The 60,948-nt window shown below is 53.2% G+C and overlaps 1 protein-coding gene across 5 annotated transcripts; it reads left to right on the forward strand.

Annotated features, from left to right (window-relative positions):
• Positions 1-5,220: 5,220 nt before the first annotated feature.
• Positions 5,221-52,288, forward strand: ALPK3 (alpha kinase 3). Of its 5 annotated transcripts, XM_004594601.2 has the most exons (14): positions 5,223-5,526; positions 10,210-10,248; positions 14,188-14,309; positions 25,210-25,327; positions 25,864-27,085; positions 38,794-40,846; positions 41,360-41,507; positions 41,887-42,014; positions 42,119-42,154; positions 48,011-48,291; positions 48,783-48,871; positions 49,374-49,597; positions 50,499-50,547; positions 51,069-52,288. In XM_004594601.2, the coding sequence occupies exons 1-14, from the start codon at positions 5,384-5,386 to the stop codon at positions 51,406-51,408; spliced, it is 4,992 nt and encodes a 1,663-aa protein (XP_004594658.2). In that variant the 5' UTR covers positions 5,223-5,383; the 3' UTR covers positions 51,409-52,288. The 5 variants fall into 5 exon arrangements, with proteins under 5 accessions (XP_058521497.1, XP_004594658.2, XP_058521494.1 ...); XM_058665514.1 differs by lacking the exons at positions 50,499-50,547; positions 51,069-52,288 and adding an exon at positions 49,938-50,463 and having other exon boundaries at positions 5,221-5,526; XM_058665511.1 differs by lacking the exon at positions 10,210-10,248.
• Positions 52,289-60,948: the final 8,660 nt, after the last annotated feature.

A 60,948-nucleotide genomic window follows, 5' to 3' on the forward strand; every position in this document is an offset into this window, starting at 1 on the left:
AGTCCACCCTACTTTCCCCTGTATTCTGAAGGAGCAGGTGACCTTGACAAGGGAAGAGGCAATGAGAGAGGAATTGGTATCCTGCTTGGAACACCTGCCATAGGAAGAAGGAAGGGATGGACTGGGGAGAACCTGAAAGGATTGTTGAGTTACTTGCGACTGGACTCAGGTGCGAAACCAGACACTGTTGACCCTCCCTAGAACAAGAAGCAGCTTACCGTCAGTCTAAAGGTTGGGGACCAGTAAGGGAAACCAAGAAGAAGGTCAAGGAGCAAGTGAAACTAGATCCTTGAGCAAAGTGAACTTGGTGTCAGTGTCCATTCCACTCTGTGTCCGTGTGCTTAGGGAGCTGAGGGCGTGGAGGAGGGCAGATGAGAAAAGCCAGGAGAATGTAGAGGTGGAAGTGGCTCTAGCTTCATGCTGATGTGCATCCTGGGTGAAGTGCAGTGGTAATGGCTCAAGAGGCTGGGTTCCTGCCATCAGTGAGGAAGACCTGGGTTGCGTCCCTAGCCTAGAGCTGCTGCGGCTCTGAATCAGCAGATTGGAGTTCATTCTCTATGTGTCTCAGCACCATAAAAACAACCAAAGGTGGTATCCTGTAGTTAGGGGGAAAACATGTAAAAGAATGTAGAGGCTCGGGGTAGGGCTGGGAGCTGAGGTTTGGGAGTTACCCTGAGGGCGAGAGCAGGCTTGGAAGGTGGAAGGCTAGGTAGGGGGCATTGTAGAGGTGAAGGAATTGCTGGCGACAAGGTGCAAGTGGTGGACATCTGATCGGATTGCCAAAAAAAAAAAAAAGTGAGGGTGAAGGTCGATGGGGCGGACAAGGGCCATAGCCCTGCTGCCAGGACGGGCTGAGTCATCGGGATGGCCAGGGCGATGTCTGGAGCCCAGGGCGCTTGACATTGATTTGGCCGTTGTTTTAAATAAGCCCAGGTGGAAGATGGCAGGAAATGTGGACAATGTCCTGATGGCTGATAAAAACTAGGGTCGATGGCAGATCACTTGCACCATGGGGAAGTGAATTTTTGTTGACTTTAGAAGAGTGAGAGCTAAGCCCGAAGGGGAAGAAGTGAGACCAAGCCAAAGCACAGGCATGTTCCAACTCCTGCAGACCTCAGTGACAGGGCGAGGTGCCTGGCTAGAGCGTCCTGAGAGATTGCCATGCTGGGATACACAGCAGCATCCCGTGTTGCAAGAAGAGCCCAATACACAGTAGCTCAGCATCTTTCTACCATCAGGACCCTGTTTATTCTGGAAGTTCCAAACAAGTGGGAGAAAGGGATCTGGGCACTAGGAATGAATTTCCACAGTGCTTCCTCAGTCCTCATCCCTAACAGGAAACACTGCTGCCTTGTGCAAGGTTGTTTCCTGGCTGGGCACCACCACATGTGCCTTTTCAGCACCACACTCCATCGCCCATCAGAAGATTTATGGTGACTGTTCTTCTGGCTCAAGAAGCTCCTTAGGGCAAAGATTGTAATTCACTTCTGTGCCCTCAGCACCTGGCACGACGCCTGGCATGGCATAGTCAGTAAGTTACTTAATAACTACTTGCAGGACAAACACCAGTGACCTTCTGTCACGCCACCTCCAGTGGAGCCTGAGTGAGAAATCGCCGGGCCGAGGCGGAAGCTTCAAGGAAGGATGCCTCCTGGATTCGGCTGCATCTCTAGTGGTCTTGGCATTCCTGGCTGTGCTCTCTTTACTCTTATCTTTATGGCTGGAATAATATTGTTTATGTGTGGCAAAGGCTCAATGTTCCTTTATAGTTCTATGAAGCCTTCTGACAGGAGACTGGACAAGGATAGCAAACAGTATGAGATAAAAACTATTAAGTCACTAGCTTTAATAAACCTACCTGGAACTATTTTTGAGAATTCCTAAAAAAGAAGATTATAGTAGAAATCTATAGCTTGGGCTCGGCAGCATGGCCTAGTGGCTAAGGTCCTCGCCTTGATCCCATATGGCCGCTGGTTCTAATCCCGGCAGCTCCACTTCCTCTCTCTCTCTCCTCCTCTCAGTATATCTGACTTTGTAATAAAAATAAAACAAATCTAAAAAAAAAAATCTATAGCTTAAAAAGCCATACAGGAAGAAAAGCTAAGAAAAATAGACAAGTTAATATTGAAACCAATGTAAGGCACAAAACACAATGAGAGCTAACTGCTTAATGATTAAAACTGTAGCTAGTGCCAAACTGTGTCCACAAGAAACAGCAACTGTATTCTGTAACCAGGCTATTAGAGAATAATCTTTTTTCGTCAGACCCGCTTACCTCCCTGGAATAATTGTTTGCAGAAATGTAATCACATGAATAAGCAAGAAAATGTCCCCTTGCAATGATCTATTGTATATAAGCTGATGCCTTGCTTTTGCAAAATGCACTCAGATACAACTGCCTTGAGTTGTCGTGTCTGTTTGTCACTCGCCGAATCCTTGCCCACCGTTCCCGGGGTCCTGTTCCCGTCGGACTGATTGCTCCCGGCTGAGCCGGTCCGTTGCAACCTTCGGCTCATCCAGAGTGCCGTGCCGGCATTCCCCTTCACAAAGGAGCCGGGGACAGCAGCCACTTGCCCAAGGCCATACAGCTGCTCAATGGAAGAGTAGGACTCATCTCCAGACCCCTAGCCTGGTCCTCACCAGACAGCATCACTTTCCATGGCCCCTCTCTCTCTTGCTAGACCTTGAGCTTGGAGAGGAATAATGCTATTGGTGTCTGTACATGCAGATGCCTTCACACCACCTCCACCTCCCTACCACCTCTATGCAGCTCTGTTCCGCACCTCAGGAACTTGGTTGAAGAAAGAAATAGGACTGAGGAAAACTTGAGGACCACTGGCTCCTGTTGGACATGTGCGGGTCTGGGAGTCCATGAAACAACCGGCTGTGTGGAACCTAGACTCAGGCAGGTGTTATAGGTGGTTCCCGTGGCCCGACCTCTGCTGGGATCACATTTTCAAACAGGAAGTCAGTAAGCTGGAGGGTCTCATGGGTCCCTACTGGCACCATGTACATTGACATGAGGCTTTGGAGTCCTGGTTTCCATATTGTGAGGCAAGGCCTTCAGGCTTATCTTTTCTCTTGATGTAGCTGGCCCCCTTTTATCTGGAATATTTTGTTTCCCCCAGTCCGTACCTACGATATTCTGTGTGGTGAATGTATGATTTTTTTTCTGTTTGCTTTGTATCACCACCCCTTTTTATGTATGTATGTATGTATTTATTTGAAAGGCAGAGCAATAAAATTCCTTCAGATTTCCCACGTGGGTGGCAGGAGTCCAAGTCTTCAGGCCATCTTCGACTGCATTCCCTGGTACGTTAGCAGGAAGTTGGATCACAGGCAGAGCAGTTGGGGTTTGAACTGGTGTTCCAATATGGGATGTAGCGTCTCAGAGAGTGGCTTAACCCACTATGCCACAGTGCCAGCCCCTATTATCTATTCATTTATGCTTCCAATACACAGTTTCATCACTGCATGATTCTGCCTGCATTGCATTTGGTTTCTGTGTGTGTTCCCCAGGTATAGCACAAATATGAATACAGACATCACAGGATACCTGTCTATAGCTCAAATGCCCATACCTACCACTAGGTGTTCACATAATTTAAACAAAAGAACAAAACTTCAGGTGATTTTTTTCAAATATTCTAAAATTATTTGTCCTGCAGATGATTTTAAATTTATACACCTCCAGAGAGCCAAGAACAAAGAAAAATGGAGGAACCTGATGACTACTGCCTATATAATCTCTCCTTAAAAAGCCCTACCTTGTAAGCCTGGCATTGTGGCATATTGGGTAAAACTGTTGCCATCTAAAAAACGCTGGCCTCCCCATATGGGTAAAAGTTCAAGTTCTGGCTGCTTTGTTTCCAACCCAACTCCTTGCTGATATGCCTAAGAGAAAACAACCCAAATGCTTGGGTCCCTGTACCCACATGGGAGACCCAGAAGCTCCCAGCTTCAGTCTGGACATTTAGGGAGTGAATCGGCAGATGGAAGATCTCTCCCTCTCTCTGTACTTACGACTTTCAAATAAATAAAATAAATCTTAAAAAAAAAAAGTGCCACAGTGCTTCTATCACAGGGACTCCACTTTAACAACCAAAAGCAACCCAGTCGTTTTTTTGAAAACGATTATTTATTTTTATTGGAAAGGTAGATTCACAGAAAGAGGGGGAGACAGAACTATCTGTCCACAGGTTCACTCCCCAAGTGGCCACAACAGCTGGAGCTGAGCTGATCTGAAGCCAGGAGCCAGGAGCTTCTTCTGGGTCCGCCATGCGGATGCAGGGTCCCAAGGCTTTGGGCCGTCCTCAACTGCTTTCCCAGGCCACAAGCAGGGAGCTGGATGGGAAGTAGAGCAGCCAGAACACAAATTGGTGCCCATATGGGATCCTGGGCTTGCAAGGGGAGGATTAACCAATCGAGTCATTGCACCGGGCCCCCAATCTATTCATTTTCCAAGGCCCCACCTTCAGACACTATTGTTGAATTAAGTGCATCCTTACCCTAGTAAAATAATTCTGAGGGTCAAACCTCCAATGCATGATCATTCGAAACCGCTCTAACTTGTAATACCAGATCTCAGGAACACGTGCCACAGGCATGGATGGACAAGTCAACACCCGCCAGGTCTCTGGGCCCATCCTCTCTGCTGACCAACCCCTTCCACACAGCAGGACATGGGGCTAGTGATCACCTGAGCTCATCACACAGGGACTGGTTTTCTCGCTCAATCCCAGTCACAGCACATGGGTGAAGTCCGTGAACCCACACAGCCTGGGCTTACCAGTCAACCACCGGCCGCGGGTAGAATCTGCACAAACACACTAGCTATTGGAGCCACAGATGGAGGTGTTTTGGAGCTGTCTAAGTGCTGGATGCAGTGCTGGGGTACCTGGAGCAAGGTGGCTCTCTGAGAGCGTCCTCGGCTCCATTAGGTCAGCCCAGCAGCTGCTCTGGCTGTGTGCCTCAAAAGCCTCTTCGAGAAGCTTCCACACCGCCGAACCCGAGGGAGCACAAAGCTGTGGCCCCGGAACTCCACGGGAGGGGCTCATCCTCTGCTCCTCCTAAGGCCGGACACCCAGGGAGGCCTTCTCCTGCCAGTTTGTCCTCTCCTCGGAGGTCTGAGGGAAACCTGGAGTCGGGCCTTCCGTACGGCGGGCGAAGCCCCGGCCGGCGCGGCTCCGAGACGCCGGGGGCGCCGGGCCGCGCGGGGGTGGAGGGACAGCAGCAGGTGACGACGGCCCCGGGGCCGCCGGGCTGAGGGCTATAAATAGGGGCGCGCGTCAGCCGCGGGCGGCAGCGGCGGCCGGCGGGCAGGGGCCTAGAGGACCGGGCCGAGAGGAGGCCTGAGGGGAGGCCAACGAGCTGGGCGGGCGCCATGGGGTCGCGGAGACTCCCCAGCCGCGGCTGGGGTTCGGGAGGACGGTCGGGGGCGGGAGGCGACGGCGAGGACGATGGGCCCGTGTGGACCCCCAGCCCCGCCAGCCGCAGCTACCTGCTCAGCGTGCGGCCCGAGACCAGGTGAGCGGCGCCGCGGGGGCCGGGCGGGCCGGGCGGGTCGGGTGGCCACCGCCGGAGGCCTCCGTGAGGCCTTAGGGGCCCGGAGCGCCCTCGAGTTTTCCAAACCTGAAGGCCCGAGGCCGGGGACTTTGCTAGGCCAGAAAGAGGCCTCTTGTACACCCTTTTTGCGGCCCTTGGGCTTCAGGTCTCTGGCCACAGGGGCTCACTGAGAGAATGAAGGCCCCTTTTTTCTGCCTGTGTTGTGGGACGGGGGGGAGGGGGCGGGTTATTTTTCAAGTCCCAAAAGCCTTCGTTATCTCCCTCATCCCGGGCCCTGGCTCCATGGCCTCGGATTCCACAGCCAGCGATAAGCACAGTCCGAGTGACTGACATTCTTTCCTGCTGGGCAGGAGGGAGCCACCCCAAGGGGTGGGAGGCGGTGGGGATGGGCTGGGCTGGGCTATGGGGTGCTGGTATCTTTGTGGGGGCTGGTGAGATGAGGTGTGGGTTGGCCTCCCTGGGAGTGTGGAGATTGAAGGTGTTGCAGCCCTGAGAGTGGCCGTTGCCCTGCCCAGCTTGAGGGCTTGGGGATGGAGGGACCACAGAGAAGAGGTGGCAATGTGGAGGCCTTTACTGGCCTTCCAAGAGCTGAGAAGAGTGGATGAGTTGTTTTAGAAGAGGGGTTGATGCAGGGAGCAAAACAGGCAGACAGTGGAGGAGCTGGGGTTCCTCAGACGGGACAGGCAAATGCACACCACAGTGCATTGCTGCGGAGACACACTTCCTGCCGTTAGCTCCCTCATTTCCTTTACAAAGGATAGCGTGAGGGTTTGGCTATTGGGCTAGGGACTCCTCTCTGGGCCCCTCAATTAGGCTGAGTGTCAGTCATGCAGAAAACAGCCATTCCTCCCTTGACTCTGCCCCAAGACCACCTCCTTCCTGTTCTCTGTTCATCTACCGGCAAGCATGGACATTCAGAAAAAGTCCTGGCCACTTCCTCGTGGATTGGCTGAGTCGTGTTGACCTTGGAGTTGGAAAAGTTCAACTGTAACCAGAACCGGTTTCTGCAAAAAACTTGTCAAATGGTGTCACATGTCTGGGGCAGGGAGCAGGACTGGTCTTAGTGGTTGAGTCAGACTGGACAGGTCTCCTGGCTGCCAGGAAAGAAAGTCCCTGTCCCCTGAGGACTGGCTCTGTGGCAACCTGAAGGTGAACACTGGTTTCCGTGCGTGGTGAAGCTGACTTCCTGTGGAAGTGTCACACACCTCACAGGGGCCTTGTCTGGGACTGGCCTCCTGGGTCTGGGCATTGTGGAAGGAACAGGTGGAGGGGCTGGAAGCAGGATTCCTCTCAGAGACAGTGGCGTGGAGGGAGGAAAAGGGTGGAGAATCAGGCAGAACCTGGGGAAGGAGGAGAGGACAGGAGGTCAGGACTTTTAGAAAAAAGATACATAGCAGACAGGTGCTGCTGCCTGGCTGCACAGTGACATGGTACCACGTTCTAACTGCGCACCTGATGAACACACAGCTGAAAGCTAGGGCTGGGATACAGAAGTCTGTCCAAGCCCCATTAGACCTAAATGAGAATGCGCTCAAGTTTTTTTTTTTTTTTTTTTTTTTTTTTTAAATCAAGGTTGTGGAGGCTGTGAGAGAGGGGTTTCCCAGCCTAGTACTCTGGCTCTGTTTTGTCCTTGCAGAATTTGTCACTGCTCCCGCTAGTTGGTCTTGGATTTTAAGGGACAAGGGAGCTCAATTTCTCTGGAAGAACCTTTGGCCAAAGAGGAGGCACATGGGAGCGGGGTTGTGCTGGGGACAAAAAGAGGGGTGGTTCCCCATTCTCTAGGAAGACCAGCATTCTCTTGACCCGCAGAATAATCTGCCTGCCTGTGGGGATGCAGAGAGGACCTTGGGGCACAAGAAAGGGGGAGCTTTACTGGCTGTGTCTGTCTCAGCCCTCAAGGTCTGGCCCTGGCTCCAGCCTTTTCTGGCCTTTCTGTGGATGTGCGTGGAGCCCTGGAGCCATTGTCACAGGCCATCAGGAGGATGGGCTGGTGGCCGCTGCCCTGGGCACCAGGAACCCTGGCCTAGGGGCTAGAACTGCTCTTCCCTGAATACATGACCACTCCTGTCTGTGGCCGTGGCCGTGAGGGTTTCCTGTCCAAGGGCAGCTGAAGACTGTTTCCAGTGCCCACTAGGCTCTGAGGCCCAGCACATAGATAGCCCCCCACCCCCCGAGACGTTAGGCCTGATCCTCTCAATCTTCCAGGCTCAGCGACAGCATCCCTGTCCAAACATGGAGTCTGGGATGCTAGAGGAGGTTCAGGCCGAGCAGCTGGATGGAAGCAGTGATGACTAGATGGCTTCCGCGGGGCACTCAGAGGTTCTAGAAACCCCAGCTTCCCTTGTTCCTCAGAGACCATTCTGCTTGGGCCAGGCTTTCCAAGGGCCTTTGATGACAAAGAATGGGAGGTCCTGGTTCCCTCAGGCAGCCCCTCGTTTACTTTTCTCCTTTACAAGGGACCTTTTCCTTCCAGGGTCCCAGGTTCACATTCCACGCAAAAATTTCTTTACTTCTCAGCTGTCAACATGAGGCCTCTGATCCTGCCCTGCTCCGAGGCCGTAGAGGGGGAACGTGTCCCACCTCACTGAGAGCCCTGACCCAGGAGAGAGAGAGAGCAAGAGCCGAGACTGAATGAGTGGGAGGGATCACCAGCCCAGCTCAGTTCTTGGTTCCTGGGCAGGTGGAACCAGTCGTTGGCACTTCTGAATTAGAAAGCTAGCCCCTTCCCCCTTGAGTCCTCAGACCCAGAGGAGAAATCTGCATTCTCAGGTGAGGGATGGGAGTCTGCTCTCAGGAAAGGATGCCTGGGAACCTTGGAGGCGCTGCCCTCGCAGCCCCCAGGGGCTTTTAAAGCTCTGAGCCAAGGCAACTCTCCTCCTGCACCTGGCTGCTTTCTCTTGGCAGTTGTGGGAGGAGGGGTGCGTGGCAGGACCTTTCTTGTTTGAAACTACATCCTCCCTCCTTCCCCATCGCTTCTGTCTTTATTCCAGCAGCGGATTGAATGCCCACTGTGTGCCTAGCATTGTGCCAAGAACCGCAAAACTACACAAAGAGCTGAGTTTTGAAACCTGAGGGTCCAGGATTTAGGTCAGAACAGAAGGAAGGAGAGAGGACTTCCCAGGCAGAGAAATCGGAAGAGAAGGCTGTGGCCACGCTCAGGCCAGCTGAGTCCTGGAAAGGAAAGAGAACCATGGTGGTTGTGAGCGTGTGAGCTGACCAGCCCAGGAGTTGAGGTACAATGTTAGAATGTACAGTGGGGAACTGCAGTGTTTTGTTCGGATGAGTGATGCTGATGGGAGTTAAGGGGTAGAGCTGATGTCAAATATGGAGCCACGGGTCCGAGTCAGTCCGCAGCAGGAGCAAAGGGAAAGGGAGAAAGGAGGGCCCAGAGCTGATTGGTTCTGGGGGACAAGAAGGGGGCAGCCTGGAACTGGCAGTTTGTTTTCTTTTTTACGCTTGGTTTACAGAGACGAGAGCTCTTCAATCTGCCAGTTCACTCCCCAGATGGCCATAAAGGCCAGGACTGGGGCAGGCTTCATCCGCGTCTCCCACGGGGTGCCAAGGTACCCAAGCACTTGGACTATACTACTTTTCTAGGTGCATTAGCGGAGAGCTGATTTGAAGTGGATCAACTGGGGACTCAAACTAGTGTCTGTCAGAGAGCTGACATCACAGGTGGCAGCTTAGCTCCCTGTGCTAGCAGGCCAGCTCCAACACAGCAGGGTTTGAGCTCTGCAGTTTCGAGAACTCCAGTGGAACCCACAAATCAAGAGTCCTAGAGGGAAGCCAGGTTTGGTGGGGGGAGATAATGGGCTTGGTTCTTTGGTTCTTTCCAGAGATGGACTTTGTAGAGCTTTAGACAGGAGTGTGGGTTTAGAAGGGGTGTGCTTCTCATGGCAGGAGCTGCTGAAGGGAGTGAGTGTGGCCAGGCCAGCCTGAGCTGCAAACGTTTGTGTTGGGAAGGACCAAGGGAGAGTCAAAGTCGACTCATCACTAAGTCAGCTGGGGTACGCTCAGGGCAGCACTGCGTGGGGCAGCACCCGGTTTCTCCCCAGCTGCCCCAGGCAGGAGGGGGGATCCAGCCGCTGGGCAGGATGGGCCTGCTGCTGGACTGCCTGAGGAGTGGACGCCCGGCTCCCGCTCAATTAACCGCTTTGTTTCTCTCCTCTTCACTTCTCTAGCTGGTTTGCCTTGTGGGCTCTTTAACTGTACTTTAACATATTAATGGTGGGTGTGTATAAGCCACCTGTCTCCTTCCCAGGCATTTCCAGGAACCAGACTCTTCTCTCCCAGAGGGCTGAGGCAGCGGCAGGAGCTGCCCCCTCGCCTGGTGCCAGAAGGCACCAAGCTCCCTGAGAGCTTTCTCAGAGCAGTCCCCCCCACCCCCCACCAGGGGTTTACTTCCTGTCTAACCACCTTGGTCCCGGCTGCCTTTAACGAGCTCTTGGTTTCAGATGCGTTGGTGTTGGGGCAGTGAGGCCGCTTGCTAACTGGAGCAGGCCAACTAAGACAGCTGGACCCTTTTAATAGAAAGGCCTGCAGGCTCCAGATGGTGGCCGATTAATACTTTGCGACTGTTGTTGACTTCGCCTCTCCCTCTCCTTGCTTTTGGGCCTAATGATTCCATTTGCTGTTTTTGCTTAGCTTATCCAGCAACCGGTTGCCTCACCCCAGCTCTGGAAGGTAAACACACAATGCATTCCACTCCTTGGACTGCTCTTTTCTTGGGTCTGGACCTTGAGGGGTCCCTGGGGGGCTGCTTGTGCACTAATGAGGCTGCATGGGGTGCGGGGTGGGCATGGGGACTCAGGTGAGCATGCCTCTTTCAGGGACCTGAATTGAAGCTTGCATGAGCCAGTCAGGAGGAGCATGGGGACTCAGGAATGGAAGCGGGGGCAGCGGTCTCCCGGAATGTCTGCAGTGTCATCTCTGCCCCGTGGAGAGACAGACACCTGAGAGTGGAACCAGGACCTGCCAGTCCCATGCCCTCCTCCCCATCTTATTTTCCATGGTTTGTGTAAGCTCATTTCTTGTTTTGACACTTTACTGTGTCTCTCCTTCTGGCCTGGGCTGCTGCCTTTTTCATTTTGTTCTGCAGTCCCTTCAGTTCTACTTTCACCAACTCTGTCTGGGATTTGGCTTCCTCAGGCTGCTCTGTGCCCTGAAGGTGGTAATATCCCCTGAGATCAGAGAGGCCCACAGCAGTGCTTCCTGCCCAAGCGTGTTCTCTGGCCTGCTGCCAGGCCGGGCCGGAGCCTGAGCAAGCTTAGGGTGGAGGGTTGCTGCCTCCGTGATGGGCCTCTTGCCTCCTGAGCTGGGGACAGCTCTCTGCTGGCTGACCCAGCTGCCAGTCAGGGTGGGAACGTTTCCTTGCTGCTTCTCACCACTTGGGTCTCATCCTAGATTCTGGTAGATTTGGGGAGATCGGCTGCAGTTCCTCCTTGCAGAGAAAGATTGCTGAGTGGCTAGCTGGTGTGAAGTGGCCAGCTGCTCCTGTCTGTAGCTCTGCTGGGTACCCCAAGGATGTGGCCTGGATGGCTGGAACACTGAGCAGTCTTTGCTATGGGTGGCTCCCAGGTGAGAGAGAGAGAAAGAGAGAGATGATCATTAATTCAAAGTGAAGGTGTGGTCAGTGCTGCGAGAGGAGCTGGCAGAACAGTCAGAGCAAAGAAAGCACAAAGTTAGGCTCCTCTGAATGTTGGAAAGACCAAGAACTTCACAGGCACCCGGGTAGTCTGTCATATCCTCAGTGAGTGGCAAGGGCTCGGTGGGATCATCTCCAGATGTGTCAACTTCCTAACTTGCTTTCTTAAAAAAAAAAAAAAATGGATTTGACACAATTACAGAGAGTGGGGAGGGAAGAGAAAGAATTTTCCTTCAGCTGGTCTACTCCCTAGAGGGCCACAACTGCCAGGAATGGTCCAGGCTGAAGCAAGAACTATCTGGGTCTCCCAGATGGGTGGCAGGTACATCATCTATCTTTCCCCGGCCTTCAGCAGGGAGCTGCATTGGAAGTAGAGCAGCTGGGACATGAGCTGGCACCTAAATGTGATGTTGGTGCTACGGTGGAGTATGAACTTGCTATGCCACTATTCTAGCCCCCTTGTTGGCTTTCTGTAAGACTGGGTACTGGGGCCCAGTGTAATAGCCTACTGGTTAAAGTCCTCACTTGCACATGCCAGGATCCCAGATGGGCGTCAGTTCATATCCCAGCTATTCTACTTTCCATTCTGCTCCCTGCTTATGACCTAGAAAAGCAGTAGCAGATGGCCCATGGGAGACCAGAAAAAAACTCCTGACTCCTGGCTTCGGAGTGGCTCAGTTCTGGCTATTGCTGCCAGCTGGGGAGTAAAACAGTGGATGAAAGATCTTTCTGTCTGTCTTTTTCTGTATAAATCTGACTTTCCAATAAAAATAAATAAATATATATTTTAAAAAGTTTCCTTAAAAAAATGGGTGCTGTATCCTCAAGTCTGTAGCAGAAAACTTGAGGTGCCAGGAACTTCATAGCAGCAAGAAGCTGTGAAACATTCCCTGGAGCAAGGCCACGTCCGCAGTGACTCTGCTTGAATTCAGAATGCATCCATGTTCTCTTCCCTGGGGAGAGCTATTGTGTCACCATACCTGTCAGCGGTCACTTAGGTTTTCCCATGTTGACACTTACAATGTCAAGGTCAAGTGTGGAAAGTTTGAGGAGATAAGTGCTTTTTTCAGAGCCAGTCTCTGCCTGCCTCGAGCACTCACGGCTGCGAGTTTGTCAAAATCGTAGCTTCCTTGTCTCACACGAGCAGCTGAGATGGTTTTCCTAGGCTGGCCTAAGCACCTTCCTAACCTCGGACCCATGTCAAAGCCTGGGTCCACATCGAAGCTCAGGTCATGGAGGAAGCAGTGTCCCGGTTGTGTAGGGAGAACATAACGGGCTATTTATGGTTAACTATGCAGTTGTACCCCTAGGATTACATTTGGCCTGGCAGCTTCTGGGGACTGTTGGTTGAGGTGTGGGTATTCCCAGACAGACATTGCTGTTGGTATAGGAACAGCAGGAACCGTGTAGGGCTGCTCCATATCCCAGTGTTGATATGGAGCTGGTGGCCGAGGTCCCAGGGGCCTTCTGTGGGACTCATGAGAGACAGGGCAAGCAGCACTCACGACAGGTGAGTTGTGAGTGAGGGAACATTGCAGGGAAGATAAAGGAGTAGTTTCTGGGGATGCAAAGCTGTGACCCCTTTTTCAGTTGTCTCCTATGAACTCCAACCTCCAGGCCTATCATGGTTGGCCTCTGGGACAAAGGTTTCATGTGATTCCAGGGATTCTCCTAGGGTGCAGCCTTTCTCCTCAAATTCAAGTCCAGAGTGATATTTACAAAGAAAAAAAAAAAAGGCCATGAACAGGGACCTGTCCCCCACAGTGGGTAAGGTCACGGACCCATTGTTTGTGCTACATACTCACCCTACCTGGTGGAGAGCCTGCAGACAGATACTGCCCTGAGTGGCCACCCACCCTGTGGGTGATTGCCTTTCTCCTCACTTCCTCCTACTCCTCTCCTCCCCACATCCCTGCTGCTCACGAGGGTGTGTGCCTGGGGGCAGGGGAGGAGGGTGGGCACAGCTTGTGCACCACATGACCTGGCTGCGTGGTTGTGCTTCACGCCTGGGAATGACGCCTTGTGTCTGCTGGCCCCAGGAAGGACTTGGCACAGGGGTCTGCTTCCTGCACCCAGGAGGCAGAGGACTGTAAACCTGGGTGTTGTTGGTGAGTTCCTGCTGGACCCAGTAAGCCACGATGCCCTTGAGTTCTAAACTGAAGGTTGTGGCTTCGCAGGGCTGGGTCTGTTTGTGATCTGGCAGTGCTGCTGATCGGCCTGAGTTGCCAGCGCTGTTTGCACTTCAGCACGTGGTCTCCAGGGATGGATCCAGGCAGCCACAGCTGGGTGTGCCCTGCTGCTTCCTAGCCCTGATCACGATTCATTTGGGTTTCTTTTTTTCTGCTGTCCCTCAGTGAGAGTCCATTTTGGGGGCTGGACATCTGGCATCACCAGCTTGTTCTTTGCCCACTGTGGGTCTGAGCTCACACACACAGGAGCTTTCCTTTGAGTGTAAGCTCTGGAAGAAGCCCCTGGGCTCCTGGGCCCTTTGAATTCTTCTGTTTTGGGGTTTCATGGGCCCCACAAAACTGATTAGCTTTTCCAAAATTCTTTGGCATGAATGCAAGCTCTGCCCTGGGGGGGTTCTATGTCTGAGCTTGACCTATGTGTGTGTCTCCCCCGTGCGCCAGCTTCCCTGGAGATGATAGGAGAAACCATCCCCCCTCCCACAGGCCTTGGTAGGGGTGGGGAAGGGGTACCTGGGCTGGTAGTTGGATGTGCTCAGGAGGCTGGCCCTGGGCCAGCAGACCCCTCTTGTAAAGGGACTGGATCCCAGTGTTACTGACTCCTCACTAGCACCTACCCCAGTCTGGCCAAAGGCCTGGGCTTGCTTGGAGAAAGACTTGTCCAGGTGCTGGAGCCATGGGTCCTGGATGACTTCCGGGCAGACACGGTAAGATGTCAGCTGCCTTGGTCAAGGCCAGGCTGCTGTGCTGTCTTGGGGAGGGCTGCTCTGAATAGCTCTTTGCCTCTCCTAGGAGCACCTTCTGCTCCATCATTGCTCAGCTAACAGAGGAGACCCAGCCACTATTCGAGACCACGCTCAAGTCTAAGGCTGTGTCCGAGGACAGCGACGTCAGGTTCACCTGCATTGTCACAGGTAACAGGACTGTCTGTGTGCTGCACAACTGGGCTTCTGCACACAGCAGGCTTCCAGGGGCCCTCAGGACATACATGGTGGGGGAGGTGGGTGTGTGCACAGCACTGTGCCAGTCGATGTTGGCTTCTTAGCTTCCTCTGTAATCTCCCTGTGTGGGCTGCTGTCTCCTGTTCTGAAAGCATATGCCCTGCTGTTTGAGGCGATCTTTCCAAATATCCCTAAGTTACAATGGAGTAGTTAGAGGTTTAAGTCACAGGCTGGAGACATGTGACGACTCCGCCTACTGTAGACCCTGGAGCAGACTGCCCACCTTGGCTTCCTGGCTCCCTCCCTCCGCAGTTCTGTGATGTTGGGCAGATCATGTAGCCTCTCAGCCACTCGTCCTTGAATGGGGGCTGTGATGGTATAAGCTTCCTGGGGTTGTTATGAGATAAGTGAGTTCATCCTTGAAGGTACATCTGTAAGAAGAGTACATAGCATACAGTGAGAACCACAGAACTCATGTTGGAAGGGAAGGCCTCTTGCCTTTCACTGAGCTCCTGGGGCGGGGTTGGGGTGGGGGGGAAATCAAGCGACTGACTGCCCTGCAGCGCCTCCTGCTGATGGGCATCTAGTCCCCCTGCTACACAGCCACCAGTGCAAGGGGCCCAGTCTCAGGCCCCACTGTTGTCCTGGTCTCCAGGGGTGCTCCTGCCCTAGCCTCAACTGACCCAGGGCCCTGTGAGCTCTGGGCCGAGGACACGGCTCCCAGGGACCCAGAGGTCTGTGAGTGTGTCTTAGAACAGCAGCGTGATGCCTTTCGCAATTTTCCATTGCCATTGTTGTTGAAACCTCACAGGGCCCTGTGAAGTAAGTGCTATTATTAGTCAATTTTACCAAGGAGAGAGCTAGAAGTGGACAGAGACTTGCCAGAGTCCACCACGCTAGGCTGGTGAGATGAGGCGTTTGTGTTCTGCAGGGTCTCCACCCACATCTCCTGTATGACAGTTTTCTAGAGAAAACTGGTGCTTTTCCCATGCCGTGCTTTTTAAAATTCTTTTTTTTTAAAGATTTATTTATTTTTAAATTTTTTTACAAAGTCAGATATACAGAGAGGAGGAGAGACAGAGAGGAAGATCCTCAATCTGATGATTCACTCCATAAGTGAGCCTCAACGGCTGGCGCTGCACCGATCCGAAGCTGGGAACCGGAAACCTCCTCCGGGTCTCCCACGTGGGTGCAGGGTCGCAAGACTTTGGGCCGTCCTTGACTGCTTTCCCAGGCCACAAGTAGGGAGCTGGATGGGAAGTGGAGCTGCCAGGATTAGAACCGGTGTCCATATGGGATCCCGGTGCGTTCAAAGTGAGGACTTTAGCTGCTAGGCCGCACCGCCGGGCCCGAGATTGTGTCTTATTGGTTCACTTCCCAAATGGCTGCAGCTGGCAGATGTGGGCCTGGCTGGAACCAGGAGCTGGGAACTACATCCTAGTCTCCCACATGGGGGGCAGCAGCCAAGGCTTGAACCAGCAGTCAGATGTGAGGTGCTAGCATCATGGCAACTAGCTCATAGCACCACAATACTGGCCCTGCGGCCATGCTTCTTATATGTTCTGTTCTCCATTTAGGAAGTTCTTAATCCTTTATTTTAAAGGAACTTAAATTTTATTTGATCACATTAACATGTGCATGTAGTTTAATAAAACTTCAAATTATACTAAAAGGCACACATCAGAACACAGCATCTCTTTCCTGCTTGTCTCCGAGAAGCAGCTGTTGCTTCTGACAGGTGTGCATTGCTGCAATGCTAAATAATTCACAGATATTTAGCCTTTGTGCATTTCCTGTTATTGTGGGGTTTTATCCGCTTGTTTGTTCCCTAAATGCCCACAGCGGCCAGGGCTGGGCCAGGCCAGAGCCAGCACCTAGGAACTCAATCCTGGGTCTCCCACAATGACACAACCTTGAATCACCCCTGCTCGCCTCTCAGGGTGCACCAGACACTCTGATACGAGATGCAAGAAGCATCCCAATAAGTATTCTTTTTTTTTAAAAAAAAGGTTTATTTACTTATTTTTATTGGAAAGTCAGATATACAGAGAGGAGAAGAGACAGAGAGGAAGATCTTCCATCTGTTGATTCAGTCCCCAAGTGGCTACTGTGGCTGGAGCTGAGCCAATCTGAAGCTAGGAGTCAGGGATTTCTTCATGGCTTCCCATGTGGGTACATGGTCCCAAGGCTCTGGGCTGTCCTCAACTGATTTACCAGGCCACTAACAGGGAACTGGATAGGAAGCGGGGCTGCAGGGATTAGAACTGATGTCCATATGGGATCCTGACATGTGCAAGGTGAGGACCTTAGCCACCAGACTACTGCGCCGGGCCCTGTTTTGGGAATTTTTTTAAAAAGGTTTATTTTATTTTTGTTGGAAAGTCAGATATACAGAGAGGAGAAGAGACAGAGAGGAAGATCTTCCATGCAGTGATTCATTCCTCAAGCGGCTGCAATGACTGGAGCTGAGCTGATCCGAAGCCAGGAGCCAGAAGCTTCCCCCGCCCCCCCCCCGTCTCCTACGTGGGTGCAGGGTCCCAAGGCCCTGGGCCATCCTCGGCTGCTTTCCCAGGCCACAAGCAGGGAGCTGGATGGGAAGCAGGGCTTCCAGGATACCCGCATGGGATCCCAGCTCACACAAGGCAAGGACTCTAGCTGCTAGGCTACCATGCCATGCCAGGCCCTTGGAATTCTTTTTTTTTTTTTTTTTTTTTTTTTTAAGATTTATTTATTTTATTACAAAGTCAGATATTAAGAGAGGAGAGACAGAGAGGAAGATCTTCCGTCCGATGATTCACTCCCCAAGTGAGCCGCAACGGCCGGTGCTGCGCCGATCCGAAGCCAGGAACCAGGAACCTCCTCCGGGTCTCCCACATGGGTGCAGGGCCCCAATGCATTGGGCCGTCCTCAACTGCTTTCCCAGGCCACAAGCAGGGAGCTGGATGGGAAGCGGAGCTGCCGGGACCAGCACCGGCTCCCATATGGGATCCCTGGGCACTCAAGACGAGGACCTTAGCCACTAGGCCACGCCACCGGGCCCCCCTTGGAATTCTTTTGCCAGTGTTTCTTATACCTTTAGCGAGCCGTTTGGATGTACTTGTTGTCTCACACAGTCAGTGCTGTTCATCTCTGTCCTTGGCACCCTGCCCCTACCGATGGACCTTTATTTTTTTTAACTGAAATGGTGGCTTTCCCGGACTGATACACAGCTGCACTCATGGGTGTTCCCCTGCCTTTGCCCTGAATTTGAGTCAAGTTTCTGGGTCATGTGTCTTCCTTTCTTGGTCTCCTCCAGGCTGTGTGCAATCCTGCCCCCAGGTGCTTTGTGAGGTCCTGAAGGTGACCCGATGGCTGACGGCTTCGGGTGGCAGCCTCTGAGTGGTCTTTCCTGGAGGCCCTCTGGTGCAGAATGACTCAGATTTTGATCTGCGCCTTGGCAGCTTCTTTCCCTCTAATTTTCCCTTTACCTCTGTTTTCTGCTTTTGTGTTGCCCATTTTCCCTTTGTTGATTTGCATTCTTATTTTGATAGTTTCTAGAAAGAGTATACAGGAAGTAAATATTGGATGACATGTGTTTGAAAATGTCTTCTTTTTTTTTTTTTTAAGATTTATTTATTTATTTATTGAAAGACACAATTAAAGAGAGAGAAAGAGATCCTCCATCTACTGGTTCACTTTCCAGATGGCCACAACAGCTAGATCTGGGCCAGCCTGAAACCAGGAGCTTCTTCTGGGGCTCCAGTGTGGGTGCAGGAGCCTGAACACTTGAGCCGTGTTCCGCTGCTTTCCCCAGGCCATTAGTAGGAAACTGGAAGGGAAGTGGGGCAACTGGGACTTGAACCATACCATGGTGGCAACCCTGAAAAAATTTTTTCCCTTTTTAATTTTGCTCTTAATGGAGTGTTTGGCTGGAGATGTAATTGTAAATTGAAAATAATTTCCATTCTAAGTTTAGAGACCTTGCTCTCCCGCCTTCTTGCTTACGGTGTTGCTGTCAGGAGTGGTAAGACACTTTGATCCCAGTTCTTTACATGTGATTGGCTTTTCTCCCTGGAAGCTCACATGAACGTTCTAAGATTTCACAGTGATGTGTTTTGATACGGGTCTCCTCCTCCCAGGGCACGCACGGGCGCGCTCAGTCGGAAACTGAGAGCGTTTCGTTCTGAGAAATTAGATATGGGTGCAACTGACACTGACTTCTTCCTCCGGTCTGCTTGCCTGTTGGAGCTCTGTTTCCTTGGCCTTGTTCTCCCCTTTTCTCATCCCTCCTTCCCCTTCCATCTGTTTGTCTTGTTGCTTTACTTTCGGGGAAGTTTCCTCATTGAGTTTTAATTCCCCGGCAGTGGCGTCTGTTCCACCCGGTTGTCTCTTGCTCTTGTGAGTGTAGTATCTGCTCCTGGCTCTCAGAGACAGTGAGCGCTGTGTTCTCAAAGTTTCCTTCTCCAGGCATGGTTCTGTGTTTCTTCCAACTGGTTGTCCCATTCAGTTTGATTTTGTCCTTAATGTGCCATGACAGGCTTTCCCCCTCTGTGTTAGAACCTAGCCGTCAGGTAATTGTGGTGAACTAAAAAGCGGATTGAAGTTCTGTGCGAGAGGTCAGATCTCAAGACTTGGCAGGGACTCTCAAGACTCCTGCAGGGAACGGCCAAGTACGTCTCTGTAGTTCCTCTCCTCTTGGGCTCTGGATTCCCAGGGAATAGTGTTCTGGAAGTTTTGCAGATTAGAGTGTTGGGTGGGCTCTTGGCATAAAGCATTTATAAAAGGTGGCTATTACATTTTCTTGAGTTCCTAGAATAGCCACGCCCTCATCTATGCTGTTTCCCTTCGGGGCCCATCTTACACCTCCAGATGACACCACGTGGCTTTGGCTGTGGAGGGGGCAGGGTCTCTTCCCTGGCGTCCCAGGTGGGTGAAGGAGACTGGAGAGCACCTGTTTCTCAAGCACCTTTGAACCTTTCCTCTTCCTCTTTCCTCATTACCCACGGTTCCAGGGGTGGGCACCTGCCAGTTCCTCTGTTCGGTGGGATTTCTGGGTATAAAAGGAGTAGTTCCAGGGTAGATTGCCTATGTTGGAGTGCCTGGACTTGGTCACCAGTACTGAGTTGTGGCTCCAGCTTGCTGTCCCTGTGCACTGCAGGAGCTCATAGTGATGCTCAATCACTGGATCCTTGCCAGCTGGAGATCCTAGCTGCTGTCTTGGGCCATTGAAGGCGTTTGGGAAGCACACTGGTGGATGGAATGCACTCTGTCTCTTCCTCTGGTCTCAGCCTCTGATGGAAATGTTGTTTGAAAGGCTGCCAGCAGCTTTACCTCGCTGAATTCGATTTCCACCCTTACCCATGCTTCCCACTGTTGCTCTTCTTGCTCTCCCTGCTTTCCCCTCTATCCTTGTGGTTTTACACACAGAGCCCTTCAAAACGTCTATGGAAAGATGAAATTAAAGTCTATTTTGTTGCAAAGAATGGTTGACATCCATGCACAGGGTTCATGGAAAATGTGTGCTCTGAAGAAAACATGTGTGGACTTCAGCGTGTCTCTCTCATGCAGTTGGAGTGGGTGTGGGAGGACGGGACAGGAGATGGCATGGCCATTCTCCTTAGTCACATCTACAGGATGGTTCCTTGTTGGCCTGGAAAATTCCTTCTTATCTCTCAAGACCCGGCTCAGAGCGTTCCCCTCCTGGAGGTCACGCCAGCGTTTCCAGGACAGCTCTGACCTCAGTCTCCTTGGTACAGTTTCTTCGTCTCAGCCTGTTCTTCGCCAGTAAGAGCGTGAGATCCACAGGGACAGGGCGCAGCACCCTATGGCGTCATGCCTCGCTGGGCCTGGTCAGACAGAATGCCCTGTCCCCACTTGCCGGATGACCACAGTAAATCTTGGCTGCGCTGCTCACGAAATGTGTGCCTTTTCTGCTTTGCACAGTGCCAGTTTGGTTGGTCTGTGGGAGGAGGGCTGGGGCCACTTGAGATGTATAGGTGTCAGGGATGGCTTCTTTCTCTCCTTCCCTTCTTGTTTTATTTTTAAAGAGCTTTATTATTATTGGAAAAGCAGTTATAGAGAGAGAAGGAGAGGCACAGAGTGAAATCTTTGATCTGCTGGTTCATTCCTCAGATGACCATAATAGCCAGAACTGGGTGGGGCCAAAGCCAGGAGCCTGGAGCTTCTTCTGGGTCTCCCATGTGGGTGCAGGGGTCAAAGGGTTTGGGCCGTCTTTACCTGTGTACACAGACACATTAGCAGGGAGCTGGATTAGAAGTGGAGCAGCTGGGACTTGAACCGGCACCCAAGTGTGATGCTGGCACCACAGGTTGAAGATTAGCTTGCTTCACCACGGGGCCATCCCTTCTTCTTCTTCTTCTTCTTTTATAAAGATTTATTTGTTTTTATTACAAAGTCAGATATACAGAGAGGAGGAGAGACAGAGAAAGATCTTCTTTCTGGTGCTGAGCCAATCCGAAGCTGGGAACCAGGCACCTCTTCTGGGTCTCCCACGCGGGTGCAGGGTGCCAAGGCTTTGGGCCGTCCTCAACTGCTTTCCCAGGCCACAAGCAGGGAGCTGGATGGGAAGTGGAGCTGCCGGGATTAGAACCGGTGCCCATGTGGGATCCCGGCGCGTTCAAGGCAAGGACTTTTAGCCACTAAGCCACGCCAGGCCTGGGGCCAGCCCTTCTTCTGTTCTGTCTTCCTTTGTAGCTGTGGGCTCTGAGCGAAGCTTAGAGATGCCACACCAGAGTCTGGCCTATAGAATCTTGGTGTCTTTTCTTGAACATTCCTCATGAGTTTCACACCCAACTCCGAAGAGTAGACTTTCACACTCGTATTGCATTAGGCCAGCCAAGGCCGCAGTTGTTTGCTCAGGACCCCCTGTCCCCATTGCTGGGCCGTCAGCTGAGGCCATGAGGTGCACAGAGCTCTGGCTGTCTCTGATGTTTATCTCTTAGGTCACTGCTGTGCCTTACCTCTCCATATTCATCCCAAATCTCAAGTCACCCAGGTTTTAGGTAGCAGATTAGGAAAGAAGCCGCTGATCAGCTAACTATGAACACCATTAACAGTTAACACCATTAATGAGGCTTTCCCAATTGGTAAGAAGAAAGGCTGGCCCAGTAGAGGGAAGAGGAGTGGTGACGGAAGGTCCCTAAGGAATAACGGTTGCAAACAGGTTTCCACCAGCCTGGAGGGACAGACACTGGACAGTGCCTGGCCTCCTGAGAGACTGCTGTTTCATCCCGAGTTGTCTTTGTACAGACAGGGACCACTCATGTGACCCCTCCACTCCTCTGCCAGTAGCTTCCCCCTTTTAAACAGGCTGGGCCAAGTCCACTCCACCATGGGCCATGCTCTTCTGGTCGTCAGAACCTGGCCTGGGAGGTTGTGGGCTTTAGCAGGGTCTTTAGAATCCAGCCGTCCTTGAGTCGGCCTGCCTCTGTCTAGTCTGGTGCTGCTGTCCCCACGCCGTGTATTCTGTTGTGGACTCTGTTGTGGACTCTGTGTGTGTGCGTGCGCGTGCATGTGTGCCCCTTGGGCTGCGAGGAGGAAGCAGCAGCAGCAGCAGGCAGGTTGGACAAAGGGACAGAGCCTTTAGACTCAACCAAGGGCCAAAAGAAACTTCTTAATAAACTGTCTAATACAATGACTGCTAGGAGTGCATACTCCCGTGTTGATCCCAGAACTCCCAGAGAGAGCACTGGAGAAAGGCAAAGGAGTTGAGGGGCTTTGTCACGTGTCGGCTGGGTGACACTGGGTGAGGCTCAGCCTCTCTGAGCCTCATTTTCCTTTTGTGTCAAATAGCAATGAAAACACTTGCCCATGCTAGACAAGAGAGGGATTTGTGTTTCATGTGCTGCTTGCCAGTCATGGCTTTGCGCAGGAGTCTGAACTACTTGATGAGCCTTAATTTCCTCTTCCTTAAATTAAGGGTTGTTGACAACAGTCTACAGAGGATTGTCATGTGGATTAGAGGAACCAAGTGACAAAAAAGTGTCCAATTCCGTGTCTGCAACGGTTTGTCTTTGGGGGTGTCAGCAGTGGCTGTCCAGGCTGCTTGGGGGGCACAGTGGGGGTCTGTGTCTGAACGTGCTTTGAAAGACATCCCCTTCTCTCTCCTGACCATGTGCCTTTGCAAACGGGAATGTCAGGGGCAGGCTGGAGTGTGAGTCTGGGAATGGTCAGGAACAGGGTCCCTGAGTTGGGCCTGCTGCCTGGACACAGGGGTAACAGGAGGTGAAGGACAGAGTCAAGGCCACAAGCACCCCTGCTGCTGGGAGGGCTGAACGTGTGGTGGGCTAAATGAGGGCACGCACGTGGGGTCATGTGTATACAGCTGGCAGTGAGGACCGGCCTGTCCCCTGTCTCCCCTCCCAGCCTGGCACCTCTTTGTATGCTTTAGAATACAGTTCATATTATCCAGGGGACCGGGCCAGGTGTTCTCTCAGATGAGTTTTCTTTGAAAGCCTTTTGTCACTGGGCAGCCCTAAGCTGACACATGGGTTCCCACTATGTGGAGAGACACCTGAGGTGGCATGGCCACTGAGGCCCCACCCAGCCTTGGGGCTGTGGAACCCATTAAACAGCCCCTTCTTGCCCCACCCCTGCATCCTGACCCTCCCACCCTCTCACCCTGGGCTGACTGGATGTCGGTGTCCTGGAGGCTGTGCTAGGGAGGACAGGGGACAGGGAGACTCGGAGCCAGGCTTGGCTGGGATGAGATCATCCCACAGGATGGTGAGGCCACCTGTGTTGGCCCTGGGCGTACACGCAGTGATGTAACCAGGGGGCCTTAGTTCACAGTGGAAACATAGGGCTCGCTTTACAGCCAGGCCTGCCGAGCTGGCCTCTGGCTGAGCCAGCTGCAGCCTAGCCTCCCTTGCTCCCGGCCTGTGCACGGATCCCCTGTGCCGTTTGCTCACACTGCTGATGCAGTCCTTTGTCGGGCACACCCCTTGTTTCCTTACTGGTCTAGAAGGTTTGTATAAAATAACTTGTGTACCAGCTCTGTGTTAGGAGGCGCAGATAACAGAGACAGAGATGATGTGACTGCCCACAGGGCACTCAGCAGAGGGACAGAAAGCAGCCCAGGGCAGCATCAGTGTGGGGGACAGGAAGTACAGCTGAAGTTAGACCTCAGGGAAGGGAAGGAAAGCGGAAGTCCTGAGTCTTTCAGCCTTCTGCCTGCCGCTCTTCAGGTCTCGCCACAGTGCCGCTCACCTCAGAAGCGTTTACTGCAGCTAGAGGTGCCTGCTCCCTTCCCAGCATCACAGCATGATGCTTGCTTTATTCATCTATAAATAAGTGTTGATTCCACAGCAGGCACTATTCTAGGAACTGAGGACACAGATAGTCCCTGCTGTCAAAGTTGATCCTTCCTCAGGGATGGGAGGAGAGGAGGACGTTTACAGACTGCAGAGCGTATAGTATGTCAGGGAGCAGGGTGTACTCCACTGTGAGAGGGGGGTAGGGGAGGCGGGAGTCCTGGTGGAGCTGAAACGTCTCAGTGTCGTCAGCTGGACCACGTGACGAGGGAGCAGGCAGCAGTGGCAGGGTACTGCTTCTCCAGGCCCAATAGTAGGGAGCTGGATTAAATGAGCAGTTAGAACTTGTACCCATGCTCAAAAGGGATGCTTGCATCAGTTACCCCACTGTACCACAATGCTGGCCCCAAAAGAGGTTCTTAACAGTGCAGCAGGCCTGGGTTCTGGCAGGAATGAGGGGATGGAGAAGACGGGTTGGGTGGTAGAAGGAAGATTTAGGAGAGCGGGTCCAGTGCAGGGCACCATCCACAGAGGCAAGGAGGATGAGGTCCGTGTGTTTGCGGTTGTGCCGCTCCCTTCTTTCCACCACATGGCAAGTTTCCCGAGAGCAGAAGTCTCTGTCCCACTTGTTTATATGTGCTTGAGTGAATGCAGGCCAAGAGACTTCAATTTCTAACAAGTAATGCGAATCGGTTGGAGTCAGCTTAAGAAGTGAAGCAGAATCCTTTTGTAGGTTGGGGTTTATGCGGGAGGGCAGTTAGACCCAGGCAGGCATGGAGCTGGTACTTGGAAGCGTGTTGGGACCCTTTATACTTCTCATCTCTTCTAACGTGAGCCTCGACTTGTCTGTGTTTCATGCCACAAGGCCCTGTCTGCCTCTCGGTCCATGTGGCAGAATGCAGCTGTCTGCCCTTCCAGGGTAATTTTCAGGCACAGTGGTAGACTGTCTCTAGTTCTGATTCTCACATCCTGAGTCAAAAAGTTGGAGTAGATGGACTGGTTTTTAGGCCCATTGCTGGACCATCAGAAGTTCTTCCTGGTGGGTGGTCTGGAAGTCTCCAGAGAAGAGGGGCAGGGCAGAAGCCTCAGGTAGTCTTCTTACAGTGGCACACTGGGTAGGTGAGTGTGGATGAGTAGATGGGTGGATGATGGGTGAGTGAATGAGCAGGTGGACAGATTCATAGCTTGATCATCAGTTTAGGGACCTGGAATGAGAGAAGGGCTGTTGGTGTTGATGGGGCTGATGACGTGCTGGAAAGAGGCCTCTGAGAACGGGAACAGAGCCCCTGCTACAGGATGTCCAGTGGGCCACTACAGGCAGGAAACTTCTTTCTGCCAGCGAGAGTCCAGGAAGCTCTTTGCTTCTCTTCCCAGTAGACAGCCAGGAAGTTTTGCCTTTATATTTCAAGTCCACCTACTGAAAGGGCCACGTTCTCCACTTTGGTGGGGCCTAGCTTCTGAAAGTGAGCTGAGTGCCCATTGGCTATGTGCCTGCAGCAGGCCTAGGTAGATGGTCCTGTCCAGTCCCGTTGGACAGTCTGGGGAAACTAGCTTCCTGTTACCCACCTCCCACTCTTGTAGAACACACTTTCTGACAGCCCTATCTTTCACTTTCTTCTCAGGATACCCAGAGCCCGAGGTGACCTGGTACAAAGATGACACAGAGCTGGACCGCTACTGTGGCTTGCCAAAATACGAGATCACTCACCAGGGCAACTGCCACACACTACAACTCTACAGGTGAGAGATGGGGGCCTGCCCAGCCCTCTCTGCCCACAGCCTGCCCTCGGCAATGGCATTGACTGGATGCAGAGGTCCAGGCACCATCTGAAGGTGGGAGGTGGAGCCCTGTGGCTGAGTTAAACCCCTGGGGCCCGTGTCTGGGATCTCCTCAGGCCAGGTTGGGAACAGTCAGAGCTGAGCATGGTTAGAGGAGGTCCTGATCCCCTCTGTGAGGTCAGCCACCAAAAAAAGTAAGTGTGTCATCACTGCCTCAGGAGGGCTGTGTCAGTCACCTGCTTCCTAAGGGAACTCTCATGGGCCCCAAGGCTAATCCTCCTGGGACATCCTGACCTTGGTCAGGTGCCAACTTCCTGTCGGCCTCAGTTTTCTGGACTGTGACAGAGGAAACTGGGCATGTCCGAAGTGGGCGTGGCACTCGGGTGAACTTGCCATATGGGGGAAGCATGCTCAACTCTACAAGACTCTGGCTGTGGGGAATGGGGGCGCTTGCCTCCCAGGAGGGCACAGGTGGCACCTCATGCTCCTACCTCTAGGTGTCGAGAAGAAGATGCTGCCATCTACCAGGCCTCTGCTCGCAACACCAAGGGCATTGTGTCCTGCTCGGGGGTCCTGGAAGTAGGCACCATGACTGAGTACAAGATCCACCAGCGTTGGTTTGCCAAGCTGAAGCGCAAGGCTGCAGCCAAGATGCGGGAGATCGAGCAGAGCTGGAAGCACGGGAAGGAGGCTGGGGGAGACGCTGATGTCCTGCGCAAGCTCAGCCCTGACCGCTTCCAGCGCAAGCGGCGGCTGAGCGGAGGCGAGGCGCCCAGCCCCTCTGCCCCGACTGGGGAGGCCAATGAGGAGCCCCGCCCTTGGCAGGAGGGAGATGCCGAGTCTGCTCAGCACCCAGGCTTGGGCCTGATCACCAGTCTTCCTCCTGAAGAGTTGCCCACCAACGGGGAGGCCACCCCCGAAAACGGGGAGGACACTGAGCACGGCCTGCTGACGTACATCTGTGAGGCCATGGAGCTGGGGCCCCACAGGGCCCCCAGGAAGGAGTCCCGGGCCAAGAAGAAAAAGAAAGAGGAGGAGTCCAAGCAAGGTCAGCGGAGGCCAGAGTCAGAGCAGGCAGCCCGAGGCCAGCGCTCTTCAGAAAACTGTGTCCCCAGTCCTGACCCGCCTGACGCCCCAGCTATGCAGGGGCCCAGGGACACAGAGCAGGTCCGCAGCCAGCCCAGAGGCAGAGCCCCTCAGGGCCCTGGGTCCTCCAGGACTGATAACACCAGAAAGGCAGCCTCCTCTGTGGGCTCTAAAGATAAGGCTCAGAATACCCCAGCCCCCTGCCCAGGCCCAGCACAGGACATGTACTTCTCCCTGAAGGACATGTACTTGGAGAGCACCCGGGCAGCCAAGCCTCAAGGGGAGGAGGGGTCCCAGGCCCCAAGTGTCAGGGCACCCAGAGAGACTCTTTCAAGGAAGGCCAGAGATGAGAGGGTGCCTGCTGCTCCTGGCCAGCCGGTGCCTTCCTTGGCCCCCCAGCCGACGAAACCTTTGAACAGGAAAAGATTTGCTCCTCCAAAGCCCAAAGCAGAGCCCCCCACTGACAGCAAACCCAGTTCTCCCCGGAGTCAGGCTCCAGAGCATGCGGCCCAGAGCTCAGGGAAGGCCCCACCTCCGGGCTCTGCCCAGGTGCCTACGCCCCCCGCCCGGCGGAGACACGGCACCCGTGACAGCCCCTCGCAGGGGCGAGCAGTCCACAGGACTTCGGGAGAGGTGAGTGAGGGTGTTGGGTCCCTGGAGGCCACCCTGGGGAGCTGACCTCATGGAAACTCTTGCCGCAACTGCCCGGCAGCCAGCGAGCAGTGGCTATTTATAGAAGGGGCGGGGAGGGCATGCAGTGTTGGCCAGAGCAGGGGATCACAGGCGTGGCCCTTGGCCAGTTGCCCTCCAAATGTCAGGTGTGTGGGCAGCATGGCCTGCTTCTTTGTTCTGACAATGTAGGGGTGTGTGGCCGAGAGGCCTGTGCCCTGGAGGGAGGTGGAGGAAGGAGTGCCAGCGTGTGTTGCTGTGTTGAGGCCGCAGTGTTGACGGGGACCCTATGAAGTATGCTTCAGCTTGCAGAAGCTCTTGTTGGGCACTTGTCTGGGAGCCAGCAGTGTGGCGTAGCAGGTGAAGCTGCCTGGGACCTTGGCATCCCATGTGGGCACAGTTGCTCCATTTCTGATCTAGCTCCTTGCTGACAGCCTGGGAAAAGCAGCAGAGGATGGGCCAAGTACCTGGACCCTCACCATCTATGCGGGAGATACAGAAGAGGCTCCTGGTTCTTGGTTTAGTCCAGGTTCAGCCCCTTCTGTTACAACTACCTGGAGAGTGAACCAGTAGTTGGAGGATATCTGTCTTTATCTCTGTCGGTCTCTCCTCCTCTCTGTAACTCTTACTTTTAAATAAATCAGTAAGTCTTTCTAAAAAAATTTTTTGAAAAATACTGAGTGTTCAGAAAGTTCTAGTTGACTCTGGATTGAGCTGGATTTTGGAGTCAGGTGTATCTACATGCAAATCTGACTTTAACGTGGTATGATCTTGATCAAGTTGTAAAATTGGAATAATTATCGTCATAATGTCTATCTTCCAGGCCGTTGTAAGACGGAGGTGCTTAGCACAGGCTTGACTATGGTAGGAGAGGTGCACGTTCCCGTGGGACAGGAGGCCTGTAGAGGTGATGATGTTGTGTGTGGAGACATGAATCCGGTGGTGTCTACCTACTCGGGAAAGAGGCAGGTTGGGGGCAGAATTGTGAAGCAGGAGTATGTGAATCAACAAGAGGGAGCAGCATGTCCTACATCTAGGGTTGGTATTCCAGGGCTGAAGGAGGGCAGTGTCTCATTGCGGTTTTGTTCCGTTAATTTTCAGTTTCTATTTGGGAGGAGTAGGAACATAGAGACAGACAGAGATCTCCTATCTGAGGTTGCAGTCCCTAAATGCTCACAGTAGCCAAGGGGGAGCCAGGACCGAAGCTGGGCGCCCGGATCTCCTCTGTCTCTCCCGTGTGGGTGGCAGGGGCCCAGCCATTTAAGCCATCTCTTGCCTCCCAGGGTGTGCATTAGCAGGAAGATGGAATCCAGACAGAGCTGGCACTCGAACTAGACACCACAGTACAGGATACACCTTAACTGCTTCACCAAATGCCCATGCCCTGTAGTCGGTGGCACTTCTGAAGAGTATTGTTGAGGAGTGGTAGAAGGAAAAAGCACTTCAAAGGTGGGGTATGGTAGATCAGATAGGCCGTATTTATACTGAGAAATGATCAGTTGTATATCTGCAATTCCAACTTAACTGATGTTCCATGTTTCTTTTTTTATGCAATCTGACAACTCAGAGTAGAGACAGTCTCTGGTTTGTTCAAGAACTGGGCCTTTCTTTCTTTTTTTTTTTTTAAAGGTTTATTTATTTTATTATAAAGTCAGATATACAGAGAGGAGGAGAGACAGAAAGGAAGATCTTCCGTCCGATGATTCACTTCCCGAACTGGGCCTTTCTTGGAGTGGAGGGCGGGAGTCTTGTCCTGGGCATAGGGGCTCCACGGGGAGCAAGAGGCTCGGGAAGTCCGGGCAGACAATAGACGTTTGCTTGGAGTAGGGAGGGAAGCACAGGACAGACACTGGCAAGGAGCTTGCATGGGATGGGGTGGTTACATGGAGGGATTCCGCCCTGTAGACTGCCCAGCAGCAAACCCCAAGGCCCAAGGGCTCAAAACTGCCCTTGCTGCTGCCACTTGGTCTTGGTGTTGGTCTCAGTCTAGGGTGACTTGGGTCATGGGTGTAGAGTATTCACAGTGGTCCAGGGGAAGCTCAGTAGGGCTACCCTGAGTGCCTGGCAGTACGCGGGTTGGGCAGCAGGGCTCCTCCCAGGAGACAGCTCTCGGAGGCCCCTAGGGAGCTCATTTAGGAAGTGACCGGGCTGGCAGCCCAGTCTGCCGGGGAATGTGGCTCCTGCGCCGGCTGCCCGCCTGGGTAGGAACTCCACACCAGAACCGCTGCTGGTGCTTGCCCCTGGCAGGGCCAGGGAGAAGTGCCAGCCCCCCCCCCCGCCCGTAGCCTCCATTATGCTGCTCACTTCCAAGGCACCTGTGAGGACTTGCATGGCTTCTACTTTAAAAACTGTGAAACATCCATCCGCATAAAACGTATAGGTAACACCAGCGTATATTTTGAGTTTTTTTTCTTTTGCAGTAGATTAATTTGACTGCTTTTTGTGTTCTTATCCTACCAAGACTTTTTTTTAAAGTATCTGTATTTTTCTTATTATGAAAGAAGCATAGTGGCCATGTAAGATGCCATAATATGAATACTTTAACCAAGTCTTACACAGGGTTTATGCTTTCCTATTATAAAGCTAAATTTTCTATATTTTTTAAAAGTTTTATTGTTTGATACTTTCAGTTGACTGAAGCTGATTTGAAATTTGAGTACAGCATTAGTTTTTAGCTTGACTTTTCTTTTTTTTTTCAATATTTATTTTATTGGAAAGTCAGATATACAGAGAGGAGGAGAGACAGAGAGGAAGATCTTTCATCTGCTGATTCCCTCCCCAAGTGGGTGCAGTAGCTGGAGCTGAGCCAATCCAAAGCCAGGAACCCAGAGTCTCTTCTGGGTCTCCCATGCAGGTGCAGGGTCCCAAAGCTTTGTGCTGTCCTGGACTGCTTTCTCAGGCCACAAGCAGGGAGCTGGATGGGAAATGGAGCTGCCGGGATTAGAACCGGCGCCCATATGGGATTCTGGCACATTCAAGGCGAGGACTTTAGCCACTAGGCTACCATGTCAGTCACCTATTATTAGTTTTTAAATGCTTGCATTTGGGTCTGGCACCTTGGCTCAATAGGCTAATCCACCACCTGCAGGCACTAGCATCCCATCTGAGTTCTGGTTCTAGTTCCAGCTGCTCCACTTCCCATCCCACTCCTTACTAATGGCCTGGGAAAGCAATGGATGGTCCAGGTCCTTGGACCCCTGCACCCATATGGAAGACCTGGATGAGGCCCCTGGCTCCTAGCTTTGGATTGACTCAGCTCTGTTCATTGCAGCCATTCGGGGAGTGAGCCAGCAGATGGGCGATCTTTTTCTCCTTCTTCTGTATAGATCTGCCTTTCAATTAATTTTTTTTTTATAAAGAAAAGCTGTTAGAAAATAAGTTTGTTATTTTATTTATATTGCTTGTAAGGTGGAAAGTGAAAGCTCTTTTATCTGCTGGCTCACTCCCCAAATGCCCACAGTAGCCAAGGCTGCTGGGCTAAAGCCAGGAGCCCAGAACTCCCTATGGATGGCAGAGACCCCAGTGCTTGAGCTGCACCTTCTGTCCCCAGTCTGCATGAGTAAGAAGCTGAATTGGAACTAGACTAGCCAGACCTTGAATCCAGGCACTCTGATAGGAATGCAGCCACCACAGGCAGAAGCTTCACCTGCAGGCCACAACATCCCCCTGCTTCTTTTTTTATGATTTATTTATTTTTACTGGAAAGGCAAATTTATAGAGAAAACGAGAGATCTTCTATATGCTAATTCACTCCTGAAGTGGCCACAGTAGCTGGAGCCCAGTCAATCTGAAACCAGGAGATTCTTCTGGTCTCCTACACAGGTGCAGAGTCCCAAAGCTTTGGGCCATCCTCTACTGTTTTCCCAGGCCACAAGCAAGGAGTGGATGGAAAGTGGAGCAGCCGGGACACAAACTGGTGCCCATATGGGATACTGGTGCTTTGAGACAGAGGATTAACCAGCTGAGCCAATGTGCTGGTCCCAAGGTAAAATTTCTTTTTTTTTTTAAGATTTATTTTTATTTTTATTACAAAGTCAGATATACAGAGGAGGAGAGACAGAGAGAAAGATCTTCCGTCCAATGATTCACTCCCCAAGTGACCACAACGGCCGGGGCTGCGCCCATCTGAAGCCAGGAACCTGGAACCTCTTCCGGGTCTTCCACCCAAGTGCAGGGGCCCAAGGACTTGGGCCATCCTCGACTGCTTTCCCAGGCCACAAGCAGGGAGCTGGATGGGAAGTAGAGCTGCCGGGATTAGAACCGGCGCCCATATGGGATCCTGGCACGTTCAAGGCGAGGACTTTAGCCACTAGGCCATGCCGCAGCCCCTAAGGTAAAATTTCTATACCATACAAATCTTCTAGTTTAAGTGCACATGTAGTTCAGAATATAGAATTGTGCAACAGCCTAGCTTTAGAATATTTCCATCTCTTTTTGCAGTCAGTCTATGTTCCCAGCCCCAGGCCCACGCAGCCACTCATCTGCTTTCAGCGTCTGGTGCTGTGATTTAGAACAGGATCGCCTGAAGTTTAAGAATTAGTTTTGAAAACCCAGTATCTTTGTGTTTTGCTCTCTCATTTGGGGGTGTGGTATTCCTTTCCATTACTTCAGTTCCTTCCTTCATCTGTTTTTTGTTCTGTTCTTTTCTCCTTGTTGGCCAGCAGGCTCTTGCTGGGAATACTGCTCCTGGGAGTGGATACCTATCTTCCCTCTCTCTGCCTGGCCTGCTTTCCTTTCCCAGGAGCAAGATGTATTTGTGGAAGCTCGAGTGAGGCTTCCTTCTTGGGTGTAGATGAGGAAGGGATGCAAGAACAAGGATTTCTTGGATTTTTAGAAAGTCGCTTAATCCTCCTCTCTGGTCCAGCCAAGCTGTCCAGCAATGCTGTCCCTGACAGCAGCAATCTTGGTGACTGCACGTGCCTATCTCTCTGCCAGTCAGGTCCATAAAGAAGACGTTGAAAATACAGAATTGGGGATTTCAGCAGAGAACTGGAAGCTATAAAAGTAACAAAGACTTAAAAATGAACCATCTAGATTTCAGGACTAAAAAATGTAGTTTCAGCACTGAAAACTACAAGTAGTATTAAGTTAGTTGTGATAATTATGACCATTCCAATTCTGCTCCCCCTACTTCTATTTCCCATTGAATGCAGCAAAAATATAACAGAATGCATGGTACATTTGATGGCTTTGAAGAGCAAACCATGGCAGTTTGGAAAAGAAGACTAAGAATTCAACCCTCCCCCCCCCCAGAGTGTTTACTTTTCTTTTAAACAAAACAACAACAATGAAAGCAAACAAAACAAAACAAAAAACAAACAAAAAAACCTGGTGTTTCCTGGCTTGTTGTTAGTGCAATCTGAACCCCAGAGGTACATATCCACATTGACATAGCACTCGAAAGGAAGAACCCTGGGTCAGGCTGACGAATGGGAAAGGGGTCTCTGTGGGGACAGTGGTCAGAGCAGACGCACAAGGGTCCCTGGTGGGGACAGTGGTCAGAGCAGACACACAGGGGTTCCTGTGGGGACAGTGGTCAGAGCAGACACACAGGGGTTCCTGTGGGGACACTATTCAGAGCAGAGCTGCAGGTGCCTGAAACCCAGAGAGAGAAGGATCTTCCTTTCCACTGCTAGGAGCTGGACCTAACACAGATGGGATAATCCTGCTGCTTTCTTCCCTTCTGGATCTCCTCCTAGGTCCTGGGTACAGTTCATGTCTGGAAGCACATGGCAGGGAGGAGTGATACAGGGAACCCTGAGGTGGCTGAGGCTGTCGTGGGAGATTATGAAGTGGGAGAGGCTTGGGAAGATGTCCTCGGAAAGTCAGATGTGACCTCTGGGTGGTCACACTCTTCATAGCTTTTCTGGGTTTGTTCCCGTACTGTTCCTGTAGGTTTAATTCTAAACAGAGTATCCAAAGGTTTGAGACTAGAGCTAACAAACCACATTCCAAGTCTTGACTGGCCACTGGGTAGCACATTCAGAGAACAGATGCAAATAGCACTGGAAAGGCTTTGCAAATGGAATTGATCCTGAAATAACCCACAGGGATGGTCTGAACACAACCAGGTAGATGAGCTGCTGAGGCAAAGTGTCATCATTCTCCACAAGACTTCAACAAGAACCACAGTCTCATAATGTCAAGAATGTCTAGGATAGCTTATTTTTAATGGCACACAGAAAGTCAGGAGAATCTCAACTTGCAAGGGAAGACAGAATTTTAATGCAAGATGACAGTGTTGGAATTACCTGACTTAAAACAGCTACTATAACATTTAACAAGTAAGGGTGAACACTGAAAATAGATAAAAAGCTAGGAAATCTCAGTAAAGATTAAGACTTCAAAGACAACCACACATGGAGCTTAGAACTGAAAAATGTAGTAACTGAAATGAAAACTCAACTGGACACAACAGCTGGATGACAGCTGTGAAAAAATATTCAGTGAACTTCAAGTTAGATCAGTAGAAATGAATCCATCTGAACAGCAGAAGGAAAAAAATTCAGAAAAATCAGCAGAACCTCAGATACTTGGAGTATGATTTAAAAATCTGTTTCCTTGCTAAAGCACCTGGGAAAGTAGCAGAAACTGGCCCAGGTATTTGGGTTCCTGACCCCCACTTGGGAGACCTGGGTGGAGTTCCAGGCGAATGGCTTTGACCTGGCCCCACTCCAACTGTTGTAGGGGCCAAAGGATACTGGCAATAGCAGGTAGAGAATTTACTCACTAGGTCACCTCACTAACTCCTCATTATCGTTTGATTACACATTGAAACCCACATGTATATTGTATGTGTTAGAGAAGCAAATGAAATACCATACAGGGCCCAACATGATAGCTCAGTGATTAAATCCTCACCTTGCAGATGCCAGGATACTATATGGACACCAGTTCATGTCCCAGCTACTCCACTTCCCTTCTAACTCCGTGCTTATGGCCTGGGAAAGCAATCAAGGACAGCCCAAAGCCTTGGAATTTTGTATCTGCATGGAAAACCCAGAAATACATCTTGGGTCCTGGCTTCGATTTGCTCATCTGCAGCCATGCAACCTGCAGCCATTTGGGGAGTGAACAGGCAGATGGAAGATCTTTCTGTCTATCCTTCTCTCTGTAAATCTGATTGGATTTTCCAATAAAAATGAATCTTTAAAAAAATACAAAGAGTGGAATAGTAAAAGATAATCACATGATCTGAAAGAAGGCAGGAAAGAGAAAACAGAAAAAGGTAAAACAGAGGGGCCAAAAAGAATACAGATAAGTTGTTGGCTTTTAGTCCAAGCATGTAGTTATGCTAAATATAAAGTCTAAACTCACTGATTCAATGACAGAGCTTATGAAACTGGATCAAAAAAATTGGGCAAGTCTATGCTGCCTATAATAAATTTGTTTCAAATATGTTATGTCTAGATATAGATTAAAGGTAAAATAGTAGAAAAATATATTATGTGCAAACATTAATCAGTGAAAGCTGGAATGGCCTTATTAGTATCAGATGCAGAAGGCTTTAGAACAAAGAAAATTACTAGGGAAAAACACTGAATTACTTAATAATAAAAGGGCCAATTAAATATAATAATTGAAATGTGTAAGAATCTAATAAGATTGTTTTAAAATACATGAAGCAAAAACTGGCAGAACTAGAAATGGCTAAGCCAAAAATGATAGTTGGAAGCTTAAATACTTCTCTGTCAGTTGTCAGTACAATCAGAAGACTTAAGATTACTAAGAGTAGGAACGAAATGAACAGCACTATCATCAAACTGGCTCTAATAGGTACTGATAGAATGCTTGTTCTTTCTAAGTGCATCTGTCACCAAAATAGATCATATTCTATTTTGATTGTAGTACAAGCATTATCAAAAATAAAATATTTTAACTCATACAGGATATGTTATCTTGATTAAAAATTAAATAAGATTAAACTAAAATTGATGACAGTATTATAAAAAACTGTAAAGAATTGTAGATTAAATAACAGGCTTATGGGTCACAAAGTAAATCTGGGACAACTGGCTGCATTTTTAATTACATAAAAGTGAAATACAAATTTTGAATGATAAATCAGTGCTTAGAGAAAAATTTGTAACAGTAAATGTATCACAAGAGAAGAAGGTTGTAAAATCAGTGCTGTGGCAGTCATCTTAGACAACTAGGTGGTATGGTATATGCTTATAGTGGGTTATATGGTATAGCTGTATGGTATAGTGGGTTAAGCCATCCCCTGTGATGCTGGAATCCATCTGGATGCCGTTTCTCGTCTTTGCTAATACCTTCCAGTTCCCTGCTGATACGCCTGATAAAGCAGTGGAAGATAACTCAGTGCTGAGGCACCTGCTACCCACATGGGAGACCCTGATGAAGCTCCTGGCTTGAGCGTAGCTCAGCTTTTATTCTTGCAACCAGTTTGGAGGAGTGAACCAGTGGATGAAGATCTGTCTCTCCTTCTCTCTCTCTCTAACTTTGAAAAAAAATCTTCTTAAAAAACAACAACAGTGCTAAAAAGAGAGCTGTATAAACTCAGAGCAAAAAGGAAAAAGGCAAAAAAAAAATGTGAAAACAAGAAAAAACTATAGAGAAAATGAATTAAACCCAAAATTGGTTATTTGAAAAGAGTGGTAATAGTTATATTCCTCTGATAAGGCAGAAAGGGGAATAAAAAGAAGGCACAAAAATCTAAGTGTTAATAGTGAAGTGGGGGCATCACTACAGATTTTGAACCCTAAATATTAACAAAGAAGTACTGCTTCAAGCTCTCCACGTGTAGTTCAACAACTTGGATGCAGCAGACCCATAGTTATGGAAACCATGAGCTGTCAAAATCCACAGTAAAATGAGCTTGGTAACTTAAATAATACTACAGCATTACTGCTGTTAAACTTGAAGTTGAAAAGTCTTGCTGCCTGACTTCGGAAGATGGTGAAGCCTCGGTCTCCGCCCTGGATCTTGTCTTCAGAGAGGTGACCCCAGGGCCTTGACACTGCCCTGCTGCATCCCCACTAAGCTACTGGTAATGTTCCCTGCCCTCTAAAATCAGTGCTGCACAGATAAACCCCTCTAGAGGGTTACAGGCCACACTGAATGTCCTCTGGCGGCTGGTTTGTCCTTCCTCCTAGGAAGGAGGCTGTGAAGGTTACAGAGTTGAGTCAGACTGGGTCCTTGATCTCTGAGAATTTGTAGGGGAAGAGGGTAGGGATATGGAGGAAACCCTTCTGATATTCTTGTGGCAAAAACAGCTAACAGAGAATAGCTGGTGGGTTCATTGTGCTAGGGCGGTTTCCATTGTTGGTAAATACAGCCTGTTCCATCTGGTATCTGTACAGTTTTGGATGTGGATGATGTACACACACACATGCACATGTTAGCACTCTGAAACACAGCAAGGTGCTGACAGGGCGTTCCTTGTGGAAGAGTGCAAAGTGTGTCCAATCGTTGATTTTTCTGAGACCACTTCACAGTTGAAGCGGAAAAAAAAATTAGAAGGCAAGTGGATTGTGATGTACAAACTTTTTAGAATCTGTATTTCTCGTATTATACATTACCTGTTGATGTCCAGTTCTGTCCCCTTGCTGGATTTTATTTCATGCTGTTTTGTCCATCACAGTACTAAGAGAACCAGACCGATGAATCCCGCATAGCCCGGGTGTGGAGGGCTGTGCCAGATGGGTTTGTTAAGTGCACTCGGTAACAGCTCTATCACCTGAATGTTTCTCAGAGCTCTGGCACAGCGCCATGGCTCAGGACACATGACCGTGTGAGTAATCACTGCTTGACTCTGACAGAGAAACTGAAAGAGTATTTATTTTAATTAAAATTCTTTAGATATTCACTGAACTCTTTAAACCCTTTCCCACATTCAAAAATTCACTCATAATTTCATTTTAAGAAGGCACTTTAATTTCTGTACTTAAATATTTTTATGTGTATTTATCTTGAAGTCCCTCATGAAGTGGGCTGTTTGGTTTTGTGTGTAATTCTTAGGTTTAGAACTGGCTGTAGCTTTTTATAACGCCGGACATCTGTTTCATCCTTGTCAGCCCTTCACAGCGAGAAAGTGCAGCGCTGCTTCCTGGCCCCTGCCTGCTCCCAGCACCCTGCCTCCTGCCAGCCTCAGGGCTCCCTTCCGAGCGGCGACCTTTGTGGTTGGATGCCCTAGATCTCAGTCCCTTAGTGTTTCAACATAAGGTCAAGTCAGCTCCTATGTGTGACACAATCAAGGAACATTCTCTGCTTGTCGTCTTTGCTTCCACTAGGTGCTGGTTGTCTTGTTTTTGTGTCATCAGGGCATGTGGAGTTGGCTCCCTGGTCTACCACTTCAACATGTGTTTGTGTGGGGTCTTGGCTCCACAGCTGCACATTAATATGTGTCAGTGTGTCATATGTGGTAGCATGTATTACTGTGTAAAGTGTGTCATATGTACTCATGTATAACATGTATACAATGTATGTGTCATTTAATGTACTGTGTTATGGTGTAGCATATGATAATGCATGTTAGTGTGCGATGTATGTAATTTGTGTCATGTAAGCTGAATGTATCTGGTGAGTGCCATCTGTTGTTTTGCTGTGGTTTCCTAAATCGACTTTCAGGTGACTGGTGTTGGTTTGCTGCTGCTGCGCCCATCAGGGCCTATGGGGACAGTGGTCTTGAAGTCCCTTTTTGTTCAGCAGCTGTTTTCTCAGTGCAGTGATGTTCAGAAGGTCCCTCACTGTGGGTTGCTGGTATTTGGCTGTCTTCTTCCTGTCCATGCTGGGTACTTCTCCTGTATCTTCTGCTTCTCCTCGTGTCCCAGGATCCTACCGGGTGCAGGCTCTGCCGATCTGTCACCTGAAGGGGAGGCCTTTCCCCATGTGTCAGTGTTTTTGCTGGCATGTCTGGGCCCACCGGTCTGCATCCTCATTCTTTTGTTGTTTGATTCCCATAATTGTTCCCCCTGCCTCTTCCCTGACAGTGAGGTTCACTTGGTTTTAATGACAGTCAGGAGGAGGAGGCAGGTAGTGTCCTGAGCCACCTTGATTACACAGGTGACATGGCCATGGCCTTGAAATAGAGATATGCCCAGCTAGTCACACCGTGCCGTCTGCTGTGTGGTCACGGATAGATCACATCCCTTCTTTGACCACTGTTGTCCTTGCCTCTTAGAGGTATGGCACGGTGTTGGGAGCTGTGAGGGAAGATTGTCATTGCTGGGGGGCCCAGCCTGGACCTGGCCTGTAGGAGCTCAAGTAGAACATTTCATTGGCTTTTCGGCCAACGCACTATTGTGGTTCCTGCACCCCCTGCATGTGTGGGCCACCATGTTCCTGGTGAGTGCTGTCCCTGAGGCGGCTCACGGGACACCTTGTGGCACTTTCCCCCACGTCACCCACAGTTCTCTCCAAGGCAGTGGGGACCACAGGAAAAGGGCTGAGTGGCTGCTGTGGGAGGCCTGGGGAGAGGAGCTGACGGCTGAGTACTGGGAGAACCCTGGGTTCTTCAGGCTGGGGCTGGGTGCACCCTAGTTCACACTCTGAGGTCAGGGCTTGGGACCTTGTCGTGTGCTTTGTTTGCTAGTTCCCTGCAGGCTTCAGAGACCAGGTGGCAGGATCCCTGGGAGAATGGTCTGGGTGCTACACAGGGAGACCCTGGCATGCATGTTATTCAGCTCTGGCTTTTGTCTCTGTGTCTGCAGGTCCAGGAGTCTCAGGCGACCACAACTCCGACACCATTGGCCAGCAGTGGCTCTGGTGCTGCTCCTGTGGGTAGTAGTGGCACATCCAGAAGTCAATGCGTCATTGAGCCCATGGACACGGATACCCGGGTGGATGTGGTGTCATCCGTTGACCAGAGGACCAGAGGCAAGCAAGAGAGGCAGTCGGATGGAGAGATGCAGGCAGATGGGAGGGCCCCAGCAGATGCGACCCCAAGAGCCCAGAAGACTCAGGCAAGTGAGAAGACAGAGGTGGACGTGGTAACTCAGGAAAGTGAGAGGCTGCCGGCAGACGAGAGTGCCCAGAGGGATGTGCTGATGCAGGCGGAGAGGACACAGGTGGACCAGAAGGCTCCAAAAGGGACAAGGATGCAGGAGGCAAAGGCAGCCCAGTCAGAGGGGAGCACGCCGACAGCCACAAACGGTCAGCAGGAGCCGCAGGCCTGGAGCAACCCTAGCCCCGAGTCCATTGCCCCACAGCTCCCTTCGTCAGAGGCTCCGAGGCTGCCTCAGGGCCCCAACGGCTTTGCACAGACACCAGCAGAGGTTCCTATCCCAGAGAAAGCTGACTTTGTGCTCATATCTGAGGAGGTCACAGGGGCCATGCCACCCAGGGCCCATGAAGGGAATGTCTTGGGTCGCCTGTCAGGGCCCCTTCCTGTGCCAGCCCAGCCACTGCCACAGGCGAGCTCTGAGCAGGAGGGAGGAGAACAAAGCCAAGGGCGAGAGTGGCCAGGCCCTGTCAAGGCCCCACAGGAGGACAGGCTGTCCCCATGCCCCGAGGTGCAGCCAGGGGACAAGCTGGGTACAGACCTGGGGGGATATCCTGCAACTGACCCAAACCAGGAGGTGCCCAGAGCAGGTTCTCTTCCTGGGCCAGGCCTGGCTGATAGGCCACAGGAGGGGTTGCCCCACAGCCTGGCTTCCACACACAGCTGTCCTGCTACCGTCCTGCCTGCCGTGGACCAGGCCCTGCCGAGTTCTGCCCCCACACTGCACCTGGGCCCAGGACCCCCTCCACAGAATCCCCCACCAGAAACCATGGTCCCCAGCAGTGAGGGGGCCTGTGCCCAGGCAGCCCCAAGGCAAGGGGGCACCTCAGGGCCCCGCAGCTGTGACCCTGGCCTTATTGACTCCCTGAAGAACTACTTGCTGCTACTGCTGAAACTGTCCAGCACGGAGACAAGTGGGGTGGGGGCCGAGGCTCGGGAGGGCAGTGCAGTTGGGGGTCTGGCCCCCCCGTCCACTCTGGCCCCCAGTGTGGAAGTGGCCGGGCTGAGTCCACGGACATCGAGGCGCATTCTAGAGCGTGTGGAGAACAACCACCTCTTGCAGAGTGCACAGAGCCTGCTCCTGAGCCCCTGCACCTCCCGCCGCCTCACTGGCCTCCTAGACCGCGAGGTACAGGCTGGTCAGCGGGCCCTGGCCGCAGCTCAGGGCTCCCGCGCCCTGGGCCCCAGCCCGTTCACCGTCCCTTCCATCGTGGTAGGTGAGGAGGGCATTGGGCAGGCCTCAGCAGGAGCCCATGAGGGGGAGGAGGAGGGGTCCCTTGAGGGACCAGGAGGGCTCCTGGGGCAGGCAGGGAAGCCAGCAGCCCCTGAGCAGGGACTGCTACCAGCAGGGGGCAGAGCCCAGGAGGCCTTCCCAGCGGACAAGGTCCCAGGGGAGGCTGTGGCAGAGCTACCCGCAGCCACCCCTGAGGAGCTGGCTCTGGGCGCCCGGAGGAAGCGGTTTCTCCCCAAAGTCAGGGCATCAGGAGATGAGGAAGCAGCGAGGCCCGAGGAGAGAGAGAGCCCTTCAGTGTCTCCACGGGGATCACGGAAAAGCCTGGCGCCTGGGTCCCCAGGGACTCCAGGCCGGGAGAGGCGCTCCCCCAACCAGGGCAGAAGGGCAAGCATGCTGGAGGTGCCCCGGGCAGAGGAGGAGCTGACCCTGGCCAACCCCAAGGCCGGTGGGCTGGACGCAGAGCCAAGCCCAGAGGAAGGCAAGCAGGAAGTCCTGACCAAGTCCAGGAAAGCCGGAGACCAGCTCAAAGGTGAGCCCTGGGGAGGGCTGGGCGCTGCTTCAGGGGTGGGTGATGCCAAGAAGCCGTGGCGGGCACCTGCTGCTGTCAACAGCTAGGTAAAGATGGTCTTACTGCACTGTCTGTCTCTGGGGTTGGATCAGAAAGGCCTAGGCCTAGGGCTTACTGCAAAGGGGGGTAGTACTCCATTACCGCTGTGAGATGGAGAGGGTTCCAGGGGAGGAAGATCAGCAGCCTGGGACAAGGCCTGACTTCAGTGATATCCCAGCTATGGCACCAGTCCGTTAGCTTCTTCCCGTGTTCCTAGGGCGTGTGGCCCACAATGTCCATCATCTGCTGTATCAGGCATGGGTAGTGCCTGGGTCTGTGCCCTCAGACATGTATGCGACACTAAAGAGCCAGATCTGGGCCTGGCCCACCCAGGGAAGCAGGATCATGGCGGGTTGGGGGAAACGGCGGGGGGGGACCTGAGGAAGGGGACGGGAGGCATCTTGCTCTTGCCCGGGCTCCAGCTCCTGCTCTCAGCCCCCCAGGTGATCCGGAAGATTCGGGTGGAGCAGTTTCCTGATGCCTCCGGCAGCCTGAAGCTCTGGTGTCAGTTCTTTAACATCCTCAGTGATTCAGTCTTGACATGGGCCAAGGACCAGCGCCCTGTGGGCGAGGTGGGCAGGAGGTAAGCTGAGTGGGAACAGCATCCGCTTGGCCTGGCTCCTGAAGGATGGTCACTGGGGGTGATTCCTGCCACCTCATTTTATCCTCACAGTAGCCCTGGGAGAGAGATTCTGTTACTCCCGTGGTAGAGATGAGAGAATGGAGGCCCAGAGAGCTTGAGTCCCTTTGTTAAGGTTCATGCCCATGTGTGTGAGGGCTGAAATGCAGATGTGCATTGATCCAGGATGGCCCTCAATCACAGAGCTGAGCTCCTGCACCTCCCAGAACTCCCTGGAGCCTGGGTGTAGAGCAGCCTCGGAAGAGGGCTGAGGGGCTCCCAGGCTGCAAGTCTGTCCCTGGGCCCCGCTCAGGCTGTCACAGAGGCTCCCCACCCTGTGCAGTGCAGGGGACGAGGGCCCAGCAGCCTTGGCAATCGTGCAAGCATCGCCTGTGGACTGTGGTGTGTACCGATGTACCATCCACAACGAGCATGGCATGGCCTCCACAGACTTCTGCCTCAGTCCCGAGGGTGAGTGCCCAGCAGCCTGCCTGGCACCCAGGGGTGGTTGGGAGGGCACTCTCCCTGAGCAGGTCAGCTGGAAGCAGCTTCCTTCTGTTCTGTCTCTCTCACAGTGCTGTCTGGATTCATCTCTAGAGAAGAAGGTGAAGGTACGGGGCCTTCTGGGGAGAAGGGTGGCTCCTCCTGCTTTCACCCCAGCCCCTGCCCTGCCAAGGTCCTTGGGCAACCTGAGTCCCACAGGAGCGGCTGGCTCAGTGTGTGCTTTCATGGACCCCCGCTGCTGATGCCATAATGCCTGGGTCTGGCCTAGGAATGTGACATGTTCAGCAGGTTCCCTGGCGATGGTGACTGATCTGAGCAAATGTTCAAGACTTGCAGAGGTGGTTTTGTATTTTTTTTTTCAAGATTTATTTGTTTTTATTGGAAAGTCAGATATACAGAGAGGAGGAGAGACAGAGAGGAAGATCTTCCTTCTGCTGGTTTACTCCCTAAGTGGCCTCAATGACCGATCTGAAGCCAGGAGTTTTCTTCCGGGTCTCCCATGCAGGTGCAGGGTCCCAAGGCTTTGGGCCGTCCTTGACTGCTTTCCCAGGCCACAAGCAGGGAGCTGGCTGGGAAACAGGGCCACCGGGATCAGAACCAGCATCCATATGTGATCCCGGTGCATGCGAGAGGAAAACTTGAGCCACTCTGCTACCTTGCCGGGCCCCATAGGTTTTTTTTTCCAACTACTTTAAAGGTCAAATGACAGAAAGAGAGGGAAAAAGAAAGAAATAGCTTTGATTTGTTGACTCTGTCCCCGATACCAACAGTCAGGGCTGCGCCAACGGAAACCAGGAGCCGAGAACTTCTTGGCGGGACCTCCAGGACTGAGCTGCCACCTGGTGTCTCCCAGGAAGCTGCATCGGAATGCCAGTAGCCGAAATTCAGAGCAGGCACTCTGGCCTGGGTTGGCAGCCTCTACAGCAGGTGCTAAGCCCAGACATTCATACATATGCGAAGGCTTGGGACTGTGAGGGCAGCCAGCCCCAGACATCGTAAAGCTTCCTTGGTGAACAGATGTATCCATTCCTTCACTGGTTCCCTCAGTCAGTTGCTCATTCACTTATCAAGCATTCATTCTTCCAACCGGTACCTCTTGTTCAGTTAACGAAACAATCTGTCAAACAGAACCTCACCCCTGAAATCTTAGCAAAGCCATTGTATACTGTCCTCAGACACCCCTCAGAAGCTCCACAGTTGTCCCAGCTGGGCTGGCCACCCCTGTTCTGGCCTGGTGGCTCTCTGCAAGCTCCCCTAGGTGGCACAGCTCCTTCTCCCCATGGATGTTCTTTGCTGCTTGGTGCTGTCTCTTGAGATGAGGAACTTTGTGTGGTTCTATCCCCACATGCCACATGCCTCCTCTGCTTTGGCAGCCTGATGGCAGGGTTTGGTCAGCCTCGGCTGGCTCTTTCTCTGGGTCAGTCTGCTGCTCCGGGGTGCTGTGCGTGGCCTCTGGCCTCCCAGCTGGGAGCACACAGTCTCACATGATTTTCTCTGCTTCATGCTCAGATTGAGTGCTGTGTTTAGGTCAGGTGTTTACTGCATGACCTATCTCTTTCCAAGGTTAGTAATCCCTGAGACCACGCCTGTTGTCAGGCATTACTTACGAAGGATGACAAAATTAATCTACTTTAACTCTTTCTACTGAAATCCTATCATTATTTTTTTGTGTGTGTTTTTAAAATGATTATATGGTTCTCTGGTATGTGTAATTCCAACAGAAAAGGCAGGCTGAATCCTGGCTCCCTTGCTTTTCCTCCCCTGCATGCAGATTTCAGACCAGAGATTTGACACCCTAGTGCTGTCCAAAGGTGACTAGTGGAGTTTTCAGGTTCCTTGAGGGAGGGTTGGCTTTTTTTCATTAAGAACACATGAATCTGATGCGTGGAATCCCTCATAGTACTTCCTCCCTTTGTTGCTAAGATTGTCTCATTATTGGCCACGGGAGCCCCTTTCCACTGGCCTCTGCAGCCTTTGTTTGCAGGCATTGTTGTTTACTGCTGCTGCCATGCTGTCTGGTCTCACAGGTGGCCTCAGGTCTGTCCTGGGCACTTCCTGCCGAGACCTGCAATCACCGCTTCCACAAGGCGCTCCAGATCCTCTCCGTGGCAAACGGTCCTTAGCCACTGAGGGGTGCTCACTGCACTGGCTGGTCCTGCACGTGGTTAGCCACTGAGGGGTGCTCACTGCACTGGCTGGTCCTGCACGTGGTTAGCCACTGAGGGCTGCTCACTGCGCTGGCTGGTCCTGCACGTGGTTAGCCACTGAGGGCTGCTCACTGCGCTGGCTGGTCCTGCACGTGGTTAGCCACTGAGGGCTGCTCACTGCGCTGGCTGGTCCTGCACGTGGTTAGCCACTGAGGGCTGCTCACTGCGCTGGCTGGTCCTGCACGTGGTTAGCCACTGAGGGCTGCTCACTGCGCTAGCTGGTCCTGCACGTGGTTAGCCACTGAGGGCTGCTCACTGCACTGGCTGGTCCTGCACGTGGTTAGCCACTGAGGGCTGCTCACTGCGCTGGCTGGTCCTGCACGTGGTTAGCCACTGAGGGCTGCTCACTGCGCTAGCTGGTCCTGCACGTGGTTAGCCACTGAGGGCTGCTCACTGCGCTGGCTGGTCCTGCACGTGGTTAGCCACTGAGGGCTGCTCACTGCGCTGGCTGGTCCTGCACGTGGTTAGCCACTGAGGGCTGCTCACTGCGCTGGCTGGTCCTGCACGTGGTTAGCCACTGAGGGCTGCTCACTGCACTGGCTGGTCCTGCACGTGGTTAGCCACTGAGGGGTGCTCACTGCACTGGCTGGTCCTGCACGTGGTTAGCCACTGAGGGGTGCTCACTGCACTGGCTGGTCCTGCACGTGGTTAGCCACTGAGGGCTGCTCACTGCGCTGGCTGGTCCTGCACGTGGTTAGCCACTGAGGGCTGCTCACTGCACTGGCTGGTCCTGCACGTGGTTAGCCACTGAGGGCTGCTCACTGCGCTGGCTGGTCCTGCACGTGGTTAGCCACTGAGGGGTGCTCACTGCGCTGGCTGGTCCTGCACGTGGTTAGCCACTGAGGGGTGCTCACTGCGCTGGCTGGTCCTGCACGTGGTTAGCCACTGAGGGCTGCTCACTGCGCTGGCTGGTCCTGCACGTGGTTAGCCACTGAGGGCTGCTCACTGCGCTGGCTGGTCCTGCACGTGGTTAGCCACTGAGGGCTGCTCACTGCGCTGGCTGGTCCTGCACGTGGTTAGCCACTGAGGGGTGCTCACTGCGCTGGCTGGTCCTGCACGTGGTTAGCCACTGAGGGCTGCTCACTGGGCTGGCTGGTCCTGCACGTGGTTAGCCACTGAGGGCTGCTCACTGCGCTGGCTGGTCCTGCACGTGGTTAGCCACTGAGGGCTGCTCACTGCGCTGGCTGGTCCTGCACGTGGTTAGCCACTGAGGGGTGCTCACTGCACTGGCTGGTCCTGCACGTGGTTAGCCACTGAGGGCTGCTCACTGCGCTGGCTGGTCCTGCACGTGGTTAGCCACTGAGGGCTGCTCACTGCGCTGGCTGGTCCTGCACGTGGTTAGCCACTGAGGGCTGCTCACTGCGCTGGCTGGTCCTGCACGTGGTTAGCCACTGAGGGCTGCTCACTGCGCTGGCTGGTCCTGCACGTGGTTAGCCACTGAGGGGTGCTCACTGCACTGGCTGGTCCTGCACGTGGTTAGCCACTGAGGGGTGCTCACTGCACTGGCTGGTCCTGCACGTGGTTAGCCACTGAGGGCTGCTCACTGCACTGGCTGGTCCTGCACGTGGTTAGCCACTGAGGGCTGCTCACTGCGCTGGCTGGTCCTGCACGTGGTTAGCCACTGAGGGCTGCTCACTGCGCTGGCTGGTCCTGCACGTGGTTAGCCACTGAGGGGTGCTCACTGCACTGGCTGGTCCTGCACGTGGTTAGCCACTGAGGGGTGCTCACTGCACTGGCTGGTCCTGCACGTGGTTAGCCACTGAGGGCTGCTCACTGCGCTGGCTGGTCCTGCACGTGGTTAGCCACTGAGGGCTGCTCACTGCGCTGGCTGGTCCTGCACGTGGTTAGCCACTGAGGGCTGCTCACTGCGCTGGCTGGTCCTGCACGTGGTTAGCCACTGAGGGCTGCTCACTGCGCTGGCTGGTCCTGCACGTGGTTAGCCACTGAGGGCTGCTCACTGCGCTGGCTGGTCCTGCACGTGGTTAGCCACTGAGGGCTGCTCACTGGGCTGGCTGGTCCTGCACGTGGTTAGCCACTGAGGGCTGCTCACTGCGCTGGCTGGTCCTGCACGTGGTTAGCCACTGAGGGCTGCTCACTGCGCTGGCTGGTCCTGCACGTGGTTAGCCACTGAGGGGTGCTCACTGCACTGGCTGGTCCTGCACGTGGTTAGCCACTGAGGGGTGCTCACTGCGCTGGCTGGTCCTGCACGTGGTTAGCCACTGAGGGCTGCTCACTGCGCTGGCTGGTCCTGCACGTGGTTAGCCACTGAGGGCTGCTCACTGCGCTGGCTGGTCCTGCACGTGGTTAGCCACTGAGGGCTGCTCACTGCGCTAGCTGGTCCTGCACGTGGTTAGCCACTGAGGGCTGCTCACTGCGCTAGCTGGTCCTGCACGTGGTTAGCCACTGAGGGGTGCTCACTGCGCTGGCTGGTCCTGCACGTGGTTAGCCACTGAGGGGTGCTCACTGCGCTGGCTGGTCCTGCACGTGGTTAGCCACTGAGGGGTGCTCACTGCACTGGCTGGTCCTGCACGTGGTTAGCCACTGAGGGGTGCTCACTGCACTGGCTGGTCCTGCACGTGGTTAGCCACTGAGGGCTGCTCACTGCGCTGGCTGGTCCTGCACGTGGTTAGCCACTGAGGGGTGCTCACTGCGCTGGCTGGTCCTGCACGTGGTTAGCCACTGAGGGGTGCTCACTGCACTGGCTGGTCCTGCACGTGGTTAGCCACTGAGGGCTGCTCACTGCGCTGGCTGGTCCTGCACGTGGTTAGCCACTGAGGGCTGCTCACTGCGCTGGCTGGTCCTGCACGTGGTTAGCCACTGAGGGCTGCTCACTGCGCTGGCTGGTCCTGCACGTGGTTAGCCACTGAGGGGTGCTCACTGCGCTGGCTGGTCCTGCACGTGGTTAGCCACTGAGGGCTGCTCACTGCGCTGGCTGGTCCTGCACGTGGTTAGCCACTGAGGGCTGCTCACTGCGCTGGCTGGTCCTGCACGTGGTTAGCCACTGAGGGCTGCTCACTGCGCTGGCTGGTCCTGCACGTGGTTAGCCACTGAGGGCTGCTCACTGCGCTGGCTGGTCCTGCACGTGGTTAGCCACTGAGGGCTGCTCACTGCGCTGGCTGGTCCTGCACGTGGTTAGCCACTGAGGGCTGCTCACTGCGCTGGCTGGTCCTGCACGTGGTTAGCCACTGAGGGCTGCTCACTGCGCTAGCTGGTCCTGCACGTGGTTAGCCACTGAGGGCTGCTCACTGCACTGGCTGGTCCTGCACGTGGTTAGCCACTGAGGGGTGCTCACTGCACTGGCTGGTCCTGCACGTGGTTAGCCACTGAGGGCTGCTCACTGCGCTGGCTGGTCCTGCACGTGGTTAGCCACTGAGGGGTGCTCACTGCGCTAGCTGGTCCTGCACGTGGTTAGCCACTGAGGGCTGCTCACTGCGCTGGCTGGTCCTGCACGTGGTTTCCGTCCAACGTGGTGCTGGAGATGGAATCATCTGTTGCTTTTGTCCAGACACCCACGCCTAAAGCACGGTCATCCTGGCATTCTGTAAGGATTGCTGCTGCCCTCCTCAGGTGCCCACCAAGCACTTCCAGTGCAATGAGTACCACCCAGCACAGTGACAGGCTCAGGGAGCAAGTTATGCTCCAAGGGTAGGGGTAGGCAGGGAGCCCAGTGCACAGCCAGCAAGCCGCCAGGTGGCAGGGCAGGAGGCTGCCACGCTCTTCCACCCGATTTCCCACCTGTTGCCTGTTTCCCTTCAGTTGGAGAAGAGATTGAGATGACCCCCATGGTGTTTGCTAAGGGTCTGGCAGATTCTGGCTGCTGGGGGGACAAGCTCTTCGGACGGCTGGTGAGCGAGGAGCTTCGAGGGCGTGGACGCGGTTGTGGCCTTCGGAAGGCCTCCCAGGCCAAGGTCATCTATGGACTGGACCCCCTGTTTGAGTCTGGTCGCACGTGCATCATCAAGGTGCGCAGTCTGCTGGTGTTTGGGCCCGGCAGTGAGACCTCTCTCCTGGGAAGGAACTACGATGTCACCATCCAGGTACTCCGGCCCTGTCCTTTCCCACCTGCACCCTGTCGGGAGACCCAGTGCAGGGGCTGCAGCCCTGTCCATCTCCTCCATGTCAGGCTCCCAGGACTCTCAGCTCTGCAGGGAAGCCTGACACATGGCCTAGCTCAGGCACTTGGTATCAGAGCTGAGTGTGTCCAGGCCTCAGAATTGGTGTTTTCAACTGTGTGTTTGCAGCAGTAACCTTTCCCCCCATCTCGTACCTGCTGTCTCCTGGGCATGATGGTTGGGTGAGAAGTGTAGTCTTCCCTGCTTGCCACAGTTACCCAAGCCCTGCCTCTGTTACTGCAGCCCTAGAAACTGCAGTTCAGAAGTGCTCAGAGAGCCTCTGCCTAACTAAAGCCTAGGCATGGGGCAGGGTCAGCCCTGCCTGCTCCAGCCGGAAGCTACCAGTAGTCCTCTGGCAGGTGGCTGCGCACTGAGAGCTTCCCTGCTAATCGGATTTGATGCCCACTAATCCACAGGGGTGCAAGATCCAGAACATGAGCCGGGAGTACTGCAAGATCTTTGCGGCTGAGGCCCGGGCCGTGCCTGGCTTTGGAGAAGTGCCCGAGTAAGTACACAGGGAGGGGAGGGTGACGCCACGGCTCCTGGGGCATCCCAAATGGGGACCCTGTACAGTTGAGGGAAGGATAGAGACTGCAGGATTCACTTCCACCTCGGCAAAGTCTCCTGTCATCCACCCTGTCAGGCCACGTTGTTCTGACTACCTAGGATGTACTCAGCAGGATCTGGGCTCTGTGGATACAAGGGCTTGGGCTGAACCAGGCTGACGGTTCTGGGGCTGCAGGGGGACCGGCATGGGCTTCTATCCAGGCTCACTGCTCTTCGATCATCTGGGGTTTGACCCCAGGCTGCCACTGGGTTCCACTCTGCGGGAGTGGCCCAAGGGATGGACAGACTCTGAGCCAAGGGCCTCTGTTTCTGTCCTGAGTCCCAGCGGAAGCTTCCTTCCTCGCGGTTCTGTGGGTTTGGGTTCGCAGCCGAGACGCCCCTGGTGGGAGGGACCCTTCTTTGAGCTGGAGGGGAGCGCTCACGCGTGGGACACTGTCTAGGATCATCCCCCTGTACCTCATCTACCGGCCCGCCAATACCATCCCGTACGCCACCCTGGAGGAAGACCTGGGCAGGCCGCTGGAGTCCTACTGCTCCCGGGTCTGGGGCTGCGCAGGGCCCCCCACAGCCACCAGCCTCCCCGAGGCCGTGCACAAGTGCCAGACCTTCCAGCACTGGCTGTATCAGTGGACAAATGGCAGCTTCCTGGTCACAGACCTGGCAGGTAGGAAGTGGGGGTGCACAGCGAGACCCTGCTTGGGATGGGGGTGGCTCACAGGCTCAGTGCTGACTCTCCTCCACCTCTCATAGCACTTGGTCTCCCACTGTTGGCTGGACAGGGACTGTTTTCCATGTGACCCTATCGCAGCCCAGGGCCTTCGTGGCCCAGTCTGTGACTGCAGTGCGTGTACTAGACCACTCTGAGCCACTCAAACTCCAGGAGGAAGCCATGTCAGACACTGGGGGGGATCTGCTTCATCACCTACAGCTCCCCCTACCCCTGGGTGCAGTCCACCTACTCCCTGGAGCTGGGCCCTGCTCTTCATCCTGCTCCGACTTCCCAGGCCTCTGCTGCTGGCTGGAGAGCCAGACCATTGCGGCAGCTCCTCCACTTGTGCCAACTCCTCTGTGAATAGCTTCATCTACTCTGCATTTGACTGAGATGGCCCCACACAGTCCAGCAGCAGAAGCCCAGCAGGCCTGAGGCCTTCCCCTGGCACTAGCCTCTCTAGACCTGCTCCCTAACCAGCACTCAGCTCTGTGGAGGGGGAGGAGAGGGAGTGGGACGTTCCATGGTGTTCCTGAGGGAAAGAGTAGGAGCACCAAGTGTGAGAGATGCAGAAGTGACTGCGGAGGCTTTGGTCGGAGCTGATGACGCTGTGATGATCTCAGCCACGCTCCATGTGGGGGAGCCACTGTCACTGAGGCTTGTCCTTTCCTCCTCCTCCAACATTGAGCAGACACTGGGAAGAGAGACTATGAATGAGGACAAGCTGTCTGCAGACAGCTGTGGTCAGCAGCAAGCGGAGAGTGCGGGCGGCAGGAGGTCTTGGAGTGGGAGGGTCTCCTGTTCAGTCTCACACATGGTGGGCTGATGTTGAACCTCGCCACCTTTGCCTTCTCAGGCGTGGACTGGAAGATGACTGATGTGCAGATCGCCACAAAGCTGCGCGGGTGAGCCAGCGGCTCTGGTCCTTGGGGAGTCTCTCCGGGTGTCAGCTGTCCTGACATCTGATTCTAGGTTGGAACCCAGGCCCACCCACAGCCCCAGGACCGCCTTCTGGGGCCTCTGATCCCCATGCTGCATGCCCTTGACCCCAGGTCAGGACTGGAGGCCGTAGTGGATGCCTGCACACAGGTTGCTCTGAGATTCTGAACCCTCCGTGTGCTACTACGCATCCTTTTCAATGCGAGAGCTCGCTGTGGTGCCGATACGCATGACCCTGTGACTGGGCTGCTGGGTGGTCTCCTCCAGTTGTTGGTGGACGCTTGCTCCCACTGACCAATGTCCTGGTGATGACCCATGAGTCAGGGCACAGTGAGTTGGGAGGCTGCCACATGCAGCATTCTTCAGGAGAGACTTTTGGTCCCCTCAGGCAGGGTGGGAGGCACCCTGGGCACTACACCCAGGCAGTCCCCCAGTGGCCTGGGCCACAGGGCAGGATTCCCACTGCTCTCTTCCCATTTGGCTGCAGGTACCAAGGTCTCAAGGAGAGCTGCTATCCAGCCCTGCTGGACCAGTTTGCTTCCTCCCACCAATGCAACAGCTACTGCGAGAGGCTGGGCCTCAAGCCCCTCAAGGGCCCCGAGGCCCACCCCCAGGCCAAGGCCAAAGGCTCCAAGAGTCCATCTGCTGGCAGGAAGGGCCAGCTGAGTCCTCAGCCCCAGAAGAAAGGCCCCCCGAGTCCCCAGGGCACCCGCAGGAGTGCCTCAAGCACCAAGGCCACCCTGCAGGCCTCAGAGGCAGCTGCCGTCCAGTTCCTGGGAGGGCCTCCCACCCAAGAAGGGGGCTGCAAGGCCCAGGGCATGCAGTAGCCCCACCAGGAGGCTGGGGGCTTCCACGCAGCAGTAGACCCACCAGGAAGCAGCTTGAACCGATGGAGACTTTCTCAGTATGGAACAAACTGGAGTGAGCAAGTGTGCTGCGGAGGCCCCAGCAGGGTCTCCCTAAGCAGCCTCTGCTCACTGAGCTGCTCGTCCAACAGCATGGATGTGTGGCTCACAGGTCCCTGGCCTCGGCCAGGGCTGTTGTCACTCAGGGCTCCGAGTGCGTGGCAGCGGGCCCTCCTTCAAGTTTACAGCCACCACTGCTGGAGGCTCCTGAGTGCTCTGCATGGGTTCCCAGCCCATCCAGCCCAGGCCTACCCTGCAGCCCGCACTGACCCTCTGCCCTGTCTGCCCCGCTCTCTCCCTCTCCTCAGGCCCCAGCCCCACTGCAGGCGTGGCCTGGTGACTCTCAGGTGCCTTCTTGCGGCTGCCATGTTTGATTCACTGCCTTCTCCTGCACTAACCCGTCCCTCAGCCCAGTTAAGAGCCCTTGGGCTCTTGCGTGTGCTCTCTAATGGTGCGTGTTTCTCAGCACCTTCCCCCAGCACTCCAGCACTCCCCAACTCCCACTCCCCACTGGCACACACATCCCCAGCCTGGACCCCAGCTGCGGCTGCACCTGCCTCTGCCTGCAGCAGCTCTTTGCTTGTACCTTTGCCCAAGGGCTCCCTGATCCTGATCCCCTCACCAACACCCTGGTGAGGAACAGACCCCAGCCTCGACTGGCCTGTGTGCTCTGGCCCTGCTTTTCCTGGGGCCTCTGCCTGGGCCAAGGGCTGCCCTGAGGTTCACATCGACCACTATAGCTCAAAGAAAGGGGTTGATGTGCAATCCCCTCGTACCCAAACTGAAGTGGGGGTGTCCCAGGATGTTTACTTCCTGTCCCTCTCACCAGGGGTAAAGGCAGCAAGGACAGGTTCGGCCCATTAGTGCCCTCTGGTGGCAGGCCCTGTCTGTACTTGCCCTTGCCATCAGCTGTAGCCCTGGACCCCCAGGAAGAGCAGCTCCCCAGGGATTTTTGTGTAAGGGAGTGAGGGCAGCCCCCTGGGTCTCTCCTGAGCACCACACCCCGAGGTCTGCAGTGGGGTGCATCTGGAGTGAGCCTGCCTCCCCTGGAATGCAATAAAGGCAGCAGTTGCGCATTTGGCCTCCCTCCCTCTGCTGTGGTCAAGGGCGTGGAGTTGAGGGTTGCCTGCTAGGCTGGCTCACTGAGGGTGTCTCCGGGATGTTTCAGGCCCCCTGGGAAATACTCTCGTACTTTATTCTGGGCTGAAGCTCAATGTCAACCTTACTGTGCACAGCTAGGCCCTGCTGCCATGCCCTGAGCTGGCATCGGGTCTGTCACCTTGCACCCTGGACCCTGCCCTTCCCTCAGGAGCTGGACCCCTGAGGAAGGGAGAACAGAGCCAGGGGATCTCAGGGAGCTCCCTGGGGCGCCAGCCGCTCCTAACATTCTCCAACCCACATCTGACACCCCCTTCTCTACCTCCTCCTGTACTCAGGTGACTGCGCCCTGCTGGCTTACAGTCATGAACGTCCCAGGTGCCACCCTGGGATGCATGGCTGTCTGACTCTAGTCCTGCCCCTTCCCATGGCACCAGTCATGGTTTCCCTGGACAGAGTCTTTGTCCGAGCTGTTGCCTGTTTTGTTCCCTTGTCACTTGGAGGGGCAAGGTGGTTGCCAAGTCAGATGAGCTGTCACTGCATCTATGTGAGGAGGACCTGTTTCTCCTTTGGGGTTCTCACCCCCCAGGGACATCACCCTGATCCCAAACCTTTGGGGTCAGAGGGCAGCAAGGAGCAGTGATAGGACATCTATCCCCCCAACCCTGGAGGACAAAGCCATGTATCTGCTGCCACTTGGGGGCTTATACAGCCTGCTGCAGGCTGGCCCCAGCATCTTAAGGTATTGCAGAGACACGAGCACCTGCCAAGCCAGTGTTCAGGACTCCTGACCGGATGGGGCAACCTGCACATCCGCCCTTCCAAGCTCTTGGGGTCCCGCATTGCCATCCTTTCAGGTTACCATGCTCATGTCATGTATATGAGATGGTGTAACTATGTGGGACCCACGTGTGACCCCCTGTGAACATTCAGCCCTCTCTAGGCAGTTTTATGCCTCAGGAGTAGCTGTTCTGTCTTGTTCAGGGCGTGATAGGGCACGTGTGCACACATTCAGTGTGCACATTGGCTTGTTCTCAATGGTGAGTATGCAGCTGCAGGTACTGGGTCCCAGCACCCTGCTGCTCACACATCTGAGGAACCCATGGGTGCAAGGTGGTGCAAGGCCAATCCAGAAAAACATTTTCTGGAACATTCAAAACAAATCCCTGTTTCCCCTCTCTCTCCCAAGAGCATGGGCGTGCACAGTTTTTTAGGAGGAAGCACTGAGGGAGAGGGAGCAAGCAGGTCACACAGTTGGATGAGTTGTCCACCCCTAGCCCCGGCAGGGAGCAACCATGTGGCCGTAAGGAAGGCAGGCCTCTAAAGCACCCATCCCGAGTAGGCCACTGGGTGTGCCGTGGGTAGGTTCCCTCAGGGGGATTCCCCAGGAAGGTTCGCAATAGGAATCTAAGGGCTCAACCCCATTCTTGTCCAGGCTTTGCCAGTTAAGGATCCCGCCTTCACTTGGTAGTTGACCAGTGCTTCAGCTGTGGTCTCTCTATCGCTAGTTCCTGAGAGGCTCTGTGGCCAGTTCCATTTCTGGGCACCCGTGGGTGGCAGACACAGCGCAGTCTGGTTCCCAAGCTATGTCCATCAGGGCAGGCCAGCACCCCATTGGTCCTTTGGTTTCATCTCAGCAGCTCCTATCAGAGCAGGGCACATGCTCACTGAGGCCCTTCTGGCTTAGCTGCAGTACCCAATGGGTGAACTCTGATTCAGTCCAAGAATCTTCAGAACTTGAGATCTGAGCTAAGAACAGAAAAGGGCTGGGGGAGAGCGTCCTGGGCAGGGTAACATGGGGGCAGAAGCTCCGGACCTGGACATGGCTCAGCGCTTCTCAACCACAGGTTCTGTGCCAAGGAACATGGTCTTGGTGGTTTGGCTGTTGTGCCAAGATTATGGCACACTGAAACCAGCAGAGGGCAGGTCTGTCAAAGCTCTGGGGCCTATAGACACAGTCAAGAGAGTCAGTAGGCAGGGGGCCAGGAGGTGGTTGCCCATGGGACCCTGTGCGCTGGGCCTGGTGTCTTCATGAGCAGGAGGAAACTGAAACAGCCATAAAAGCACAGCATAGGGGTGGGCATCAGGCTTCACTGTAAGACTAGAGAGCTTAGGTTCAATTCTTGGCTCCTGTTCTGCCAGTTCGAGTCCTGGTTGCTCCACTACCCATTTAGCTCCCTGCTTGTGGCCTGTTAAAAGAGTGATGATGGAACATGGGAGACTTGGAAGACACCCCTGGCTTGCAGCTTCACCCTCTGCACAGATTTGGGGAGTGAAACAGCAGATGGAAGATTTCTGCCTCTCCTCTCTAAAATCTGCCTTTCAAATAAAAAGCACCTTAAAAAAAAACAACACAAAAGGTGTATTATCTTTTGATTCATTCTATTTCTGGGAATTTCTCCTAAGCTTTTATAAAAAGACAATAAACAGGTCTCACTGCCCGCAATAGAAGAAAGATAAAGAAATTGCGGTCCTGGCGTGATGGCTCAGTTGGTTAATCCACTTGCAAGCACTGGAGTCCCCAATAAGAATGAATTTGGACACATTTATGCCTAGTTCATATTTGACAGACAAGGTTAGCCAAGAATCAGACAATGCTGACGTGGCCTCAAATGACAAAGACAAGAACAGAACAAGAAAATTTGGGAAAGAATTTGTCCAAGTCCTGGAAATTCTTGGGCGATTTTCTCCTGTGATATAAGATCTCTTATGCCAGCTCAAAGCTTTTCTAGAGTCTTCCAATATGAGATCAATCACAGACGACTGAGTGAGACTCTTAGATTCCTCCAAGAAAAGGTGGGAAGGCTAGAAACAACATGGGTGACAAAAGATACAGAGACACAACCGTTAGGCTCCCCCAGGAGGAGAATTAGAGACCATCTACGCCATCACTGAGACTACAAATCTTGAGAGCAGTAGTCCAAAAATGAAGGAATTCAAGAAGAAATAAAATGTTGTACAGAAATTGGTGAAAGGAAAAGGGATTTTCCTAAAAGCCAAAATGATCAGTTATATATTCTAGAGGACAAGTTTTGAAAAGAAAGGAGAACAGAAGTTTGAAGTAATCAGAAAGTTAGACAAAACATTAACTCTATAAATGGATATCAGCTAACAGAGGAAAATGAGATCACAGTTACAGCAGCTAAGGAAACAAAGACCACCATCACTGTCCCCATGAGCAGCAAGACTGAGCCCTAGCAGGTGCCCACCAGGCCAAGTCCTCTGCTATGGGCACCGACCTCACTGGGCTGGCCCAGGCCAGCGGGGACAAGAAGGTTGTTGTGACCAAGGTTCTGGGGCCTGTGAAATGGGTCAATGTGGAACACCTGATAATGGCTTCATCAGTCAACACAACAGTAAGGAAGACATTTTGTCCACCAGTTTGCCATTAAGAAAGGAAGTACTCCCAGGAAGTGCCAGTAGTGTGGGAAACAGCGAGACTGTGGAGTTCAGTGTGGTGGAGGCCACGAATGTCATAGAACCTGGTGGAGGTGCAGCACAGGGCAGCAATTATGTGGCAGAGCGGGGCTGTGACTGGCACTACCCGCGCGGAGGGCTCCTCAGCACCATTCCCAGCAGTCAGACAGCACTGCTCAAGGCCAGGCCCAACCTGGATGGTCCCAAAGCAACTGAAGGCTCCTGCCCTGCTACCTGTGATCCAGTGCAGGACCAAGAGATGGAAGGTACTGACAGCCAGGCTGCACGCGAGCACAGCTGGTGTGCAGGACAAACAGTGTGTCAGTGTTATAGGACTTCTCGTCTCCACAGCCAGCCTGCCTGAAGAGGACAGCGACAAAGCAGACAAGGAAGACCAAGGAGAGGCACCCAAGGCCAGCAGCAGGCTCTCTGGTGCTCCCCACACAGCTGCCCAGAGAGCCCTAAACCCAAAACCACAAGAGCAGGGCCCACTGCTACAAACCCAGCCGCTCCTGATGACAAGTGAAGCCGGCTTCGCATCCCCACCAGTGTCTGACTTAGTCATCCACAGAGAAGAAACGAACCTGAAATCCAACTCAGAACACAAGATTTGAGCTGAAAAATTTAACTACTTGCTTATTTATTATTTTTTCCACTTAACCAGACTAATAGACTAATTTATTATTTTTTTTTATCACCTAACCTCACAGGGCTAATTTTTTCCCCACTTAATCAGACTAATACATTAATTTACATCATTTCTGCAGCTTATTTTTACATAAAGGTGTCCTTTTTGGGGTCATTAGAAATGTGTTTTTTTTGTTTTGTTTTTGCTTAGCAAACCTTTTAAGGCTTATCTAATTGTGTTATAATATTCAGGTTGAAATCTTTTTAAGATGTATACTTTTTTAAGATTTATTTATTTTTATTGGAAAGTCAGACATACAGAGAGGAGAAGAGACAGGAAGACCTTCCGTCCGATGGTTCACTCCCCAAGTGAACGCGTCGGCTGGAGCTGAGCCAATCCGAAGCCAGGAGCTCTTCCAGGTCTCCCATGCGGGTGTAGGGTCCCAAGGCTTTGGGCCGTCCTCAACTGCTTTCCCAGGCCAAAAGCAGGGAGCTGAATGGGAACCAGGGCCTCTGGGATTAGAATTGGCGACCAAATGGGATCCTGGCATGTGCAAGGTGAGAACTTTAACCACTATAGTATTATGCCGGGCCCGATTTATTCATTTTTGTTGGAAAGTCAGATTTACAGAGAGAAGGAGAGCCAGAGCTGAGCTGATCCGGAGCCAGGAGCCAGAACCTTCCTTTCTGTCTCCCACGTGGGTGCAGGGTCCCAGGCTTTGGGCCATCCTCTACTGCTTTCCCAGGTCACAAGCAAGGAACCAGAAAGGAAGGGAAGCAGCCAGGTACCCGTATGGGATCCCAGCGTGTGCAAGGCAAGGACTTCAGCCACTAAGCCACCACACTGGGCCCTCAGGTTGAAGAAATCAATTTTAATTTCTCCACTTGATTTAATCTGTCAACTTGAACTTACAGCTTGTTTAAAAAAAAAAACCAAGTTTTTAAAAATATGTATTAGCTCAAGTAATTGTAAGGAGTTATTCCAATATCTTTCCCTGGACCCGGCGCCATTCCTTCTTCCTCACAGCTCACGAAATTCCCACCGGCCTAGCTATCCACCAATCGGATGTAACCTGTCATTCCACCTGAGAATCCCACCCCAATCTTTCAGCCCCTTCCCCAACTCCGCCTACTCGCCAATCATCCCTAGGCATTCACCTGCAGGCACCAATCCCCTGGGGGCCTGGCCTCAATCCCTCCCAATCCCCGCCCCCTACACCTGGCTGACAAAAAGTTCCCCCCAGGTGCGGCTCGCTCTCTGGTCTCTCTTATCTCTCCTCTCTCCTCTCTCTCCTCTTTCCTTTGCCTGCTCTTCTTTGCTCTCTCCTCTCCCCTTCTTTCCTGATCTTCACCACCTCTACCCAGTTCCTTCCCCATTGGAATAAACCTAAGATACCTCATTGCGTCTGGTGATTTCAGCTCACGGTAAAGAACCAGGTTGGGGGAATTAGCTGCGCGTAATAATATAATAATATCATAATATCCTATGAACTAAAACTCACTCTCCCAATCTTTAAATAACTAACAGTAATAAAGTTCTCATATTAGAGAGAAAGCTAGTATCACTTGCTAATGCTAGTATCACTTGGAAAGCACCCGACAGGAAGTTGCCTCGTATGGCCAATCCAGACAAAGTGGAAGATGAACTCCACACAGAGATTAGAGGGTATCACAACTCTGTGCCTCCAAAGAGCAAGGGAATCCGTGTGTTGACAGAGGGAGAAGAAAAGGTTACAGTTTCACAAGAAGACCTGAACAAAACAGAAACGAACAAACTGAAGAAGTAACACAGCAGAGCAAGACCTAATAGAGGTGCATGAGCCTTCTAGAAACTGATGACAGTTCTATGCAAAGAATATGTGACCATTATTATTAAAGATTTTTAACCTCCCAAAAATGATTAGAGGAATTTCAATAGAACCCCCCAGAGTCCACTCACAGGAAACACATTCCTGCATGGGAGTGGGGCTGGGATGGGATAGAGAGGGGTTCAGGCAAAAAACCCATAGCCCTCATTTGCTCCAGCCTGTAGCTAGAGATGGGTCCTGCTTGCAGGGCAGACTCCACCTCACCACAAGCCCACGGACTGTGTGTCCTCACTCTTCTGCCAGCTCCCTGGGAGCCCCAGTGCCCTCAGAAGCCACCAGTGAGCCCTGCTGCTGCTGCCGCCCCACCCCAGCACCTTGACCATGGACTGCACTTGGTGCAGCTCCCAGCCTCTGCCCTAACCTTGTGGACACTTCACTGGGACATGACACCTCCCTCCCCCATCACTGGCTCTTTACTGCATCAGGTACAAAGGCTGACCTGGCGTTAGCCTCCAAGCCAGGGCCCTGAGATTTTCCTTACACTGTACCAGACCCAGCCCCACACTGGCTCATCTGGGGCCTTTTATCAGAAGTCAGAGCCCCCCACCCCGCTCCAGGGAAAGGCCCAGATTGGTGGGCCTTTCCCGAGGAGCCAGCCTTCTCCATCCCCCACCATGCAGCCCCCTGGATCTAGCCAGCTTCCATCTGAAAAGTACAAAGACTTTAGCTCCTGGGGCCAGGATCCCTGCTGGCCACCCCCCATGATGGGAATAAGTAGGGGCCTCCTGGCTGGGAGTGGAGGAGCCCTGTGGCAGGACAGCTGCGCACTGGGGTGGGAGGCGGCGGGCACCTCTGCTAGCCTGCTGGAGCTGGACTGTGTGTGTTGGGCTTCCTTGTCCCTTGTCACAGTCCAGGGAGCAGCAGGGCCCAGCCTAGCTGAGAGCAGAAGGGGCTGTCAGGGTTCCGCCCAAGACACCCAGCCCATCACACCCTTGTTTGCAGGTGATGATCAGCTACTGTTGGGTGGGTTGTACCTCCTGGTGTGCCCACCCCAACCATACCCAGACTCGGGGGGTGAGGGAGAGAAGTGGTGTCTGGCTCAATGAGGCTGACAGGTGTTGCTCAAGTTCAAGTTACAGGCTGGCACACACACCTCTGTTGCCTTTGGGAGGTGAGATGGTGTGAGCCACCCTTGGCTTTGGTGATCAGAAAGACGGCAGATGGGAAGGCGGGGTGCCTTCCAAGAGAACGTCCCTTGACCTTGTCATCGGCTGCACTCTCTCTGCACATACCCCTGCCTGTCACGTTGTCTCACCAGGAAGTCCTGAGGGGATTGTAAGGATTCTGCCCTCAGTGTGAGAGTTAATTATTGAAGAGTTGCTGCCCACCACCAGGGTAGATTAATGTTTAGTGGGAGGAGTGAGTGACGAAGGCACCTGTGGCTTGACTTTGCTCACTGTGGCTTTCTCATCAACAGTACAGAACAGAGAGAGGAGTGGGATGGAGGGGTGGGGGAACGACGGGATGGGGTTTTATTTCTGTGACTGGATCATTGCCGGAAACACTTGGGCTATGGTTGACAAGCCTGGCCACCCTCCTCTTCCAGCATCGCTGAGGCAGCCTCTGTTACAATCGGCACTGACCCAACAGAGGGAGGGCAAAGGTGCAGAATGAGAGAGAAAGAGCAAAGGTGGCAGGTGGAGGGGGCAGGTCACAAGGTGGCTTCCTAAGGAGAGGAACTGGCGGTGGGAAGACAGAGGAAGGTCTGGGACAGGAAAGGCAGTAGCCACAGCAGGCATGCTCTCCCACAACTCTGAGAGAGGGTGGGGTCCCTGTGCCAGGCGGGGCCCTGACACAGCTGGATGAAGCATGCGGGAGGCCCGGCCTACTCCAGCTGTGGACTCTGCCCCAAGCATTTCCACTGAAACAAGGAGATAAGTTTACACATCAGGAGGCAGGCCCCCCAGTCCAAGAAGAAAACACCTGTGATCTGTCAGTCTCCAGGGACTCCTGTGCACGACAGAGGTGAGTAGGAACCGGATGCTGCCCCTGGCTTGGCAGCTGTGTGTGTAGCCTGGCCTGGCCTGGCCTGTGGGTGCATGCTCCACGTGTGTGTGTGTGTGTGTGTGTGTGTGTGTGTGTGTGCAGATAGCCTGGCCCTGCCTGTGGGTGCATGCTCCATTCTCTGTGTGTATTTGTATGTGTACATGTATCTGTGGGGGGGGGGGTGGAAGGGAGGATGTCTGCTTGAGCAGGCTGGCCTTTGGATAGGATCAGAGGACACTTGGAGAGAATAACAGGAATGGGAGTAGGGAGCCAGGAGCTCCTCAGACCCTGCTTTAGGGGTGAGCTGAGGCTTAGGAGTAGACAGCTTCAGCAATGAAGGGGTGAGATGAGGGCGCTTCCAGGACCAAGGATGGGGAACCCAAAGAAACTTCTTCCGGTTAAAAAAAAGGAAATCTATGCATAGCTGTTTCAAAACACACAGTTTCATGAACTTTTTCGAGGCTTA

Source organism: Ochotona princeps, chromosome 6, assembly GCF_030435755.1.
Source record: "Ochotona princeps isolate mOchPri1 chromosome 6, mOchPri1.hap1, whole genome shotgun sequence".
NCBI classification, from domain to species: domain Eukaryota; kingdom Metazoa; phylum Chordata; class Mammalia; order Lagomorpha; family Ochotonidae; genus Ochotona; species Ochotona princeps.

What these genes read in the sequence shown, in the direction of transcription:
- ALPK3 (XM_004594601.2), top strand. Translation starts at nt 5,384, where the DNA reads ATGGGGTCGCGGAGACTCCCCAGCCGCGGCTGGGGTTCGGGAGGACGG. An exon ending in AGCGTGCGGCCCGAGACCAG is followed by an intron (nt 5,527 to 10,209) that starts GTGAGCGGCGCC and finishes GTTTTTGCTTAG; the next exon opens with CTTATCCAGCAACCGGTTGC. An exon ending in GGCTTTGGAGAAGTGCCCGA is followed by an intron (nt 48,872 to 49,373) that starts GTAAGTACACAG and finishes GACACTGTCTAG; the next exon opens with GATCATCCCCCTGTACCTCA.